Here is a 64,442-nt window from a genome sequence, read left to right on the forward strand (position 1 = left end):
AGTGCAGGGATTACAGGCATGAGCCACCGCGCCCGGCCCGTATCTTAAATTTTCACCACCCTGGGTGAGGAGGGGAGTGTTACTTCCTTTTACAGGACAGGAAATCAAGCCTCAGAAAGAGATAATCATCTGCCTAAGGTCTCTCAGCCAAGAGGTGGCAGACGTGGGACTCGGGAATGCAGGCCTCCCTCTTTCTCTTTCCTCCATCCCCCCAGGTTGGAACCAGAGAGGGGTGTACTAATAAAGAAGAGGAAGGGCTTCTTGGGTTGGGGGAGTGTTCCAGCCTGAAGGCTTGGGCTCCTGCCACGTGTACCCTGGATCTTCCCTGCTGCTGGGCCTGAGGCCCAGTGGTGCTCATCCTCACTAAGCATCAGGAGACCTAGCTTCTGGGCCCAGCCTGGCCTCAGCTGACCCTGTGAGGTCACAGCCAAGTCATGCAACTCCAATTCCTAATGGCATTCTGCCCCGCCCTCAGGCAGCAAACTCCACAGCTCTGGCTTGATCAGGGGAGTCTCATTTGAGGGCATAGCTGCCCTAGAGGTGATGGGGCCTCTCCTGAGGTCATCAATGCCTTGAGTTGCTGGTCTTCACCCAGCTTAAATCTCCCGGTGCCCTAAGCTAGTGGTTTTCAAAGCATGTCTCTGGACCAGCAGCAGCAGCACCTGGAGGTATGTTAGGTAGGCACCTTCTCCAGCACCACCTCAGACCTGCAGAACCAGAAACTCTGGGAGTGAGCTGAGGGACACTCAAGTCTGAGGACCCTTACCCTAGGCCAGCGCTCCCACCAGCCCTCAGGTGGAGCTTGGGTTGAGCAAGGGCTTCTGGGAGATAGGAGTTTCTCTGAGGTTCCTTTGGTGCAGGAAGGCATCATCCTGGGAGAAGCACAAGAAGAGGTGGCCTGATTGGAGGGTAGGGCCCTATCCCCACCGCCTGCCCAAGCCCAGCAGTCACAGCAGCACTTCACGATCATGTGCACTTTTGCAGGGGGCCACAGAGGGAGATTCTCAGCTTTCCAGGGACTAGCGCCCAAGACTCCTCATCTGTAAACACAGGAGATAATGATCTCATGGGTGGAGGTGAGCACTCGAAAGTATGGTGCATCATAGGTGCTCAGAGATGGGAGATGGTGTCATTTTCTTCCCCAGTGCTTCTCAGAGCCCTTTTGCTGCCCTTCTCACTGTTATTCATGAAGCTCTCATAAGGTTGGCTGGGATTGTCATGCTCACTTGGTGGTCTGGGATTGTCATACCCACTTGGCAGTGAATGAAGTTGAGGTCCAGAGAGGTTCTGTGACCTGCCCAAAGACACACAGAACAATGTCAAAGCTAAGTCTGGAATCCAGATGTCCAGATTCCTCCAGCTCTTCTGGAGGCCTCATCCCACTCCTGTCCTGGGCAATGGTTGAGGGGGCCATCCCAAGGCATCAGCACTCAAGCAACTTCTCAGAGTCATTCCTATAAACAGAGTCCTAGAATCTCAGATGTGGAAGGAACCTTGGAAGTAAACTAGTTCACCCACCCTCTCTGCATACAGACTGAGCAACTGAGACCTAGAGAGGGAAAATGGTTGACCAGGTCTCCTTCATCCAGCCCCTGACTCCCGACCAAGTAGTCTTCCCACTGGCCCAAACCACTCTGGCCATCACTTTTGTCCTTGCTTTCCTCTCACTTTGGGGCACTCACTACCCCAACGCCTTGCCAAATACCTAGCACATCCCTGGACAGCGTCAGTCCTCAGCAAATGTTTATTGAATTAAGGACTTACTGAGTTAATTAATTAATTGCCTGCTCTGACCCCAGGTGAAGGGCACTGGAGAGGCGCTGTGGGCTGGACTCTGATCTGGATAACTCACTGTGGATCTCTTGGTCTCCGTCACTCTGACTCTTGGCATCTCTGCTTTGTTTTCATTGTTTTTCTGTTTTGTTTTTGGTTGGAATCTTCTCTCTCCCTTCTCTTGCTCTGTCCCATCCCTGTGTCTCTGACTGAATCTCCCTCTTTCTCCCACTGTCTTCCTCCCTGATTTATGTGCTGACAGTGGCCACCCAGGCAAGGGAGTATCCCAAGACAGAGCCGCCTATATAGAAGCTGAGGGCTTCACTTTATGCGAGGCAGGCCGGGGTGGAGTGATCTCCACAGCTGAGCTGCCCCCTGAGTGCATTGAACAAGCAACTCTGGGCCCAGAATAGATAGCTTCTTTATTGCTTATCAAATAATGCTTGCTTTATTCCTTCTCTCAACAAGCCAGGATTGATCTCCACTTGTCAGTGGGCAGGGAAGGGGAAGGAATGAGGAGGCTCTCGGAGACGGAGATGGGGGTGGGGTGACCCCACCGGTGCTGTACACCCGGTGTTCTTGCCCTGATGGATGGTGGAGACCCAGGGGCGACAGTCACCGGCCAGCTGCAAGGACTGGTCCAGGATGCTTTAGAAAGCCCACACAGGGTCTTCCTTGTGATCACCCACATCATTTCCTCTCTGAGGGTGTGTGGGCTGCTCAGCTCTTTGTGGAATGCGCTTGCTGGAGGCCCTCAGCCCCTCTGAAATGGCCCCCTCTCAAACTAAGGAAGATTCATCCCTGATCACCAGGGCTGCCCCCAGAGCAGCTGCTGTGTTTGGGAGACAGGGGTGAGTGAATGGATGGTGTGCAGGGCTGGAAAGCAGTTCCCTCTCCCCCAGGACACTGAAAAAGCTCTGTCCAGCCTGATCTGATTTGGGCCCTCCACAGGGCAAACCAGCCTGTGACCTCCAGGCCGGTCACCGTCCTGCAGGCTCTCCCCTGTCCGGTATGCTCACCAGCCAGGGGTTCTACAGGGACGGGACAGAGACACACACACCTGGCTGACGCAGGGACCCACCTGGCCCCTCTCATCTCCTCTCCCCTTTCCTGGTCAGGTGGTGAGCCAGATCGATAAGCTAACTTCGGACTTCGACTTTGAACTGGAGCCGGACGACTGGACCACAGCCACTGTGAGCAGCACCTCTAGCAGTGACAAGGCGGGCGTGGGCGGCCCCTTTGACCTGGGCCACCTGGACTTCATGACAGCCGATATCCTCTCAGACAGCTGGGAGTTCTGCTCCTTCCTGGACGTCTCTACCCCCTCGGACTCCGTGGACGGTCCTGAGTCGACTCGGCCAGGGGCTGGCCCTGACTACCGCCTCATGAATGGTGGCACGCCCATCCCCAATGGGCCACGAGTGGAGACCCCAGACTCCTCCAGCGAGGAGGCCTTCGGTGCTGGCCCCGCAGTGAAGAGCCAGCTGCCCCAGCGGACCCCAGGGACGCGGGAGAGGGTGCGGTTCAGTGACAAAGTGCTCTACCACGCTCTGTGCTGTGACGATGAGGAGGGGGATGGCGAGCAGGAGGCGGAGGAGGAGGAGGTGGGCTTGCCCCCAGAGCCTGCCCATACAGAGGCCCACGCAGGCCTCCACAAGCCCTCCCCAGCCCCCTACAAGTCACGGCGCTCTCCACTGACCAGCCGCCGCTCAGGCTCTACCTTGGCCCCTGAACAGACTCGAAGGGTCACGAGGAACAGCAGCACCCAGACAGTGTCAGACAAGAGCACACAGACGGTGCTGCCTTACACAGCCACTAGACAGAAAGCCAGGGGGAAAAACTAGGGGCTGGGGAGGGGGCCAGGGCGGTGGGCACATAGAGCTATAAATATATATATATATATATATTTAAACAAATGAAGTCATAATAAAATTTAAAAATGCTAAGGATCCGGCCCCACAGGCCCCAAAGCTTTCACAGAGCTCCTCTTAGACATGAAGATGCCCACTGGCCTCCTAGGTCCCAGGAGGTGTGGGCAGGACTGCCCTTCCTCCCTTCTCATTGTGGGGCTCCTGAAGGGGGTGTCTGAAAGTATGTAAATCTTATGGGAGGTCTGATCCTCCTCTTGCTAGCCCCTGAACTCTGTGGTGAAGTCTGGCTGCTGGCCAGGGCCATGTCCTAGAGAGGACTCCCCTGCAGGAGGCGGGCTCTAAAGGGAGTGGTGTCCCTTTAGGCCAGGGTTCACAGTCAGGGTGGTTTGAAGACTGCAGGACTCAGGGCCTGGGGGTGGCATCACTCTGGCCAGGCCCTGCATCACTTGCACCCGCCATCTTTCTACTCCAAGGCAGACTTACTCTGCGATACATATCTCTGCCTCACCCTCTTCTATCTTAGGGTTGCCTGGGATATAGGGGCATGGCAAGCTGCTCCCATGGCACAGTCCTCCGTGCTGGGATGCTGGGCATCCACAGAGCCTGGAGGATCGCCTGGGCTGGGCAGGGGTTTGATTGGAGGGTCTGGACCATCCTCAATCCTTTCAGCTTTGATTTTCAGCCTGGTCCTGAGACCAAGAGCAAAACCTCAGGGCAAAGCCTCAGCCAGCCCTGGCGTGGCCCTAAGCAGACCTGAGATCTGTGCGAGGAAGTAGGCAGCCACTTCCGTGGGGCTACAAATTAGAGCCATAGACAGGCTCCTGGCCACCTTCACCAGGTGGGCAGCCTCGGAAAGGAGCCCAGTGGCCCCCACTCTGTCCCCACATCTCCACACACAGCCCCTGAGCCCACCTCAGCAGGTCCTGAACAAAGACGAGGTGACAGCCTAGAGGCACCAGGGCTTCATCTGAAGCATGGTCCGCACAGGGACAGCAGCTGAATATCCTTGGGATAATAATCACAATTATATTGCTCACATTTATTGAGCAGGTCTCTATGCTACTTCTATGCCCAATACTTTTTATAGCATCATCTCATTTAATCACCACAATAACCTGACAAGACAGGAACTATTATTAACCCCATTTTTCTTTTTCTTTCTTTTTTTTTTTTCCTTTTTTTATTTGAGATGGAGTCTCGCTCTGTCACCCAGGCTGGAATACAGTGGGGCGATCTTGGCTCACTGCAACCTCCACCTCCCAGGTTCAAGCAATTCTATCACTTCAGCCTCCAGAGTAACTGGGACCACAGGCGTGTGTCACCACGCCTGTCTAATTTTTGTATTTTTAGTAGAGATGGGTTTCACCATGTTGGCCAGGCTGGTCTCGAACTCCTGACCTCAAGTGATCCATCAGCCTCAGCCTCCCGAAGTCCTGGGATTACAGGCGTGAGCCACCATGCCCCTGCCTGTCCCCGTTTTACAAATGAGATGACAGATTCAAAGTAGTTCGGTACCTGCCCCAAAGCCACAAAGCCTGTGCTACTCTGCCCCCAAGACTTAGTGGTTTCCAGGCTGTTCCTGGCTCAGCTAGCTAGCTGTGTGACCTTGGGCAAGTCCATTTGCCTCTCTGAGCCTATCTACCTCCCCTATATAATGGGTCTGGTAGTCTTCACCTACCTCACCAGCTGCTGTGGGGCTCCAACAAGATGGTGACTGTGAAAGCACTTGACAAACTGAAGGCACTGGACATGCCTTGTGGTCAGTGTGGCCTCAACCCAGATGTCCAGTGATTTCCAGGGCACAGGGGCTTTGAGTGGGGCCAAAGAAAACACCCTCATCCAACTGGGAGCCACCCCTGGGTCACAAACACTCCATTGCTTGGTCCCTCGCAGTAGCTCAAGGTCAGAAGATGACTGCCCCTTGCTCGGCGTGGGGAGGTGGGGCTGGCAGCACAGCAAGGACATCATTGTCCTCCCTGTTGCACATTTCAATTGAGGCAGGTTTACAGCCCCTCAGCGTCTATCCGGAGGGGGCCTGAGCAGCAGGCCTGGCAGCGTCCACTGCTCCTGCCTGAGGAGGTGCTATCCAGCCCTGGCCGTGGACATACAGTGAGATTGTACAGGCAAGTCTGGAGCAGTTGCAGGGGATATGATCTGGACAAGACTGAGCAGACCTAGGGAGCTCTACAGTGTAGGGCTTGTTCCTCAAGCTCATGGTGAGATCAGAGCCCTAAAGAGTTAGCCAGGGTGCAGCCACCAGTGTGGAAATCCAGGGATGGCGCAGGCCATGGCCAGCTCTTCCCAACTCAGGTCTGAGAACCAGGGGTCTGAGCCCCTCTATCAGCCCCAGGAAACCCTCAGGCATTTGATGCTGATCAGCGATAGGGCTCTGGTTCAGAGGATGAAGGCCAGGGGCTCCTCTGGGGAGAGGGGCCAACTGCATTCTGCCCCACCCTGAGAGTGAGGAGGGGGCAGTCTCCAGGAACGGGCCCACCTGGTGCTGAGGATGGACATAACAGTTCTCCCTCTGAGGCTTGCATTTCATCTCTCATGGCAAGATCACTTTCAGGCTTACAGTTTCTCATCTTTGCAACAGTCAGGGAAAAGAAACCTACAAAATAGCTCCCATTTCACAGAGGAAGAAAATGAGAGCCAGAGCTAGGGATCTCTGATATAGCCATGGGATCCCCCACCCCACGCTGGCTCTATATGACTCTGTGGTCGTGGCTAATGTCCATCAGTTGCCCACTGCTCCCCTCCCTGGCTGTTTGCCCCAAAATGGGGCAGTGGTGGGAGTATGTCCTGGAGGAGGGGGAAGTGGGATACAGGTAGTACTTGGCTGACTTCACAATTTTGCCACACTCAGTCTGGGCCTCCTGACAGTGGCGTGGGATCCCTATGGCTTCCCTGTTTTTTTTTTTTTTTTAGATGGAGTCTCGCTCTATTACCCAGGCTGGAGTGCAGTGGTGCAATTTCCGCTTACTGCAACTTCTGCCTCCCGAGTGAGTCTCCTGTCTCAGCCTCCTGAGTAGCTTGGACTACAGGCATGCACCACCACTCCCAGCTATTAATTTTTGTATTTTTAGTAGAGATGGGGTTTCACCATGTTGGTTAGGATGGTCTTGATCTCTTGACCTCATGATCTGCCCACCTCAGCCTCCCAAAGTGCTGGGATTACAGGTATGAGCCACCACACCCGGCCAAATTTTTTTTTTTTTTTTTTTTTTTTTTTTTTTTTTTTTTTTTTTTTTTTTGAGATGGAGTCTTGCTCCGTCTCCCAGGCTGGAGTGCAATGGTGCGATCTCACCTCACCGCAACCTCCGCCTCCTGGGTTCAAGTGATTCTCCTACCTCAGCCTCCTGAGTAGCTGGGATTACAGGCACCCGCCATTATCCCCAGGTAATTTTTGTATTTTCGTAGAGATGGGGTTTCACCATGTTGGCCAGCCTCGTCTTGAACTCCTTACCTCAGGTCATCCACCTGCCTTGGCCTACCAAATTGCTGGGATTACAGGCATGAGCCACTGTGCCTGGCCTTGTATTTTTTTAGTAGAGACATAGTTTCATCATGTTTGCCAGGCTGGTCTCAAGCTCCCATCCTCAGGTGATCCTCCCGACTCAGCCTCCTAAAGTGCTGGGATTACAGGCGTGAGCCACTGCACCCGGCCCCGGTGGCTTCTTCCGACTTGAAACACAAAATGTGGCCAGCTAGGGATAGAGAGAATTCTGACTTTCAACATTGCTGAGCCTGGCATGGGCTGCTTCTGGGTAGTGAGCTCCCTATCCTTAGGGTAGACACAGCCATCCCTTGGGTCCTTCCTCCAGACCTTCCAAGTACAGCCCTTTGCTGCTCTTCCCTGCCTCCAAACCTTTGCCAGTTTCTGGGTTTCTTTATCCAGGATGTTCCATCAGATCTCTCTGCTTCCGGAAAGTCCTGTTCCACTGACCATCTACTGTGTGCACAGGCTGTGCTGAGTGGTGCTTTGGAGGGGTGTGAGGGAGCTGGAACCTGGTGATGGAGAGGAGTCATAGCATGATGAATAACTCAAGTCCACTGGGCACGTGCTAGGCACTGGGCATTGTTTTAAGTGTATGTCTTATCTCATTTATTCCTCACAGCACGTATGAGATAAGCAATGTTACTTATGTCTAAGTAGCTTCCAGATGACGAAATCGAGGCTCTGGGAAGTGAAGCAACTTGCCTAAGGAAACACACAGGATGGGCTATGGAACCAGGATTCGACCCCAAACGCAGTGACTTAGCACTCAAACATCTACTGCAGTTAAAATGCCTGGAGTGGGTGGCCTGGTCACTGGAGGTGAGGGTGGGGGCTGGGTAGTCTGAGAGCCAGGCAGGCCTTCGGGGTGAGGGGAGTGTTGGGGTGAGGAAACATGTGAACATGCCTCAGTCTTTGGAGAACTTGGTTACTGTTAACCTGAATGTCACCACCCCTGACTCAAAGACTGGCACCAAATGGATTATGGGTTCAATAAATGTTTGTTGAATGAATAAATGAGCCCCATTTGTAGAGGGGTATCCACTGTGCATTCATTCAATCAGCTTTTATTGCAGACCTCCTGTGTGCCAGGTCTCATGGTGCTTGCACACACAGATACACACAACTCCCCTGTGAGGGTCTGGTCTGGTGTGTCTTGGGGCTGGGGAAAGTCAAAACTGAAAGGTGTGGCGTTTCGGCACTAAGGGAGCCATAGCTCTGCTGGGTCTAGCCTGGGATGCCAGAGAAAGGAACCAGAAGTGGGAGACATGTCAGCTTGGTGAGGCGACCACTCTGGGAGATGTCCTGGGAAGGGTGGGGGTCCCCAAGCTGACACTCCATTAACAGGGTGGGCACATTGCCATGTCCTTGGTGTCTAAGAATGAGGAGGCATCACTGTCTGTATTTTATAGATGAGGGACAGATGATGTCGTCCCCAGAAATGGTCTAATGGGATCAAGGGACAGAAAGGAGGGCAAACTATTCAGAGACCCCAGCACTATCCCCTGTCCTTAATGAGGCCTTGTCAACAAGAAGGGAAAGTAGGGTGTAGCGGGGCTGGGAATTCCAGAGGCAACAGGACCAGCCCTCCACCCACCCTGTCCACTGCTGAATTCCCTTTCTCTGTTCCAGCCCCTCCCACACCCACCCATCTCCCATTCCACAACTGAGACTTGTATAAGAAAACTGATGTTTATTGACAACCTAGTATATGTCAGGTACCATGCTACATCTTTTAACAAACACTGAATGACAGATTTAGTTGTACCTAGAACAGAATATGTTGCTCAATAATTATTTATTGAGTAAATGAAATAACCACAATCTTTATTTTGCAGGTCAGGGGAGGAAACTGATGAACAAATAAGGAATTCGTTCTAAGTTACACAGTCAGAAATTGGCTGATCTGGGGACTGACATTGCCATCATTATTTACACTATATATAAGTGCTACAATTTATAGAATACATACTATGTGATTGTTAGGCACTTTACATAGTGCTCACCAGGGTTTGGGCCCTGACTTCAACTCCGCTTTAGGCCAGACTTTCAGAACCACCCCCTAGTTTCTGGCAGGTCTGGGGCACTGACTGGGTGACTAGCAGAAAAACAGCTCCAAGCCCAAAGCATCCTTCCCCCTTTCCATTTCTCTGACAGAGCCAAGACTAGCCCTAAGCCCAGTGAATGTCCCGGCCCTTTCTGGTCTAGGCTGACCTGACAATGGGTGGGGCTGGAGTATCTAGAAAAGGCTTCTGGGGGCCCAGCGCGGTGGCTCACGCCTGTAATCCCAGCACTTTGGGAGGCTGAGGCAGGTGGATCACGAGGTTAAGAGATGGAGACCATCCTGGCCAATATGGTGAAACCCTGTCTCTACTAAAAATACAAAAAATTAGCCGGGTGTTGTGGTGGGAGCCTGTAATCCCAGCTACTCGGGAGGCTGAAGCAAGAGAATCACCTGAACTCAGGAGGCGGAGGTTGCAGTGAGCCGAGATTGTGCCACTGCACTCCAGCCTGGCAACAGAGCAAGACTCCGTCTTTAAAAAAAAAAAAAGGAAAAGGCTTCTGGAAGGAGGGTGAATTTTGCATGGAACTTCACTTGGAATGGAATAGAGCTGGGTCACCTCGATGTGGGAATGAAGGACACGAGGAGCTGGGGGAACCATATAGGAGACGGTGGAGAGAGCCCTCATTGAAGTAGAGGTGCACGTTGGTGCAAAATGGAAAAGATAAGAGCACCTTCTGCAAGGGAGTTTTGAGTCCCCAGAGCCCCACTCAGAGCCACTCTGTCCTCTTAACTGTGGGGGAGGAAGCCAGGGTATCCTGATACTGGGAGAAAAGCCTTATGATAGCTCAGCAACAGTTATTCAGTAGACCATCACGATGGGGACCCACTCTCACGAATAGATAAGAAGAGCACACAATTAGCACATTGGTAAGTATCACAGATATGCTAAGTCCTTGAAGGTAATTGGATCTTGCAAGTGGGTTAAACGTCCCTCCTGCAATGCGTTTGCAGTACCCTTTTCTTTCTCCCACAGGGCAGAGGGGTGGGATGCTGGAGCTGCCTCTTCCTGTAACATGTTAAACGGGAGCTAGCTGAAATTCTGATGCAACCTGACTCTTCCATTGGCCTGCCCTGAACCCCTACTACAGGGGCAAGCACAGCTGCCATCACCACCTGCCCACCCCCACCTTACCTGTACCAGTCATGCCAGCCTAGGGGACCAAAGGGTCTTGGCGGGTGACCTCAGGCTGATGCTATCCAGGACCCAGGCGCTGTGCTGATCAGACCTGACTCCCTGCCAGGAACACTGAAGCTCACACACCTGCCTGAGGCTCTTGGCTCTCAGTTCCTGCTCAGGCTGCTCTCTTCCTATTATGCTGGGACGTGTAAAGTCAGGCGCTTCCCACTGTGGACAACAAATCTGATGGTGCAGACCCACCCTGGTGTCCTCTCCTCCCCCACCGTCTTAGAAGAGCCACAGAAACCCAGTCTCCAGGCACCACCCGACCTGTCCTCCACCCCCAAAGAAAGCAGGATGGGGTGGGGGTTGCAGGTGTCACCGCAAGGCACAACCTGTGGAGCAGCGGTGGAAAGAGCCCAAGGGGCCCTGATCTTTGTGGGGTTCCTGGATGCACCATGGCCAGTGGTGGGGCCTTCCCAGGAGACCCCAGTAAGATGGACAATTTTTCCTTAAATGGCTGAGTGTGAGCAGCTTCCCAAAGGAGGTAGCGATGGCTGAGCCCACCTGGTGAGGTGGGGAAGGAGAAGGAGGTTCACTAAGAGGTAGTGACCCGGGAGTGTGGGGAGGGGACAGAACCCTGATGCCTACCCATAGGCAACAATCTCGGCACCATCTCTCCCTTTTGCCCTCCAGACACGACCATTCCCTTAGGGACAGTACTGGGAGGAGGCTTATTTGCCCCTGAGACCCAGCGGGAGGGTGGAGGGTTAAATACAGAAAACCACCCAGTGAGAGCAGATGAGGCCCAGGCGTGATGAGCTCTTCCTCCGGCCTGCATGGGGTGAGGATGGTTAGGGTAAACCTGTGATCCCAAAGGCACCAAGGGGAGCACCAGCAGGTCCCTGGGATATGGGCTGGGAGCAGGAGGCAGGAGCCCCACTTGGCAAGGAGATAGCTCTAGGACATGTTCCCAGGGATGCTCAGTCTGACACCACTTTAATGAGTGGCACATGCTACCATGTCCTGGGACCTGAGAAAGAGCTGCCAGCCCCTCTCAAGACAGACTTCACTCCAATGCCTAGTGTAGACAAGAAGAGAAACTTTTTCAGGGTGGTGCCCCAGACATGGAGTTCAGTCTTGCCAGTCACATATGGGCCTCCCAAAGGGTTCCAGTCTTTCTTAAGGAAAACCATTTCCTCTGGCTTCCTAAAAAAAATATGGTTCCTTGTGCTTGGGCTGCAGGCTGGGAGAGGTGTCAGGGAAGCTGCAGATGGTCCTCCTGCCCTGGGTGGGTGGGGACGTCCTGAGAACTTCTATAGCCCAGAGAACACCTTTTTTCAGGTTAAGCTAACCCTGCTCACCCTTCAATTCCCTGAGTATTTCTCCTTCTCTCATCCACAGGTTGCAGACTGGTGGCCTGCACACCTGTTTTGCTTCCTACATTTTTTTAAAAAAAGAATTTTACGTAAAATTCCAGATTTCAGATTTCTTGGAAAAAAATCAGTAGCTGTGACAACACTGGGATGGCATTTCCACACAGAACCAGTCAGCAGGAACTGAGCATCAGGGCCCTTCTGGGGTGGAACAGGCACTCACCAGTGTCCCCACACTGGCCCAGGGACTCTCATTTATTCACACTGGCACCTGCGGGCGTATGAGGCTGACTCCTGCCAATTCAGCCTACCCCAAACTCATCTTTCACCATGGCATCTCTTCCTTTCTGCCCTGCCGTGTCTTAAGTGTACCTCTGACCCACCCTCATCACTGCACTAAGGTTTATTTTCCTCCATACAGCTGTCTCCTCCAGTTGATTGCAAGCCCCTTGAGGGCAGGAACAATGCTTCCATAAGATTCTCAGTGAATGTACATTGAATAAACACACCTCTTGCCTTTGCTTAGCCCATCCTTGTTCAGGGGGCTTAACTCCCTCTCCAGATTCAGAGTTGGGGGGTCAAGACTCCCAAAGGCTTCCTGAAAGGGAGGAAGTTTCATTCTGGGTCATGGGGCAGTGAAGGTAGGCGCAGGCCACTTTGCCTGACCCTCTGGTTCTGCTGGACTTTCCAAAGCACCCACCCAGTTTTGTTTGGTGTTTTTGTTTGTTTGTTTGCTTGTTTTGGGTTTTTGTTTTGTTTTGTTGCTTTGTTTGCTTTTTAATTCAGAGCATCATTGCAGGGCTGAGGGATGATTTCATGCTTTTTAATAAGGGAATCTTCAAATCAAATAGCCCTTGTTGCCATTCCATCAATCCACGGTAGTGCCAGTCACAGGGATAACTCTTTCACCAAACAATTGCCATCGTTCAAGTACTGGATGGGACATAGCAAGATGTCAGTAAGTGAATTTTTCTTAATTAAGTGTCTTTGTCCCATAGGCTTTTGTATTCTGAAGGCCCGGTGGCGTTCCCGACAAGCAAGGTCTAGCTAAACGCATCAGCATCAGATTCCCCGGTTCCCCTACTACTGCTGGCCTTGGGAGGCTGTCCCAGAAGCCCTCCAATGTACCCCTCAGACAAGCTCTCTTCCCTTTGCCCCTCTGCCCCTGCCCCATCCCTATCAGAACGTCCTTCCCTAGGGAGTATTGAGGGCACCTGCCAGGGCCACTGCACAACTCTAGGGACACCACTCACATTGTCACCTATGTAAATGGCCCCCTCAGTACAACTATCCTGGAGACACCACAGCAGTGTGCCCTGGAGGTGGGCAGCATGGTGCTTATCACACCTGCACAGGGCCACAAGGACCCATGGCCCTGACACCAAGCTGAGACTGCCGGGACTTCTGGACCATGTTCAGAGCCTCAGACCTCATGCTTCTGAGCTCCAGCTGCCCAGGATACCCTCACCACACACACTGCGGCCCAGCGGGATTCCTACATGGAATAGAGCAGGGAACAGAGTGTGGCTGGTGAAAGGGTCCCTTCCTGGCCTCAGGCTTGTCCCAAGAGGATCCATAATCCCCACCTCACCACCCTCTGCCCCTGGCGGAGACCTCATCCCAAAACTTCAGATGCAGAGGACAGGATCCATGGCAGGCCAGCCTGGCAGCCACCATCCTAGAGTGTTGAGGCTCAAGATGGCTGACCAACCCTTGCCCTAACCGTGGCCAGATTCAGAAGCTGCTTTGTACCCTGGACCAAATGGTGGGCAAGTGATGGAATGTGAGGTCCCAAACCCTAACCCTAAACCCTAACCCTAACCCTAACCCTGGCTTTAGAGCCAGAAAGCCCTGGTTCCAGACTGGGGCTCCATCTCCTCCTACCTTTGTGACCCCGCACCAGCTATTTCACCTCTTGGAGCTTCATTTTCTTAAGGATGTAAAACCCACCAATGGCTCTGCTGTGAAGGCTCAATGACAAAATATGTGTGAAGCCCCTTCTCCAGGGACTGCCAGAATATGCACCACCACTGTCTGTTTCCTTCCCTCTCAAGGGCGCTCTGCCTCCCTGTCATATTGGGCCTAGGAAATGTCCCGAGCTCAGGAACAAGGGCCCAGGGCGGCATTCCTGTGGCTGCTCCCAGGGTCAGTTTGCCAGGTCCAGAGAGAGATAGTACCTGCCCCATATGTCATCATAGAGGCAGGACAGGACGGTGGGGCTGGAGCAGAGCCTCACAGGCAGCTGCACTTTGCTGAAAGTAGGCCCACCAGAACCAGTCATGTCCTGGGGATTTTAACAAGCTGCCCATTGAGAATGGTTTCTCTCCTCCACCCTGGAGACCACCACACCTGGTAGTGGGTAGAACCCATTCTTGAGCCCTGGAGACTTTAGGGACAGGACAGAAGGCTACTAGAGTGGTTTAATTCCAGTTTTAATTGGTGGAAATTTGTTTGGCGGTGTAGAGAGGAATAGCCCAAGTGACTTCTAGAGCTGGAAGGGGAAAGTAGGAGGGGTGGGGTGTGGAGGGCAATGCAAGGGGCTCCAGCACAAGGAAGAGATTTACCCCATCGGCAACCACCTTGGGGTGACTCAAGTATACTGTGAATACCTTGTCTGCCAGCAGACAAATGGGTTGTTATCTCAGGGCCGAGCCCCAAGGCCACTCTGCCTGCTGTCTCCTGTGACATGCAGGATCTCACTAAGTAAGATCCTGCTGGCCTGTGGCCGTGGGAGAGGCTGAGGTCTGATCTCTCTCCCGGAAGCCCAGCAGGCCCCAGGCCAGAACACAGCTAGTCCCAGGTTGTTGCTACGCCCTCTGCATTCCTATCTGGTTGGCAGGGAGCTCTAGATTTGTAGTGAGAGCCCCCTTCATTACAGAAAGGGAGCTTAATATTCTAAGAACTCGCTTCCCTCTCCTCTTCCACCTTCTCCTACTCCTTGACTCATCAAGCACTAAGTAAGCATGTCCAGTCATCTTGCACGTCACAGAAGCAGATTTCTCTGCTTTTTAAAGATGTGAGTCCTGGGCTATGGACACAGCAATAGCGAAGGGCTGTAGCGAATGAATCACACTTGCGCCTGACTGCTCCGGTGATCAGTGGCCTCCCTAGTGTGGTTGGATGGGATAAGAGCTCAACTGCAAGACAGGCTAGTCTACAACCAGAGGTAGGGCCCAGGGAGACACCAAAAATAGGACTCAGTCCAGAGCAAGGATGGGGCTTAGCCTATAACTAGGATCAGGGTTTATCTGTGACCAGGATCAGGACTCAGTGTATGACCAGGACTAGGGTTCAGTGTGTGACCAGGATCAGGGCTCAGTCTATGACTAGAGATGGAGCTCACTGTGTGACCACAGTCAGAGCTCAGTGTGTTCCCGTGGTTGGGGCTCAGTCTGTGACCTTGAGGCTCAGTGCGTGACTGGGGTAAGGGTTCAGTGTATGATTACAATCAGGGTTCAGTGTGTGACCAGATCAGGGCCCAGTGTATGACCAGAATTAGAGCTCAATCTATGACCAGGGTTGGAGCTAAGTGTGTGACCACAGTCAGGGCTCAGTGTGTCTCCAGGGTTGGGGCTCAGTCTATGACCCCGAGCCCATCACAGAGTCAGGGTTTAGTGTGTGACCAGGGTCTGGGCTTTGTCTTTTCTATGTGACTCAGTTCTCTGATCTAGTGTAAACCTCTCTTCACATACAAAATGCAAAACAACTTGTTGCTCTCCTGTCTTAAGACCTTTTATGGAGAAAAGTAAAAAAAGCTATTTCCACGGTGCCTGGTGGTCTTTAGGAGTGAAGTGCAGCCATTTGGCAGAGCACTAGAGACCCTTGTGGCCTGGCCCCCGCTGCTCTCTACTCTCCCTGCTGCTCCTGCCCATGCAGCTTTTGTTCAAGGCATAGGAGCTGCCTGCAGTTCCCTGAAGTGCCTGGTTACTTCATGCCTCTGTGTTCTTCAAGGCCATTTCCCCTCGTGGCGCTGACCCTACCCCTCCTCAGTACTGTGTAGTGGTTAGAAGCTCAAGCGCTAAAGTAGACCAAAGCTGGATTCAAACCTGCCTCCGTCACTTCCTTACTGTGGGATTTTTGGGCAAATAGCTTAGCTTCATCTTTACACAGAGTCCAGGTATAATACTCATGCATGGGCTGGTGGGAAGTTTTCCTGATGAGCCCGTGGTCAGGTGTTAATGCATATTACTCATTTTCATCATTAATTACTCCCCATTGTGTCTGAGATGTTTGGTGAACACTCAGCATCCCTTTCCTGCCATCTCCTCATGGCCTTGCTAGACTGCTGTGGCTGTGAAGCTAAACATGCAGGACTCCTTTGCAGCTGAGGTTGTGTGTGAATTAAGTTCCAGCAATTAGAGGCCCTTTGGCAAGACCTGGAAGGCAGATTTGGAGGCTATCTATGGCTGCTTTCAGCCAGCAAAACTGCCTGTGGAAATGCAGCAGCATTTCAGTGCTGAGGCCTCGGATTCAGGGGTGTGGAAGGTAGCAGCGATGGGTTTCTTTCTACTCCCTGGATCAGGCTGTTGACACATGTTCTTGAACCCAGTGGTCCCAACGATTCTTCCCCCATTCCACATATTCTTTTTGCTGTTGTAACTAAATACCACAAACTCAGAGGCTTGTAACCACACACATTTATTCTCTTACAGCTGTGGAGGTCAGAAGTCCAAAATGGGTTTCACAAGTCAAGGTGTCAGCAGCTCTGTGTTCCTTCTGGAGGCTCCAGAGGAGAATCCATTTCCTCGCCCTGTCCAGTTTCTAGAGGCTGCCTGCCTTCCTTGGCTCACGGCCCCTTCTTCCGTCTTCAAGCGAGCTCCTGGTCTGTCATCCGTCTCCTTTATTTTCTCCTGATTCTGCTTTCTTGCCTCCTTCTTATAAGGACCCTTATTATTACATTGGACCCACCTAGATAATCCAGGATCATCTTCCCATCTCAAGATTCTTAACCTAATTACATCTGCGAAGTCCTTTTTGCCAGGTAAGGTAATATTCACAGGCTCCAGGAATTAGGACATGAACATCTTTGGGGACCATTATTCAACCTACTGCATGACAAAGTAGCAGCCCCCTGGTTGGTCAGTTCTGTGATATTCTGTATTCTGGAAGTCATTTCCTGGCCAGGCGTGGTGGCTCACGCCTGTAATCCCAACACTTTGGGAGGCTGAGGCAGGTGGATCACTTGAGGTCAGGAGTTCAAGACCAGCCTGGCCCCATCTCTACTAAAAATACAAAAATTAGCAGGGCGTGGTGGCATGTGCCAGTAGTCCCAGCTACATGGGAGACTCAGGCATGAGAGTCGCTTGAACTGGGTGACAGAGGCTGCAGTGAGCCAAGATCACGCCACTGCACTCCAGCCTGGGCAACAGAGTGAGATTCTGTCTCAAAAAAAAAAAAAAAAGAAAAGAAAAGAAAAGAAAAAAAAAATTAGCCGGGCATGGTGGCATGCACCTGTAATCCCAGCTACTCGGGAGGCTGAGGCAGGAGAATAGCTTGAACCTGGGAGGTGCAGGTTGCAGTGAGCTGAGATCACACCACTGCACTCCAGCCTGGACCACAGAGCAAGACTTTGTCTCAAAAAAGAAAAGAAATCATTTCCTGAGACCCAGCCCCAAGCTGGCGTAAGCACCCAATACCCTGTACTAAATTCCTTTCTGCTTAAAATACAGTTGCTTCTGTTCAATGCACCCAACTATGAATAACATACCAAATGTCCTTCAAGACTCAGCTCTCACATCACTGTGTCTGGGAAATCTGCCCCAATTCCTCCAGGGTTCCTTGATCCCTCCTCTGGACCCCACAGTTCTGCCTAGATCAAATTCACATAAATGCTTATCTCCCCTAGTGGATCATGACTTTCCCATCCAAATACAGCACCAAATCTAACACAAAGGAAAGTTGCATCAAGAAATGAAGTAGGGGCCATTGGCTGAGCACAGGCTCCTGAGCACCGAGCCTGGGATGCAGGTAGAAGCAGGAATGCCCTGGAGAGGAAGGGGACTGGCCAGCAACCCAAGGAAGGAAGCCTGGGACAGAAATGCAATCTCAGCCTCACACACCACAGCAGCAGCTGGACCCACGTGACACAGCACAATCTTCAGCTCCAGGGCTGCATCCTAGCCTGCAGCTTTGTGGCCCTGAATCCAGAATGCGGAAACAATGATGCGTGACAGAAGAGACAGGCCCCAACACACAGGACAGTGCCAGGGGTTAAACCCAGAAAACAACTAATGAGCAGGGGATGAATCTTTCTTAATTGAGGGCAGGAGAGGAAATGGGCAAAATGATGTCCTTAGCCCATGACAGGCTCTAACTCTACTTCACCTGGGAGTGGACAAGTGGTCCATCCCAGAGGGCACATGCATGCCTGGGTGTAAATGAAGCAAAGAATCTACTCCTCAAAAGGATCAGATGCAGGCCGGGTGCAGTGGCTCACACCATTAATCCCAGAACTTTGGGAGGCCGATGAGGGCAGATCACTGGAGGCCAGGAGTTCTAGACCAGCCTGGCCAAGATGGTGAAACTCCATCTCTACTAAAAATACCAAATTAGCCAAGCATGGTGGTGGGCGCCTGGAATCCCAGCTACTCAGGAGACTGAGGCAGGAGAATCACTTGAACCCAGGAGGTGGAGGTTGCAGTGAGCCGAGATCGCACCACTGTACTCCAGCCTGGCAACACTGGGCAACAGAGCAAGACTCTGACAAAAAAAAAAAAGGATCAGATGGGATCAGATGCAGGCAACAAATTGACAAAACTTTGCATGCCACCTTAGATGATATGGATATAAAGATGGCACACCACAGGTGAGAGAGCCCTGCAGAAGGCCACCTCCGCTGGCAAGCAAGAACTAAAGAACCCCAAAAGGCTCTGCCCTGGCTGTGGCTAATGCATACTTGTGACATCCCCTGGACTTCCTGCCCTCCATGCGCCTTAGTCTCCTCCATCCCATGTAATAGAAACAGTAGACTCTGTGCCAAACGGCTTAGAAAAATAAGAAAGCATGGTGCAAAGTGAGAGGTTAGAAGGTCAGAAGAGTGGGAGGTGCAGACCCTGGGCCATGGCAGGGAAGAGGCTCCATCTGGAGAAGAAAGTCTGGGAGGCCTGAGGTGTCATTAATGAGGTCCCAACAGACAGGGTTGGGCGTGAGCTTGCAGAGCCGGCCCTCCTCCCCCTCATGCTCAGCACACTTCAAATTAATAATTAAAATGCTTCCTGTCAAATTCCAGCCTGACACGTAATTAGAGCAGCGCCAGGCTTTAGGCAATGGTGATGAAAACAGCTCTTGTTAGAAAGAGACTTTTCTGGAGATAAGTGGGGTGAGAATCAAGAATAGAACCTTCCTCCCAAAATTTCTCCATCAGGGCCTCCTCTCTGTCTGCATACGAGATAGATATGGATGGGGTTTTCCTTCTAGCCTAGGGAGAGGCTGAGAGATGGGGAGGAACCTCAGTTTCCCCCTCTGCACCGGGAAGAGATTAGACAAGGTATGATCCTACCTGTCCATGAGAGGGCAGCTCAGGGATTTGTGTAAGAAGGAGGGTAGGCGGTGGCTTCTTGGAGTTTCAAAGGCCAGACAGACAAATCTGGCGGCCAACTGCAGATCCTAACTTACTCCCAACCCACCCCACAACATGTGCACACAAGGCATTGCCATCATGTCCTTTCCATCCAGGGCCGCTGGGGAGCAGCTGAGCTCAGCTACCAACTGTTCAGTGGCCACGGCATCCCAGTCCAGGTTCCTCCCTAGAAACCCATGGCACTCATCACTTCCTTCTGGAGTACAGCCTTTCCCCATTCTTATCAATAAAGTGGGACAGAGACCGAGAAGTCCTAGCTCCCAGCTTCTGGGCTTCTCAGTGCCCCAGGGGCATAGGTTGGAGGTGCCATCCATGGTTCTAGAGAAACTTCCAGTTTTCAGCTTCTTCCCATGTCAGGAGTTCTTCCAGAGCCCTAACTGGCTTGCCTGATCCCCGAGACCCCTCTGCCAGAGTCCAGTCCCTGAGCCCTATGACACTGTCACACCACACTTGCCGCCAGGCCTGGCCCGCCCTTGGAGGTCCTGAGAGAGGGAAGGGATCCCCACTGCTCAGCTCATTCATGGAGAGCCTTGAATGCCCACCCTGGGGTGTCACCCTGATGGGCCTGCCCTTAGGAGTTTGGGAAATGGAGCCCGTGCTCAAGTTACCTATTAGAAGAAAATCATTTTAAAGCAATGGTGTGTTACTTCATTGAAGCTGCCTTCATAAATATTTTAAAGATGTTTATCAGGAAAACCACAAGAGGAGACAGGAGGTTGCTGAGGTTGGGAGGAGTGGTGCCCCACAAGGGCTCAGTTGCCACTGCCACCACTGCTGCCAATGAAACATGTGCTTCCTTGGAGGGGCTGGTTCTGTGGGGGCTGCAAAATGGAAAAGCCCACTGTGTTGGGTTGCCTCACCACATGCAGGAAGTGGCTGCTCAGATACCCACGCTCTTGTCCTCAGATTGAACCCCACAGAGGTGTATCACAGAGTCCTGTGGACACAGAACTGAGCTGGGGGCAGAGCCTCCTGGGTCCTAGTCTGAGCTTTGCTCCCACCTGCTCCCAATTCCTCCCCTTCTAGAGCTCAGCAATATTGTGGAAAAGGGGCTTTAGGGTCCCTTCCTCAGCAGGCTGATGTTTCCAAGTTTGTGGATACTGACCTTTGCTTTCCTGTCTTCACTCTTATCTACCCTCTCACCCCGCCAAAGGCACACATCCATCCAGGGCCACACACATGGGACCAGGAGCAGCCTCAGCGGCAGGTGCACAGGGCCTGACAACTGCCCACAGGAGCCCCTCAGCCCAGGCATGTTGGCCTGCCTCGCCCCACACCACCAGGCAGGCAGATGCCGGGCTAGGGCCAAGGGAGAGGCTAAGAATGGTGTCCTGACTGCTGACCCAGCATCTCTCACAGGGCTGGGCAAGGGTGGGCTGTGCGGCAGGGATGGAGGCACCACAGCCACCTCTGACACGGCTCCTCTCCTTGAGAAAGAGCTTGTTTTTCCTCCCCAAGCCGAAGCCAACAAGCCCATCAAACTGAGAAAGCAGAATCGATCTACAGGCCAGGGATCTGCAGTGCTGGTGCTCAGGGGGCCATGGCTGCTTCTCTTTTTGCCTGGGGCTACTTCAGCTACCATCTTGGGCTGAGCAATGAGAGATTGCCTCTGCTTCCACCCCCATCCTCCCCACACACATCCTGTCTGACCATCCAACCCCTTCCTATTGGTCTCAGGTCAAAGCTCTCTTTTGTCCTGGCTGAGTCCAGGGCCATCTGCCCGGATCTGTCCATTCATACTGTGTAAGTGCAGGTGAGGTGGCCCCGTGAAGGCTCTGTCCTTTGGGCAATCTCTGTCCATTTTGGTCAACGAGGGAGGGGAAGGTACTACTCCTGACCCTATTTTACAGATGAGGTCTACAAGGACACCGAGCATTTAGCACCCAGCTCCCCTAACGGTTAGCAGAGCATGGGAGTGGGTGAACAGAGGTTGGGGAGTCCTCTCTAGTAAACAAATTTTAAAAATGGCTTGCAATTACCGTATCAATTGTTTCTGGGTAACTAAGAGCTTCTAAAAGATTTTTAAAATACATTATTCCTTTAAATAGGTGAAGCACCCTTCGGCAGCCTCATTTACATTGTTCATTTGCTGGGAAATCCTTTATTCATGGATAGTGTAGAAGTAAACTTCAGCCTTAGTTACTTCCATTCAGAGACCTGAATTAATGTGGTTTGGGTACCTCCTGCTTGCAGCAGACCAGAGGATAGGAGCTGCTCTGTGCCCGGCTCTGGGTGTGGGGGCAAGCCAGAACTGCTCTGGGGAGATGAGTTCCCAGAAAGCAATGAGTGAGCAAGTGCTTCATCGTAGCTATGAAACATGGAGTTGCAGAGATCTGGGGGGATACATAGGAGGGAGTGTGTAGGATCTGCATAGGCAGAGGAGAGAGAGGGCATATCCAGGGATGGGGGGAGCTGGAGCAAATGCTTATAAACACGATTGAATATGAAACATGCAACTTCTGTCACTCGCCAGTCATCTTTGTCCCCTTCTCCTTTATACTTCCCCCTGACTCCCTCATCACCCATCCTGCAGACAGAACAGAATGCACTCTCTTCTCTTAGCACTGCAGAGCCCATTCCAAAAATGTCCTAGGTCCAGAACCCCTGGCTGCCAGCACATTCTCCTGTTGGGCTGACCCAGATCCTCCTGGCTGCAGTGGACAGGAGGACAGTGAGAAAAGCAGCACAGATAGAGACACCAAGAAAATCAGCACCTTGGCCATGCCTCACAGGTCACCAAGGCCCTCAGCATGGTCACCCAAGGAGGCTGAGCCCTCTACAACCTGGCCAGCTTCAGTTCCCGGAACGTTTGCTGAAACTGCTGTCAGCGAGCACATGGACTTCAAAGCAATTACAAAAGCTCTAAGAACAAGAAGTGCATTCATTCATTAGTAGCAAATTACACTAAATTATCTTAGCAAATAAGGCAAAATGTCAGTTCAGCGGCTGCCAGGCTCTGCAGATACATCAGTCCCTCTTCCCCACCTCCAACAATGGGGCCACACTCCACAGGGACTTTTTAGGAGAGGATATTGAAATATGAGGAGCAGGAATGAAACAGAATAGGGTATAGACCAGCACCCAGGGAGCATTCTGGCCTGTAAATTATGGTAGATAGGTAGGCAGGTGGACTTCAGATGGGTGAGTTTTGAGACTGAGGAAGAACTAGAGGCCAGAGAGCTTCAAGAAGGAGGGTGGGGGTGGTAGAGGAGAGCTGCTGTGCTTCAGTCATTCTGGATACTGCAGGGCTGCAATGTGGTAGAGACCCCAGGATGCCCTGATTCTGAAGCACGTGTGAGATGGGAGGTGGGGGAGAGCAGGAAAAACATGAAGGCTATTATTTCCCTGAGCCTGGCACACAAATGTAGACTGACGGCTACAGGGAGCAGGACAGATGGTCCTTCCCTCCGCGGAGGACATGGTGCTGGAGGGCAGAGGGAGTCCAAAGCAGCCATGTGGCTATCCACATCTGGAGGCCTGGGGGCGACAGGTGAGAGACACAGAGGCAAAAGGGAGGCTGTGAGAGGAGGAGGGGGAGGGGACGCTCAGGAGTAGGCAGGGCTCCCCATTTCCTAGAGCTAAAAAGGACTGAACCATCACCAGTGGCACCGCATCCTTCATCATCATTCTCCCAGAGCCTACGTGTCTGGTCTGAGTGAGTGCAGGAACTCAGGATGCCTGTTCTCCCCCGCCCCACAACACAGGGAACAGGGCCCCCTTCTTTCTGAATTAAACATTATCACTTCCCTCAACCTTCCTTGCTCCTGTATTTTCTGTGCTTCCCTTAGTTAAAAAAAAAAAACGCACGGAGTCCAATATGGTGATCACTGAGAATAGCTAGCTTACCTAAGAGGTGGCGTCTCAAAGGTCTCTGCTCAGGGCTGTCTTCCGAATCCTGTTTCACATCAATTTATAAGCCAGACTAGGGCCAGTGGCATATGCACATCAAATATTTAGCAATAAACTCAATCAATTCCATCAGAACTTCTGGGGATGGAGCCCAGGCACCATTTACAACTCCCAAAGTGATTCTAATGGACACTCCGGGTTGAGAACCACTGGACTAATGGGATCAGGAGCTGTACCACTAGGAACATAGTGCCCAGGACGCGGGAGGTGAGAGCTGATCTATTATGAGCTGAAGCATCGTGATCCATGCCAGAGCCTCAATCTGCAAGGGACGCTGATGAAACACATCCAGAGGAGGGCGTTTGGGTGCAGAAATCATATTAGCTAAGGAAGGCTGAGGGGCAGGGGATATTTTGCTGCTCAAATGCTGGAGAAAGGCTGAGGGCAAAGGTCACAGACCCTCTGTCTGAGGGCCGGGTTATGGCTCCTCTATGAGACTCAGGTGTTTCTCTGTTCTAACAAAGCTCTGCCTCATTAGTAATGAAGTAGTGTCACCATAATTACCTGGAGCTGGCAGTGCCAAAGGTTATGAATACTCTCTGACACAAGTGCAAGAGATTTAACCTAACCTGAGCCACCTGCATCCAACAGGATGCTGGCCAGGCACAGTGGCTCTCGCCTGTAATCCCAGCACTTTGGAAGGCTGAGGCAGGAGGATTGATTGAACCCAGGAGTTTGAGACCAGCCCAGGCAACATAGCAAGACCCTGTCTCTGAAAAAAAAAAAAAAAAAAAAAAAAAATTTAAGTTAGTCAGGTGTAGTGGCAGGCACCTGCAGTCCCAGCTACTCAGGAGACTGAGGCAGGAAGATCACGAGCTCGGGAGGTTGAGGGTGCAGTGGGCTATGACCGTACCACAGAACTCCAGACTGGGCAACAGAGTGAGACCTTCTTTAAAAGAAATAAGAAAGAAAGAAAAAAAAAAAAACCCAAAGATGCTGAGAACCTTCCCCCATCAATTACGGTGCTCCGGGTGCAGGGCTCGACCCTGGCACACACTCACTCAGACCACAGTGCTGGGCCCACATAACCCACCAGGAGGCAGACACACTCACCCAGGACTGGGGTCCCGGGATCCCAGACAGCTCCTGGGAACGGAGGCAGCGGCAGTGACAGACAGATGCTGAAGGGCAAGGTGGTCCAGAGCAGATGGAAGGGATAACTGCAGGCCCTGTACGCTACTGAATCAGGCTCCACTCTGAAGTCTCCGAGAGCCCAACTGGATGTGAATTCCAAGTACCATCTCTACCCTGTCTAGAATCAGTTTTTCCAGCCACCCTAAGTTTTCTTCACTTGCACATTCTTACTGCCACAGGGACTGGCTAAAAAGGCAGCTGAAACAATTGGCAACTCTCCCAACACTTAAAATGTATCCAGAGATCCCACTTCTAGGGCTCCATACTGTAGAAACTCGAGCACAAGCCTGCATTATTTGTGTCTAAACTGTAGGAACTAGCAAAATATAGGCTAGAACAGCAGTACTATGAGATACTATGTAGCCATTTAAAAAGAACGAGGGAGTTCTTTGCAAGAAGCTAGATACAAAATAGCATGTACTGCACGATTCCATTTATATGAAGTTCAAGAATAAGTAAAACTAATTGGTGAAAGCAGCCAAGTGGGCAGGGCTGTTGCTTGGGTAGGGACACTAGGGAACTTTCTGGAATCCAGGAACCATTCTATATCTTGATCTGGGTAGTGGTTATATGGGTAGAGATTTGTGTAAAAATTCATGGAGTCATACACTGAGGATTAGCATCTTATAAATACTAGAGGTATGTTACACATCAATATAGAAAGCAAAGAGGATGAGGACACTCTAGAAGAATTGACTTGGGAAAAGAGTAAAAACAGAAAAAAGCATTGCATAATGTTTGATTACCAAAAAATATATATATATTTTTTGTAAATGTGTAAGACTGGATACAACAGTCTAGAAGGAGGCCAGTCTAGTAGCAGAGCCAGGATTGAAAGTCAAGTGTCCTGACCCCCAGCCCAGGCTTCTCCTGCTGCCCAGGGTCTGCGAGTTAAGCAGAATGCTCCAAGCACACAAGTAGAAGAGGCAGGATGATCCAGATGCCCTGGCCATACCATTTTCACCCCTCCTCCCAGTCTCCTTCCTCTGGGTGGTGAGTGGTCAGATCCACTAATTGGTCTTCAAGCCCTGGTTACAAATGGTCCTAGAGGCGAATTCTGGTCACACCTTGAGCCAGGCAAATGAACCTTGCTCTGTCCTCTTTTAATATGGATGTGACACCTGCAGGCTACAGCTTGTCGCACTGTGAGAATTATTTCTCCATTAAAATGCAGGAGTTGGAGCTTTGCTCAGGAAGGGCAGCTAAAAATACTGCTGCCCAGGGCACTTGTCACCAGAGGACTTAGTTGCCACTCTCTTTACCCCTAAGCCTCCAGGCAAGTCCCACACCTGCTGGGTCCGTGCCCAGAACACTCGATGCAGTCACATGTCTGAGCCTTATCCAGCCCTGTCACAAAGAAAAAGCATGGGTTCCTGTGCCTGTTTTACAGATGAACAAACTGGGCTTCAGACAGCTTGTTCCAAGTCACTGTGCTCAATCTACAAAATCACCTAAGGAGCAACAGTGCGTGGGCCCGACTGCAGGGAGGGAAAGAATAGCCCCTCACGTGTGCCCAGCACCTAATGGTTTGCAGTGTCTTTTTATGTTTATTTATTTTTGAGATGGACTCTCACTCTGTCACCCAAGCTGGAATGCAGTGGCGCGATCTCAGCTCGCTGCAACTTAGCCTCCTGGGCTCAAATGATTCTCCTGTCTCAGTCCCGAGTAGCTGGGATGACAGGCACGTGCCACTACACCCGGCTTTTTTGTATTCTTAGTGGAGACGGGGTTTCACCATGTTGGCCAGGCTGGTCTTGAACTCCTGACCTCGGGTGATCTGCCTGCCTCAGCCTCCCAAAATGTTAGGCTTACAGGCGTGAGCCACAGCACCCGGCCTGATTGCAGTGTCTTCTGACCCACTTTGTCCAACCCTCTCAACAGTGTTTTGAAACAGGAACTATTACTGTCTCTACCTTACTGGTAGGGACTGAAGCCCAGTGCGGTGAAGCAGCAAGCTCAAGGGCACACAGTGGGTTGGAGGGGCAAAGGCGTAAGTCTTTCAATCCTAATACCCACCCAGAGCACCAATGACAGGACCTCAAGCAACATGACTGATCTCACCCCTAGGGCCATCAACTTTGTAACAAACCCTGCAGTTTGTAAAGGGTGCCACATACTTTTTGGGAGATGACCTGTCACCCCTATTTAATAGATAAGGAAAGTAAGGCTCAGAGGTATGAAGGACATGGACACAGGTTACTAGCAGAGGCAGGACTGAAAGTCAAGTGTCCTGACCTCCAGCACAGGCTCCTCCTGCTGCCCAGGGTCTGCAAAGCTCCAGGCTGTCCCAGTGCCAGGACACTGTCATCCAGGGGCAAACAAATGCAGTACCCTAGGCAGGCTCCCAGAGCCCTGAATCTGGCTCTCTGGAAGCCTGCATGCCTCCTCTCAGTCTTTCAAAGTGGAAGGTGGTTAAAACCTCAGTTCTGTTCTTCCTTTTTTCTTTAGAGACAGAGTCTTGCTGTGTTGCCCAGGCTGGAGTGCAGTGGTACAATTACAGCGGATTGCAACTTCGACCTCCTGAGCTGAGGATCAAGTGATTCTCCCACCTCAGCCTCCTGAGTAACTAGGATTACAGGTGTGTGCCACCACACCTGGCTGATTTTTTATTTCTGTGCAGAGACAGGGTCTTGTTATATTGCCTGGGCTAGTCTTGAAATCCTGGCCTTAAGCGATCCTCCCACCTCAGCTTCCTAAAGTGTTGGGATTACAGGCATGAGCCACTGTGCACAGGTGGCTATTTTTCTTTTTTTTTTTTTTTTTGAGACGGAGTCTCGCTCTGTCGCCCAGGCTGGAGTGCAGTGGCCGCATCTCAGCTCACTGCAAGCTCCGCCTCCCGGGTCTACGCCATTCTCCTGCCTCAGCCTCCCGAGTAGCTGGGACTACAGGCGCCCGCCACCTCACCCGGCTAGTGTTTTTTTTGTATTTTTTAGTAGAGACGGGGTTTCACCGTATTAGCCAGGCTGGTCTCGATCTCCTGACCTTGTGATCCGCCCGTCTCGGCCTCCCAAAGTGCTGGGATTACAGGCTTGAGCCACCGCGCCCGGCCACAGGTGGCTATTTTTCATACAAGAAAGCCAAGGCTCAGAGAAGGGAAATGTCCTGCTCAGGGTCATAGGGCAGAACTCTGTCCTGGGAATGGACCTCTGATCCCTGGCCCGGTGCCCATCCAATTGAGTCAGCCAGAAACAGCATTCAGAATTCTTCCTGGTGCCAGCTTCTTACTGAGTCTCAGCTTCCCAGTCTCTAAAATGGGTACATCAGCAGAGGTCCTAAACAAGCCTAGGTTTGAGTTTTCTGAGGGAAAGAAATTGGGTGATGCTTCCACTGGGAGGAGCCCCATAGAGTGACCAAAGGGCCTGGCTTTCTGGACAACCAACTTCACTTTATCCAGGGGGAACCTGAAGGCAAGGAGGGAGCCAAATGGCCTTGGAGATCCAGTGATTTCAGGACGGTGAGATAAGGAGGGCCAGGCTTCAACATCCAGGAGAGAATCCTGCCGGTTGAGGCCTGGGGCCCATCCTGCTTTCAAACACTTCACAGAGAAAACGTTTCTTACAAAGACATTTATTTTCCCCAAAACATACCTCCAGTTTACAAAATCCCTCCGAGTTCCACATTTAAATTAGAAGTCCTCACATCTTCCATTCCTGGGGCAGGCAGAGATGACATCCAGAAGGCATCAGAACATCTGAAGTCTCACTCTACTGGGAGCTGGCCAGAGGCAAGCCAGGAAAAGACTGCCCCGGCCCCAGAATAGCACCATGGGGGGGGGGCGGGGGGCAGTCCCCTCTATGTCCCCAAAGTACTCCTGGCCCTGCCCTGCCCCGGGCTCTGCCTCTTCTGCTGCTATGAAAGGTCCAGAGGGCCTTGGTGCCTGCCCACCTGCCCACGCCTGCACAGACACTTTGGATACCACCAGATTCTCTAGCTGTGGTGAGGGGCTATGTCCCTCTCTCCAGGTTTCTGCCCCAACCCCATGCTCTGGGTAAGAATTAGGGGTGGGGTGGGGGTGAGGTATCCAGGAAGCCTTGAGTACAGAGGAGGTGTGGAGCAGGGAGCAAGGCAGGGGCCCCCTGCAAACCGCAGCGTGCAGTGTAGTTAGTTGTCTGTCTCCCAGTTGGATGGGGAGTCCTTGAGGGAGGAACTTGATCTTCCCAAGCAGGGCCCCCAGCACCTAACGCAGTGCTGACATCTGTAGTTGCTCAATAAACATTAACTGAATGGATACATGAAAGGAAAGGAACAAAGAGGTGGGAAGGCAGAAGGACAGAAGCTGACCCCCAGGGGCCCCATCACAGATCCCCGGAGAACCAGTGTGACCAGCACATGCTTCCGTGGGGAGGATGGGCAGGGGAGAGGGGCACTGCAGAGGAGGCTGGGCCGGGGGGAACCACACGTGTTCCAGCACGTGCATCTGCAGGTCTCTGCACAGCTGTGCAAGTGGTGGGCGCAGAGTGCCCACTGTCTTCACTTGGGGCAGAGAGGGAAAAGGCCAGTATTGGAGGAAGGAGGGGAGAGGAAACAGCTTCTAGACTCCAGGAGATGCTGAGGCCGCATTGTCCCTGTCTGAGAAGACAAGATTCTATGCAGGTGGAAGCCGGGCTGAACATGATCACTAGTGTATCAGGGCCATTGGCCATTGGAGAAACAAGGCCAGGGGTGACTATGCATCATGTCTTTGGTGAAATAAGGCAGGGGGTCAGTCAGTCTGAATATTGCATCTTTTGGAGAAAAAAGGCAGCCAGATGGTCCACGCAGCACTGGAAGAAGAGGGTGGCGATGTGGTCAGTGTGCTGTGTCGCTAGGAAATGTATGTACGGTGAAACAAGGCAGCAGGCAGGATGACTTAGAGAGATAAGGCTGTGGGTGGTCTGTGTACTGTGTCTGTAAGAAATAAGGCAGCAGGATGACTTGGGAATCATGTCCATTGGAGAAATAAGGCTGCACAGTGGTCTGTGTATCACATCCTTTGCAGAAGGAGCCCACCTGTCAGAGCAGGATGCATCTGTTGGGGGCAGGGGTCACAGTGCAGCTCCATTGCAGCCAGAGGGTAGGAGCTGTAGGGAAGGGCAGCAGCTCCCTGGTCCTCATGGTCAGGCTAATTCTTGTCCATCATCTTCATTTCATGAGGGGAAGAAAAGAAAAGGGATGGGAAAAGCATTAGATGCCAGAAGCATCTATTTTGGGGATCGTGCCAGAAGCCTAGGCACCTGGTCACACTTCAGGTGGGGAGTGTGTGTGAGACAGCAGCCCAACGGAGAGCCCCCATGCTGACCACTGCCCTGGAGGCCCAGACACAGATGCAGGTGCCAGGCATGCCGGGGCACCTGAGGGGGACCACCTCACGCAGCCCCCTCTCAGTCCCCACAGGTCCACAGCCCTACACACTTCCCTTCACTCCCCTCTAAGTGCAACACTTTTCCCTTCTCATCTCCAGATCCCATTCACCCTCCAAGGCCAGGCCCAATTCCCTCGTCCAGCAGGCAGCATACCCAGTGTCCCCTCCACACTGGTTTCCCTGAGAGTGACACGGCAGGGGCCCTCCTCCTTCCCCCGAGCTTCCTGTCTCCATGTGGAGGGCCATCCCAAAGACTCATATTTCAGACCCCACTCTGCATCTGGAGCTGAATGGAGACTTGGGAAGAAGGGCTTGGGCCCTGCCCCTGCCCTCACCTTCACCCATTCTTGCAGCTCTGTGTGTCCCTGGGAAGAGGAGCTCTCCCATCTGGGCACTGCCTCTGTGGTTGTCCAGCATGGCCAAAGACTGAAGGGGCAGGCTGCCTCACCAAGGAGCAGGATTAGGAAGCAAACTGGTTTGTCCAACCAGGCCAGAAACTCTTCAAAACCAAGCTGACTTTTTTTTTTTTTTTTGAGATGGAATCTCGCTCTGTCACCCAGGCTGGAGTGCACAGGTGTGATCTCAGCTCACTGCAACCTCCGCCTCCTGGGTTCAAGTGATTCTCCCGCCTCAGCCTCCCAACTAGCTGGGATTACAGGCATGCACCACCACACCCAGCTAATTTTTGTATTTTTAGTAGAGACGGGGTTTCACCATGTTCGCCAGGCTGGTCTTGAACTCCTGACCTCAAATGATCCACCCACCTCGGCCTCGCAAAGTGCTGAGATTACGGGCGTGATGCACCACACCTGGCCTAAGCTGACACTTTTTATCTCCATCTGCCCAAATCTTCTATGGTTATTTGATTCTGACAAACAGGAAAGAAATGACTTATCTCCTACATTTCCAAATGTCATCACTGACATTATAACAATAGGCCATAATGACTATGGACATTTACTAACCACCTACTGTGTACTGGGGACATGGCTACCCAGCTGAACATTTCTCTAGCCTCCCCTGAGTTAGGGCTCATATGCCTGGGTTCTGACCAATGGGATGTGACGCAGGCTACTTCCAGTCAAGTTCTAGAAGGAAACATATCCTTCCTTTTTCTCCCTTTGGCTCTGGAGGGGGTGTGTGAGCTCGAACAGCTTCTTAGACCTAGGAATGAAAGCTTGAAGTTGAAGAGGGCAGAATCCAGGTAAGCAGAACCTGGCTTCAGGTCATCAGTGGTTTTATGATTACCTATGCTGACATTATCACAGGAAGGAGGAATAAACTGTCCTGGTTAAGCCTCTGTCATATTTGGGTCCCATTAGAGCAGATGGGACCTTGGTTACTCAGCCCTCTGCCATCTCACCACGGGGAAGTTGAGGCTGTTCTCCTGCAGAGGGGGCCTCAGGTCACCAGTGAAAGGATGATGCCTACCCACCCTCTCAGTCTCTCACACACAGATGTGTGCATACACAGACACAATCTCAAGCCCAGGTGTCTTTACCTTCTTTGCTGTCAGAGTGTTTCAGAGGCTGCAGGGCTGTAAAAAAAAAAAGGAGGCATACATGGTGAGGAACTGTGGCAGGTGGTGGGGTAGAGAGTCAGGCAGAGGAAGGAGTGAGGGCTGGAAAGGGCAGGAGAAGTTAGCAGAGTGGGACCACTTCACAGCACAGGGGAAGGGGCCCTAGGCTGCTGCCCGAAGCCCCAGCCCCAGGTCCCAGTTCCACTCTGTAGCTTGTCATTCTCTCTGGGCCTTAGTTTTCTGCATCTGTAGAATGGGACAACCCTTGAGCCCTCCACCTCCAGCTGGAGTTGCGGAACTGCCCTGAGCCCACTCTACACACAGGGTGATGTGAGAAGCTAAAGGAGGCTGGCAGATTTGCAGGTGGGCCTGGGACCATGTGGAATGAGACTAACCAACTCCCTCACCCACACTCTTCTCCCCACTCCCTCCCTTCTGCCAACTACATCTGCCTCTGAGCATGAAAAATGAGGTCTGATCCCAGAGCTGTCTCTATGCCTGCCACACTGGGCACCAACAGGCAAAGAATTAATTGGCATAATTTATAGCAGTCCCCAAGTGTCAATCTCCTGCCCTTCCTTCTGCGGGGGTGGGGAGGAAACCGGCATTAACTGGAACCATCCCAAATGGCTCAGCGGAAACCTGCCTCTCCCAGCCTAGGATCCCCTGGAAGTCGGCCTCCAGCAGCCATGGGCACCAGTGCCTGGGCACCACCCAAGCTGGGCCCCCAGCTTACTGTGCCATGCTCCTATGTCCTTTGCAAGTACCTCCCTCTCCAGTCACCTGAGAGAGCTTCAAAACAGCCAGGGCAGGGTCAGGATGACATTTTACAGATGGGAAACTGACACCCAGAGGAGCAAGGCACCTTGCCCAAAGCTACAGAGCCTGTAACTAGAACAGGATTGTCTTAAGCTGTTTGCCTAATAGTAATAGGACTCCAGCGTATTAAGCACTTGGCACTAGGTATGGTACTAGGTCCTTTATGTATGTTATCTCAATTAATTAAATTAATAATTCAAACAACCTGTGAATCTGTGATTATCCCCATTTTACATAAGAAGAAACTGAAGTCAGAGAGGCAAACCATCTTGCTCAAGGCCACTCTGTTTACCTGAGATGGAGCTGGAACTTAAACCCAGACTGCCCTGTCTCTGGAGTCCCTGCTCCCACCCCTAGGAAGCTACCAGACGCCACACTGTGGGGCCAATCAGGTGGAATCAGCCCTGGCAGATGGGTAAAGGTTGGCAGGAGAAATGAAGACACACCTGGGAGGGAACCGGGTGATCCACCTCCTGCCTAACTCTGGGCAAAGAGCAGACTCACCAGGGTGGCAAGGCCTCAGTCCAGAGAACATATTTCATTCAAACCTTACAGCAAATCTGTCCCCTCCAGATCCTAGAGTCCTCTCTCCTTTCCCATATGTCCCTCTCCCAGCCAAGAGTGCCAGCTCCAAGTTCAGACTCACCTGTCTTGGATCCTTCTCCCTCCCCATCCTGGTCCTCAGCTCCTGCAAACACAAGAACTCAGAATAAACAAAACTCTTTCACAAGCCCATTTTCATGCCAGCACTTTCCCACCCAAGAGTGCAGGAAGCTAGTGAACAGGGCCTGAGTGGGCCTGACCTGTGGTCCGAATGCTAGACACGGGTTGGAGCCCGAGAGCAGAGCACAGCAGAGCTCAGCCTGTGACAACATGAAGGGGCTCCCGGCCTGGAGCCCACCACTCACCCAGCCAAAGACCACCCACCCAGCCTGGAGCCCACCACTCACCCAGTCAAAGGCCACCCACCCAGCCTGGAGCCCACCACTCACCCAGCCAAAGGCCACCCACCCAGCCTGGAGCCCACCACTCACCCAGCCAAAGACCATCCACCCAGCCTGGAGCCCACCACTCACCCAGCCAAAGGCCATCCACCCAGCCTGGAGCCCACCACTCACCCAGCCAAAGACCATCCACCCAGCCTGGAGCCCACCACTCACCCAGCCAAAGGCCATCCACCCAGCCCGGAGCCCACCACTCACCTAGTCAAGGACCATCCACCCAGACTGTAGCCCACCACTCACCCAGTCAATGACCACCCACCCAGCCCGGAGCCCACCACTCACCCAGCCAAAGGCCACCCACCCAGCCTGGAGCCCACCACTCACCCAGTCAAGGACCATCCACCCAGACTGCAGCCCACCACTCACCCAGCCAAAGACCATCCACCCAGCCTGGAGCCCACCATTCACCCAGCCAAAGACCATCCACTAAGCCTAGAGCCCTTACCACATACCCAGTCAAGGACCACCCACCTACCCTCCACCAGCCCACCCACGCATCACCTCACCCATCCGCTCGCTCAGTAGCCCTGCCAACCATCAACCTCCAACAGATGCAACCAACCAGCCGTCTACCCGCTCATCCTTCCACCTGTCCACCTCACAAGTACTCACCTATCTGCCACCTGACCACTCTCTTCTTCCCTCTCCTTCCTGACCTCCAGCCATCCCCAGCCTCTGACTACCCATCTACTCTCATGCATCTGTTTACCCACCAGGGTCAACTCACCACCCACTAATGTCCTCTCACCCACTTGCCAGTCACCAATGCCAGCTCAGGCTGACCCTCAGCCCCACAAATGGCAGCTGCTTCAGACCCTCTCACTCTGAGGCAGGCATGTTCCTCCCCAGTGCCATGCCTGCCCCTGGCGTGCCGACATTTGTGCCGCACAGCTTCCATGCTCTGGTCTGCTCTCTCACACTTACACTTTCACAGGCACACTTGTTTACACAGACACACTCATCCCCTTGTAGCACTTGGCCTTACACTCCCACCACCTTCCAGTCACACTCATCCACACTCATCCTGTGGTATCTACACATGGACAGACAGGCTCATGCTTGTTCACACACACACGACATAGACTCAAGGTCACACACAGACAAATCCAGCCCCCTTTGCACACTCACATTCATTCTGTCTCTAGAAAGTGACACTCTATTGACACCAAAGACACAGCAACATACCCCAAGACACGTAAGTGCACACACACACACCCTCACCTGCATTCTCCTCCTCACAGCTCTGTTTGATCTTTCTCCAGCACACGAAAGCCAGGGCCACCAGCAGTGCAACGAGACAGACAGAGAGCCCCACGGTCACCCACAGGGCCTCCGGGGGGAATGTCATGGGCTGCCCTGAGAGAAAAAGTAGGAACGGTGAGACCGTCAAGCTTGGCCCCATGTCCCGGAGGACAGCACCATTGGCTCCAAGTGTGAACAGGGGCTCCCACCCTCACTGGGCCCTAACACTATGAATAAAGCTCACTGAAGTTCCCATAGTCCCTTCGCCATACACTCCCCAAACCCTGATACAACCCTGGCTGATGGGGACACGCCTCAACCAGGAAGGATTGAAGAGTCTGTGGTTGAATGATGCTCAAGAACCTTCTATGGCTCCCTAGTGACTTTAGAATAATGCTTCAAGCTTCAAGGGTGATTCAAGGACCTCTATAAGCTGGCTGCTGCTTACCCTCCCCTAACCTTTCTTTCTAATTCTACTATAGGAGCCTCAGCTCCAGCCAAACTGGTGTCCTAACCATTCTCCCCAGAAGCAACTGGCTCCTTCCAACCTCTGCACTATTGCTATCAGTTTCCCAAACTCTCTACCTAGCTCACTATTCACCTCCTCCAGAGGCCCTCTTTTGACTGCTCCATTCCCACCTGGTGACGTTTTCCATTCTACGGATCAGGAGGCAGCAAGCGACGGCCCATGGGCCGAAGCTGGCTTGTGGCCTGTTTTTGTACAGTCCACAAACTAGTGATGGTTTTTACATTTGTAAAGGAATACCAAAAAAAGATGGGGGAAGGCGGAGGAGGAACAGAAGGAGAAGCAGCAGCAACAGAGATGGTGTGTGGCCCACGATGCCTAAAAACATTTACTCCCTGGCCATTTACAGAAAACATGTGCTGAGCCCTACATACAGATGAGGTCACTGAGGGGGCTGGAGCGAGGGCTGGGAGTTTCCCCAAGGAGTCAGGTAGGTCTGCAGGGGCCTTGCCAGGGGGATATTTACGTGAAACACTGAGGCCCCTCCTCTTAGAGCTCACATCAAGAGGGATGAAGTTGAGAACCCAAAGCTGGGCAGGGCCAGGAGCTGTTCTGAGCACAGCCTGTGTGGCTCCATCTTACACACCATCCTCCAGGCTGGCCCCTGCACCCAGCTGGGTCCTGGGCAGAGGTCTTGAGAGGAAAAGTCTGAAAAAGACAGTGCTGCTTTCCTTTGCTCTCTGGAGACGATGCGTGCCCAGGGCCTCAGCACCTTCTGCAGGAGGCCCTGTCAGTGCAGTGCGCAGTGCCATGGACCCTTTGGCAGCAGAGACCCCAGCATAGGTGCACCTCATGCAGGGATCTGTAGATGTCACCTTCAATAGGCACCGCTGGTAAAACTGCTGCGCTGGCCATTGGAAGCAGAGGGATCCATCGCCCCAGTGATGAAGAGAGGTATGCAGAAAAGGAGGGCAGCAGCTAATGTGGTGGCCAAGAGGGCCCGTCCACAGAGCACACAGTAAAAAAAACAACCACCGCCACCCGGGAAATCCCATCATGGGGCTCTGACGGCAGAGGAGGGGGCAGAGCCACAGAAATGCTCAAGCAGGCCGGGCGCGGTGGCTCAAGCCTGTAATCCCAGCACTTTGGGAGGCCGAGACGGGTGGATCACGAGGTCAGGAGATCGAGACCATCCTGGCTAACACGGTGAAACCCCATCTCTACTAAAAAATACAAAAAACTAGCCGGGCGAGGTGGCGGGCGCCTGTAGTCCCAGCTACTCAGGAGGCTGAGGCAGGAGAATGGCGTAAACCCGGGAGGTGGAGCTTGCAGTGAGCTGAGATCCGGCCACTGCACCCCAGCCTGGGCGACAAAGCAAGACTCCGTCTCAAAAAAAAAAAAAAAAAAGAAATGCTCAAGCAGAGGGTCTCTTTCCATGTTCCCCCTTAGCTAGTGTTGTCCCTGGAACACAAATTAGATTTGCCCTGTTCACCCAAGAAAGGACAGAGCTAGGGTTCAGGCCACATCTCCAGGGCTTGCTCTATAAATCCCCCTCTGAGAGGCCCTGCACAGCACACTCAACTTCACTAACTTCGTCAGGTATGGGACAGACCAGCTGGAGGACTGAAAGCCTGATCCCAGAATGTTTTACATGACACAAAGCTGCCTGAAGCAAAATACAGGCCAAGGGCTCCAAAGTAGGCCAGAACTACTCTAAGAAAAACAGGAGGCTGGCTGGTGGGGAGGAGAGGAAATTAGGCTGAGAGGCCAAAGTTGGATTCTGATCGTGGCTCATCTCCTCGCTGCAGGGTGCTGGAGCCTAGGCCTGCGGATCCACGGAGGAGTTTAGAGAGGCAGCGAACCCTCCAGAGTTACATGCAAACTGCTGCATTGATCATTTATCCAATTTTCAAAGAGGGGTCTGACCCCAAAGACTCAGAACCATTGTGCCAGTCTGTGACCTTGGGAAAGCTCCCCCTTCTCTGTGGACCTCAGTTTCTTCATCTGTAAAATGTGCTTGGCAACAACGGTCACAATGAAATCACTCTTTTATTTTTATTTATTTTTTAAGACAGTGTCTTGCTCTGTCACCCAGGTTGGAGTGCAGTGACACTATCTCAGCTCACTGCAACCTCCGCCTCCCAGGTTTAAGCAATTCTCTTGCTCCAGCCTCCCAAGTAGCTGGGACTACAGGTGCGTGCCACCACACCCAGCTAATTTTTGTGTTTTTAGTAGAAACGGGGTTTTACCATGCTGACCAGGCTGGTCTCAAACTCCTGACCTCAAGTGATCCACCTGCCTTGGCCTCCGAAAGTGCTGGGATTACAGGTGTGAGCCACCACACTCGGCCCTAAATTCTTTTGAAATCACTTTACATGTTAGCTACTCAAGTTTAAAATAGAGAATTTTCTCTTAGGTGAGAAACATTCTCTTTGCAATCACATTTATACTCACAAGTCCTTTCTGCACAGCATCGCAAATATCCAGCTCAGCCCAGGGTGCAAATGACCACAAAGACCCCTTATGCTTCAAGGCCTTCTCAGCTCCCACTTGCCCCTGGAGGTGTCCTCACGACCACCCTCCCTCCTCTGAAAGCTTCATATCCTCTGCCAAGATCACTCTATCTTGTATTTCTTCTTTTCTCCTGTGAACAGCATTTTCACCACTAGACCATATGCTATTCTCTAAAAGGTCAAGGACATGTCTCAGAACATTAGAGAGCTCAGGGCAGCCACTCTCTCCTGGATAGCACAGGCCCATGGGGTCTCCAGGAGGGGAGTGGTTTCCATCTTGGGGAAGGGGTGGGCAGAGGGAGCACATCCTTGCTGGAAGGAAACACCTAAGAGAGAAGGAGGAGTGAGCCTGAACTCCAAGCAGACGATGTGATGGGCCGTGGCTCCGAGCTTGTCAGAAGTGGGGACCACATAGGGCTCAAGGGGAAAAGGACAGGAATAAGTCAGTGAGTCCTGAGGTGTGTGCAGACCTGGAAACTGGGGGCGAGATCAGAACTTGGATGGGCTGGGGGTCAGGTGGAAGTCGTCAGAAGACAAGAGGAGAACCAGACAGACAAAACCTGCTGTCCTGACCTCACTGTGTACCAGGAGGAGGTCCCTGGGAAAGCTCAGAGACAGATACTGAAGAGCCAGACTGAGCACATCGTCCCAGGAAGTGACTAACTAGAGGCCTCTCAGGGCCAAACACAGATGGAGACTGTGGCTCTTGACCTCAACACCCTTCACACCCTCAGGCACAAGAGGTGCCCACCAGGCTAGGACCTGGAAACCAGAGACTAAGACTCACTAAAGGGGCAGCCTCTATCTGGTGTTTGACCACATGGGGGCAGCAGAGACAGCCCCTGCCCATCCAACTGCTGCCTGGGTGGAGCTCAAGTCTGCAGGAAGAAGAGCTGACGTTGACTCAGGTGTTGAGGACTAACTGGGGAGGTCCAGCTGTCACTCAGGGCTTCAGAATCAGATGGCATCCACGGACCCAGAATACCTTCCTACCACTCAGAGGAGTTGCTGTTGGAAAGCACACTCACACAAGTCCCCTGGGCCATGCCTTGTGGCTGCCCCAGCATTCCTGCCCATGCCTCCAAATTCCGGGCAGGTACTTTGTCCTCTGCATAAGAAGCATAGGTGCCACGAAAAGCACTCTTAGGAAGGCAAACATTATAAATGGTTCTTATCAGCTCGAGTCCCTTAAGGACTTGTGGGGAAGAGTGTGAGCACCTGACGTCTATGAAAGGGATTTTGAAAAAGTCTTCTGGCCACCCAAACCTACGGAAATTCCACCTTAGGGTCCGGTAAAGAGGCAGTTACTCGCGCTGTCCTTCCCCAGCTGTTCATCTGCCCGTACCTGTGATGGTGACAGAACCATGCGCATCCTGCTGCAGCACGGGGTTGCGCACCAGGCAGCTATAGGTGCCGTTCGCACCCAGCACCACCCGCAGGACGCTGTGCACATCGAACAAGCCCTGCTCATTGGCCATCTGCGACGTGGTCACGTTGCCAGTCAGGGGCGCACCCTGCCCATCCTGCCAGAACACCTCGGCCTCAGGGTAGCCCCGGTAGCTGGAGCACGTGATGGTCACCGTGTCCCCGGGCCGCAGGTCCTTGTTAGGCTCCAAGGTCATGCTGGGCTTCGAGTAGGGAGCTGGAGGTGGCAGAGGACAGGGGTCAAGGGCAGGGCAATGGCAGATGACGAAAAGGATGCATGGGGCTGAGTACAGGAATCAGCACTGGGGCTGGGGTTCTGGGAGCAGTGGTGTAGCAGGGAGTGAGCTGCAGGGGGAATGGAGGATGAACCAAGGGGAAGGCGTCCCCCTCCCGGTGCTCACCGGCCACCTGCAGGCTGACAGCAGCGCTGCCAAAATCCCGGATGCTCACGAAGCAGGTGAAGCTGCCCTCGTCCGCCACACGCACGCGCTGCAGCCTCAGGGATGCGTTGCCCTGTGCCAGCAGGTCCAGGAAGAGCGCCGTGCGGTTGGCATAGGCGCTGCCCTGGTCCCGGCCCTCGGTGAAACTGTGCACCAGCTGTTTGGTGTCTGTCAGCTGCCAGATGAGGTTGAGCTGTGCCAGGCTAAAGCCAGGCTCGGGGGAGAAGGAGCAGCGCAGGGTGGCATCGGTGCCCACCAGGGCTACCACCGGGTCCTCAGGGACCTGGACCTCCACGGCTCCTGGGGGCGGGATCAGAGGGGCAGGGTGGTGAGGAGAAGCAGGACTCTCCAGGCTACCATCCAAGTCTCCCAACCTCTTCCCCCATCAACTCCCAGACCCTGTTCCGTCTTCCTATTTTCTTCTTAGATGCAAAAGTAAATTAAGCCTGAGGACTCTCAGATATGGAGTCTTCTCAGTCCTCTGAGAACAATCACAGCAGGTGGGTCCTGGCCTGACCAGATCAATCCCAGGGCCAGGCCTGGGGTAGATGACCCTCACCGACTCCAGCCCTGGTGAATCCTGCCATCAGGACTCCTTTCTTTCTCCCACCCATCTGCTAACCCAGATGTGGCTCCAGTCTTCCCAGAGGCTTCCAGAGCCTTGAAGTCAGGAAAGCCAAGAAGGCCTGTGATTGCTCCGCCCCCAACCCCATCCAATGAACACCCCCACCTCCCCGTTATCTTTCTCCCTATCATTAGGAGGCAACTCGCTGTTCCGGGAGACTGAAGGTGGGGCCAGATTCGGAGCTCCCAACCCCTGCTGATAGAAGCAGAACCCCCCTCCCCCAGGGGGACATTGAAGCAAAGAAACCTGTGGGGCTTCTCTGGGGTGTGATGGTGACGGAGCCGTGTGCATCCTGCTGCAGCACAGGGTTGCGCACCAGGCAGCTGTAGGTGCCGTTCGCACCCAGCACCACCCGCAGGACGCTGTGCACATCGAACAAGCCCTGCTCATTGGCCATCTGCGACGTGGTCACGTTGCCAGTCAGGGGCGCACCCTGCCCATCCTGCCAGAACACCTCGGCCTCAGGGTAGCCCCGGTAGCTGGAGCACGTGATGGTCACCGTGTCCCCGGGCCGCAGGTCCTTGTTAGGCTCCAGGGTCATGCTGGGCTTCGAGTAGGGAGCTGGAGGTGGCAGAGGACAGGGATCAAGGGCAGGGCAATGGCAGACAACGAAAAGGATGCATGGGGCTGAGTACAGGAATCAGCACTGGGGCTGGGGTTCTGGGAGCAGTGGTGTAGCAGGGAGTGGGCTGCAGGGGGAATGGAGGATGAACCAAGGGGAAGGCGTCCCCCTCCCGGTGCTCACCGGCCACCTGCAGGCTGACAGCAGCGCTGCCAAAATCCCGAATGCTCACAAAGCAGGTGAAGCTGCCCTCGTCCGCCACACGCACGCGCTGCAGCCTCAGGGATGCGTTGCCCTGTGCCAGCAGGTCCAGGAAGAGCGCTGTGCGGTTGGCATAAGCGCTGCCCTGGTCCCGGCCCTCGGTGAAACTGTGCACCAGCTGTTTGGTGTCTGTCAGCTGCCAGATGAGGTTGAGCTGTGCCAGGCTAAAGCCAGGCTCGGGGGAGAAGGAGCAGCGCAGAGTGGCATCGGTGCCCACCAGTGCCACCACTGGGTCCTCAGGGACCTGGACCTCCAGGGCTCCTGGGGGCAGGGGAAGTGGGGGACATAAAATGGGGACTGAGGACAGGTGGGAACTCTCTGGGCCTCCCTAGTCCCCCTCCCTGCCCCGCTAAACCCAGGCTCTATCCACCCCTCCTTTTAAGCCTGAGACCCAAAGTAATTTATTGTCTCAGGGCCTCATTCAGTTGAGAATATAGTGAGCACCTGCAGGTGTCGAGCATAAGAGTCAGAAATGCAACAGAGAGCAACACTAAGGTCACACACCCACAGAAGTTACATTTTAATGGGAGAGAGGGACAAACGGGCACACAGATTCTCATCAGCATGTGACTAAGGTATGTGAAGAAAAGAAGCCAGCAGGTTAGCAAGTGAAGCAACAGCTTTTCAAAAATCTGGCAGGTACTTTACACCTGCCTGCGCCATGTGCATTTCCCCATGAGCGTAAGTAATTTTATAAACTGGGGAGTCCAAAACAGTATCCACCAAAAATGTCAATAGTGGTTTTCTCTGGAGGAGAGAGAATCACAAGTGCCTTTTTTTTCCTTTTCCTAAAGAAACACGATTTGTTTGTATACAAGAGAGAACACCCGTACCTTTAAATACGGTGGTGAGGCATGTGATCTCTAAAGCGATTAAGCTGAAATGTACAAGGAATGAAAAAGAGCTGACATACAGAGAACCCCGTAGAGGAAACAGCAGGTGGAAGGCCCTAAGGCAAGACTGGCCTTGCTGTGTGGAAATATCAGGGAGTGTTCCATGTGGCAGATGCATCTGATGGGAGGGCATGTCCCACCCAGACCAAAGATGACTTGGAGAAACCAGTGAGGAATCTAAGTTTTTCTATGAGTAATGGGAATCACTGGGGAGTATTTTAATCATGCATAATCTGAGTAGCAATGCTTAAAACTCACTCTAGCTCCTCTGTGAAGACTGGACTGTGGCAGGGCAAGGGGGAGGCCAGTTAGGGGCTATTTCAGCCATCCCTGTAAGAGGTGAGGGTGGTGTGGCTTCAAAGGGTGGCAGTAGAGAGGAAGAGAGGGGGGCAGATTCAAAGTTAATTTAGGAGGGAGAATCAACAGGACTTGCTGACGAGTTAGAAGGGGAAAAGGCCTGGCGCGGGAGGCCGAGACAGGTGGATCACCTGAGGTCAGGAGTTCGCAACCAGCCTGGCAGATATGGTGAAATCCCGTCTCTACTAAAAAATACAAAAAATTAGCCAAGTGTGGCAGTGCGCACCTGTAATCCCAGCTACTCGGGAGGCTGAGGCAGGAGAATTGCTTGAACCTGGGAGATGGAGGTTGCAGTGAGCTGAGATCACGCCACTATTGCACTCCATCCTCCGCAACAGAGCAAGACCCCATCTCAAAAAAAAAAAAAAAAAAAAAAGGACGAAGGAGGAGGGGGAGGCAGAAGGAGAGGAAGAGGGGGAGGATGGGGAGGAGGAGGAAAGCTGGAACAGGCATCCCAGCTGTCCAGAGTCAACTCCACTCCCAGAGACAGGGCCAGGTCATGTCCAGAGCCAGAGCCTCCAGCAAAAAGCCCCTGGGCAGGGTCCCTGATCCCATCCCTGCCCTCTATCCTGTGGAGTTACCCCGCAGCCTCCCCACCCGGTCACCTCTGTCTTCATACTAGCTCTTCTTCTAGAGCCCTGGATAGTTAGGCAGGGGTCCTGATAGCCTTTCTTTTGGGGAAGCGAGCCCCCCACCCTGGCACTACCATTCTTGGGTAATGGTTAGATTGTGTGCTTCGAGCACTAGCAAAACAGGCACACTCAAAATGTGTGAAGATCAGCCTTGAAACAACGCCAACTGAATACAGCACTCGTTAAAGGTTTCCTGCATTTAGAAAAAGAACATTGACTTTATGGTTATTATTTTTATTGTGGATCATACTCAGTATCATAATCTTCGCAGTACCTAGAGATCTCTAAAGTTTTTTTTTTTTTTGAGACAGAGTCTCGCTCTGTCGCCCAGGCTGGAGTGCAGTGGCGCCATCTCGGCTCACTGCAAGCTCCGCCTCCCGGGTTCACGCCATTCTCCTGCCTCAGCCTCCTGAGTAGCTGGGACTACAGGCACCCGCCACCACGCCAGGGGTTTCACCGTGGTCTCGAGCTCCTGACTTCGTGATCCGCCCGCCTCCGCCTCCCAAAGTGCTGGGATTACAGGCGTGACCGCGCCCGGCTGAGATCTCTAAAGTTCTTAAGCTAGCCTTGGATCTCTTGCTGAAACCCCTGGTGCCCCAGGCCAGTTCTCATGCCCTGTCAGTCGGACCAGAGTGTCCCTTGGAGGGGGCATTTGGGGGAATGAAACCTGGTAAGTCACCCAGACAAAACCCTTTCTTGCTCTAGAGAAATCAGAGCAGCCATGGGTAGAGACAGGCACCACTTCTTTACGGCCACAAGATGGCGCCAGACACTCAACTTCGTCTTCCCCACAGAGGAAGCTGTCTCAGAGCAGAGATGCTGATGAGAATTTGAAATGCGGTGAGGGTATTATTAAAATAGCTATTATTATTGAGTGCACTGTGTGGGGAGAGTCACATCGTTTATTCTGCACAGTTATTGGGCACCTACTATGCAGCAGCCGCCCTGGCCCTGGGATGGACCCTGCTCTTTGAACAGGGAGGAAGCAAGAAAATACCAGGTGGGGGCAAATCTAGGCAGAATAATGCAGGGAGGCCAGGGATAGGGAGGGAGGAGCGGCAGTGTGCAATTTTATACAAGGGAGCCAGGAGAGCCTTGAGAGGAGGTGAGACTGAGCAAAGACCTCAACAAAATATGGGATCTAGTCATGCAGACATTTAGGGGCAGAAAGTTCCAGGCAGAGGAAAAAGCGAGTGGAAAGGTCCTGGGAGGGGGCACACACAGTGTATTCAAGAAACAACACGATCACATTTAGCACTCATGTTCCCATTTTACAGACAAGGAAATGGAGTCTAAGAACAGTAAAGTGAGTTGCCTACTGGATCCCACAGGTGGAAGTAAGGTATGGCCCTGCTAGCCAGAGCTGGCTTGGCAGGACCCCTGACAGGCGTGGGCACCCCCTCCCCAACTGCCACAATCACTGTCCCTCCCCTCCATCCCCATGCTGCTACCCTCACCTGTGAGGCAGAACCACAGTGCTCCCAGGGCTGCACCCACGTGCACACCCATGCCAGGGCTGCCCCGCCGATGCAGCATCTTGCTGTGAGGCAGCTGACAGCTGGGCTCCCCGTGGTGGAAGGCTGCCCCTGCCTGGGAGGAAGAGGATGCAAAGCCTTTGTCTCCAAAGGTTCTCCCCAGACCGTCTCTCGCCTCATCTCTCCTGGACCAGAGTGGGGAAGGCTGCAACTGCCCACTGGGAGGTCTTCGTTCCCATACCCCACAGGGCCCCCTGCTGAGATGCTTGGCAGGGAGTCCCTGGGGAGGCCTGACAGGGAAGATGGGGCAGGGGGCAGCTGCGATCCACCCTTTCAGGTAAGATGTATCCAAATATAAGGAAGAGGAGGCAAAGCAGCAGGTGAAGGCAAGGTTGGCTTGCTCTGGGGCTAGGATGTGTGCAGATTAATTTGGCAGTAGCTGGTAGGGCAGAGCAGGAGCTCCTGTCGGGGCCAGACTTAGAGATGGGCTGACAGGTGTGAACTGTATCCTAAAGGCAGCTGGGAGCCACTGAAGCTTCCTGAATAAGGGAAATACATGGTCAGAGCTGAGCTTCATGAAAATTAATCTGATAGCACCTCCACCCCCATCTGATGGGAGGGTGTGTTTCAGCCAGATCAAGCAGGGCTTTGAGAGACTAGTGAGGAATTTAGTTTTTTCTATGAGTAATGGGAATCACTGGGGAACGTTTTAATCACACATAATCTAGGCAACAATGCTTAAAACTCACTCTAGCTCCTGGGCACAGACTGGATTGTATCAGGGCCAAGGGAGAGGCCAGCTAAGAGGCTCTTTCAGGCTGAGTGTGTTGGCTAATGCCTATAATCCCAGCACTTTGGGAGGCTGAGGCAGGCGGATCACTTGAAGTCAGGAGTTTGTGACCAGTCTGAACAACATGGTGAAACCCCATCTCTACTAAAAATACAAATAATTAGCTGGGTATGGTGGTGGGCACCTGTAATCCCAGCTGCTTGGGAGGGTGAGGCAGGAGAATCGCTTGAACCCAGGAGGCAGAGGTTGCAGTGAGCCAAGATTGCGCCACTGCACTCCAGACTGGGTGACAGAGCGAGAGTCGATCTCAAAAAATAAAAATTAAAATTAAAAAAAGAGGCTATTATAGCCATTCCTGTAGGAAGGGATAGTGGTGGAATAAATGAGGGGGCAGACAATAGAGAGAAAGCATGTCTGGGTAAAAGTGACAGCATTTGAGGACTTGGGTAGAGAGAAAGAGCAGTCAGGTTGGCTGTGGTTTCAAGTCTCAGTGACAGGGTGGAGCATTCACTGAGGCAGAGAAAATGGAAGGGTTCAGTACAGCTTGTGTGAAGTCAGCAGTATTTGCAAAGAAGCTTCTAGGACAGAGTTTTAGGAGGCGACTAGGTGTTTGAGTGTGGGAATGCAGAGAGAGAACATTTGGTAGCTTAATATATCTGTATTGAGTGACCAAGACAGATCAGAAGTAGAAGAGGCAAGGACTGGGGATGACCCCAAGGCTGGAGTCAGGACTGAGTAAGAGGCAGGTCTGTGGCTGCAGGTCAGGCCTGAGCTGGGGATGGGAAGAGCGGACATCCCTAAGTCCAGCCGTGCTCCCAATCCCAGCCACCCTCCAGGCTGCACACACCTCTTCCCTGAGTCTGACAGCTGCTGCCTAAACATTCGCACCATGTCCTGATCAAGCCACATCTATGCCAACCAACATTGAGCAACCAGAATAGAAATGATTTCATGTCCTCCTAACACCCTGGGAGATAGGCTGTACCACTTGGTCCTATTTTTGCAGGACTTTAAAAAATCAAAGCCCATGGCCGGGTGCGGTGGCTCACGCCTGTAATCCCAGCACTTTGGGAGGCTGAGGTGGGCGGATCATGAGGTCAGGAGTTTGAGACCAGCCTGACCAACATGGTGAAACCTCATGTCTACTAAAAATACAAAAATTAGCTGGGCGTGGTGGTGCAAGCCTATAATCCCAGCTACTCAGGAGGCTGAGGCAGGAGAATTTCTTGAACCCAGGAGGCAGAGGTTGTACTGAGCGGAGATCGCGCCACTGCACTCTAGCCTAGGCAATAGAGCAAGACTCCATCTCAAAAAAAAAAAAAAAAAAAAAAAAAAAAATTAAAGCCCAGATAAGTGACTTTGTTAATGTCAAATAATTTGCCAGTCAGCACAGCTGAAAAGAGTCCAATTCTGCTACACCTTTCCACCCTTCCGCAGAGCAAACCTCATTAACAGCTGCTAGCCTCAATTCCATCCCAGGCGCCCAGCCTCAATCCTTCCAGTCCCAGCCAGGCACACCCGCCCCCCACCACCCTCTACTCCTACACACACACACACCCCCAGCAGCTGGGCTGAGGGAGTCCCTCAGCCAAACCATGTGCATCCTGGCCAGCCCCCCTTCTCTCCCAGCTGTCTACAGTGGGGAAGCCCTGAGCAGCCACTTCCTTTCCAGACGCTTCCGGCCTTAAAGCCTTGCCGCCTGCTGAGTCAGCAGTCTTCCCGGGCTCCATTCATAAAGCACCTTTGGCAGGCACCACATCCTGCCTGCCCTACAAGGGCCACCCTGAGGCCCACAGGAAGATCCAGCAGGCAGCTGCCTGCACAACCTGCCCACCCCCTGCGGGAAGCACCAGGGCTAAGGATGAACGGACGCCCAGATTCCACGTCTCCCTTCCTCTCTTTACCCCCAGACAGAACCAAGGCCTGTGGGTTCTTCCTGGGCCACCTCCCTCACTCTCCACACTGCTTCTCAAGCTTCCATCTTTGCTCACTGGCCCTGCTTGCTCCTCTCTTTCCCTGCCAGCCCCATTCTCTAAGGTACCTTCTCTTAGGACCTAAGACAGGAATCTGCCCATGTCCCTCCCCTCTCAAGAACTTCCCATGGCTCCCCATTCACTGTAGAAGTCAGACCCCATTCCTCTGCCTGGCACTCAAGACCCTTCATATAACTGTCTCCTTCATATATCAAGCTAATTCCTGCCACTCTGGGCAGGTGCAGGGAGCAGAGGGCACCTCCCCTGATCAGACCTACCCAGGCTCTCCCAGGGCCGAGCTGCCCTTCCCTCCAGAGGGAAGATGAGGAACTTCCAGGGCTGGGCCCGGGACTTGCTCCCTTTCATTCCTTTCCTAGACTCTGGATCCTGGAAACCTGCCCTGGAGAGAAGGAGTTTGACAGTCCAGAAGCAAAGAGACCAGAGGAGTCCACGGCACCCAGAGACCCCTACCCTGACAGCTGGGCCTGAAGGAGCTGAAGACAGGAGACAAAGACAGAGCTCAGAAAGGAAGTGCTCCTGGATAATGGGAGAGTGGCCTGGGAACACAGAGCTGGGCATCCCAGAACCCAGAGCCACGTGCAGCCACGCAGGCCTCATGTTGCCTGTGTACCCCACCCCCACAACAATGTTTTCCACAAAGGGGAATCTCATCCCCAGCCAGGACCTGCCCTGGAGTCAGCATGTGCCACCCCTCCACGTGAGTCACCCGCCAGCACCCACTCCTGCTTCTCCTCCTTCCTGCTCTATACCAAAACCACAGAGCACCTTGGGCTTTCACAGAGCAGCAGGAGTGAGCGCTCAGGCTGTCCTCAGCCTAAGGTACAGCAAGGGCATCCAACCCTGCAGAAGCAGGGCCATAGGGAGGCTCCCAAGAGGTGACCCAAGATGTGCCCTCAGAAAGCTACAACAAATCCAGACTGCACCTGGGCTGGGGGCCAAAATGCCCTGGGCCTGGGGATGCCCAAGAGGGTCTCCTTGCCCCCACCATAATCACCCACATCATTCTACTTCCTCCTAACCCCCGACTTCCTCCCAGTCCCCGCAGGTGCTCCTTGGGCAACACTTCCCACAAAAAGGGTCAGAGAGACACAGAGTTCTGAAAATGTCAGACAAGTCCCTGGATCCAGCTATGCCTGAAGCAAGCTACAGACCTAGACTGCCCAGATATTTGAGCCTACCATTTTTTTCCTTAAACCAGTTTGAGCTAAGTTTCTATTGTCTGCAACTGAAGGAGTCCTTGAATCTACATGCATTCTTATCTTTAGTAATTCATTTCTCTACTTACGGAGCTCCTGGTAGGGAAGTACTAGGGGCAGAGATGACTAAGATACGCTTCTGTCCTCAAGGAGCAGATTCTAATAGGGAAGAGGGACGCGTGGGTAGATCACTGCAGTTCGGTATAGTATACTATTTATGATATAGTCAGGGTGACTTGGAGGCACCTCAAAGGCATAACCCAAAAGGTGATCCCTGAAAAGTCATGAGCAGTTCCCCAGGTAGCCACACTGGGAAAGGTAGCCCTTTCCTGAACTCCAAAGACCCATCCTCCTGACACTGCCTGTCTGCCTCTCAGCCAGATCTCCTTGGAATTCTAGAAAATGAGCCCAAAGTTTGGGGTTCTGGTCCCAGCTCTGACACTTTGTTATGCAATCTTAACTAGGCGACTTCTCTTCTCTGAGCTCAGTGTTCCCACCTATAAAAGAAAAGCTTTGTGGATTCTGGTGGAACTTTATCAGTATTTGATGCTTTCAGGGACTATATCCTTAAGGTTTAGCCAATTCACAGCCACGCAGTTCACACTTAAAATGCACAAAGTGACTGTGGCAGAAATTGCTAGTTGTTGTCCACTTGCACCCATTTTCTCCCTTTTATTTTTAAGAGACAGGGTCCCGCTCTGTCACCCAGGCTAGAGTGGTACCATCATAGTTCAGTGGTGCAATCAGAACCCACTGCACCCTTGAACTCCCGGGCTCAAGTGATCCTCCTGCCTCAGCCTCCCAAGCAGCAGGGACTACAGGTGCTGCCACCACACCCAGCTCTCCCCGTCTTCCATAGCATTTTTAGTTAGGCACAGGGCCACTCAGCTAACGACTGCAGATCCCAGCCTTACTTGCAGCTGAGTGTGGCCATGTAATGTGTACACTGGTGTGTACAACTTCTGGATCATGCCCTTAAAGAGAGAAGCACGCCCTCCCCTCCCTTTCCCCTCCCCCTTCCCACTGGCTGGAACACAGATGTGGTGTGTGTGGATCGTACTGCCAAAGGCAACACCCTGAGGACAGCAGAGCAGCAGGCAGAAGAACCCTGAGGGACTGTAGTATCAGCCCTGGATATACCCATATGGTCACATGGGTGAGAAATAAACATCTCTTCTAGCATAAGTCACTGCTATTTTGAGTCTTTCTTATAGCATCTGAACTAACTAAGGAGCCATCCCACCCTTACTTTCTCCTTCTCTTCCCCCTCTCCCTACCCCATGAGCACTGCCACTGCTCAGAGCCACAAAAGGAAACCACATCTAAAATAGGTATCTCAAAACACAAACAGGAGACTATCTCATCAGAGTCACTGAGTGATGCATGAGCCCAGCTTTGGACAAATGTCAAGGGTAGAAGTGACCAGGCTTGGGGACTATTTGTATTGAGGGAGGGGCTGGAGGTGTGAAGGGGGCACTGAAGGCTTAAGCAATGGGCAAACATGGACACCCATAACAAGATGGGGAGACGTGGAAATGAAGCATGTGGAGGGGGAAGATCAGCTCCTACTGAGCTCGAGCTATGGATCATCCACACCAAAATGTCCTACGGACTCCCAGACACACCCAGCTGCAGCTCAGAACAGAGGGACAGGGCAGTCATTCATGCAATGGTGGTGACAGAGCCAAAGGTGGGGTCACTGAGGAGATGATGCCATGAGAACAAATTCTGGGGAAACTGCAGAAATTAATGGTCAAGTATCAGAACAGGGCATCTTTCTCTGCCCCCCCGCCTCCCCGCATACACACAATCTGTTTGCCCTCCCCTGTGATGGGTACCCATGGCCTCCATGGGCTATCCACTTGCTTTTGGACAGAGTTCATCGATGAGAAGCTCTACCTTACACTGAGCCCAAATTTATCTGCCAATACAGCCCACAACAGTCCTCATCTGACCCCTTGGACCACACAGAACAAGTCTGCCCCCTTCCTTATCACAGCCCTGCATGTATTTGATCTTCCTCGACGAAGTCACCATTGAGCAGCCATGTCACACTATTCACCAAAACAACCCAAAATAACAGACTATCAAATCTGCAGCCAACCATGAGAAGTCACTCACACTCACTGCTGCTAATCCACACCTCTGCCAACCTCTTCTGATGGAGTTGAGAATGGGGTGGAGCTTTATATGATATTTCATTTGTTACTATTCCATTTCACCCAGTTAAACTGAGTCCATTCCTCCAACTGCCACAACATCTTTTTCACTGTCGTAAAATATGTGTAACATGAAGTTGGCCATTTTATCCAGGTTTAAGTGTGTAAGTCGGCAGCATTAACTATATTTACAATGCTGTGTAGCCCTGTCGTGATCTTTTGAAGTACTCTTTTGACCATTCCTGGTGCATAGACAATGCTCGATAATTTGTTGGTGGATTAAAAAAAGAATGAATGAATATCATCTGAAAAGGTTACTCTCCTCTCTCTGTTTGTGTTTGGGTGTCATCAAGGTCCTCAGAGAGAGGACAGGAATAGGAAACCCCACAGCATCATCTGTCCCTGGATCAATGTCCACCCACCATTCAGTACACTGGGGTGAGGAGTGTGCCTACCTGTGCTGCTACCCAGCTCCCATCTACCCATCTCATCCCCAGGGCTGTCATGAGAAGCTTCACTGCGGCCAGGTGCGGTGGCTCACGCCTGTAATCCCAGCACTTTGGGAGGCCGAGACAGGCGGATAACGAGGTCAACAGATCGAGACCACCCTGGCTAACACGGTGAAACCTCGTCTCTACTAAAAATACAAAAAAATTAGCCAGGTGTGGTGGCAGGCACCTGTAGTTCCAGCTATTCGGGAGGCGGAGGCAGGAGAATGGCGTGAACCCGGGAGGCGGAGGTTGCAGTGAGCCGAGATCGCGCCACTGCACTCCAGCCTGGACGACAGAGCGAGACTCCGTCTCAAAAAAAAAATAAAATGAAATAAAAGAGAGAAGCTTTACTGCTTCTGGCTGGGGACCAATAAAATGGAGAAGAAAAAGAAAAGAAGTGCATTTGCAAAACCCCAGTGAAGCCATGCAAGTGCCTACTAGTGGGCTCTTCTTCAAGTGCTTACTTGCTCATTGGTTCCAGAAGAGGAGATGCCCACAGCATATTCTGGGAAGATGGGACTCCAGGAGAGGCTAAGACTCAGGAGAGAAAGCAAGGGAGGTAGTGAGGGAGGTAGATGAGGACTCTGGATTGAATCTGTGTACAGCAGGAAACTGTGGAATACTGCGACCCACATCTCCAACCCTCTTCTACCCTAGACTGGCCTGAAATATCCCTGACAGCTTCTCAAAGATACTATCTCCAAGTTCACCCTATACCAGGACAAGCAATCCCAGGGGCAAGACAAATCCAATTAAAACAGATGAGCACCTCCCCACTTGGCCTAAACCTCAATTCCTTCTTAGCATCTTCTGCTCCTTGTTTCCTTGACAAAGAGGCAAATTCAAGGCTGAACAGATTATCTCTGTCTCTGGTAGCTAGTCTTAACAGTTATTTTGCTCCATGTCCTTTATTCTACAGTGCCCTTCTCTTGGTCTATGCTGGCCCCTTCTGGTAGGAAGGCTCCACACTCCTGCAGGGAGCCCAGTCCATGCTGTACTAGTGAAGCTGTCCTCCCAGCTAAGGGCCTGGGCATGTTACAAGACCTGGCTCATTGGAGAAACCCTGCTCTGCCCCTACTCAGTGATTAGTTCGAGAATGAGCTGTAAGCCAAGCCACACCCAGTCAGAGACTTCCCCAGAGCCTTGCTGCAGCAGCCATCAAAAAAGTCTCTTTCTTGCTGAGATTGCTAAGAAGGATATGGTCTGGGACTGTTAGCAATAAATCTATCTGCTACCAACAATCTAAAGAATTGATCCAAACAAATGAACAGAGGCAGAGATGGAAGCTAGAAGGATACAGAGCCCTAAAACCATCATTTAAGCCCTGAAGCAAGCTGCACACATAGACTGCCTAGGTACCTGAACCAGTCTTTTTTTTTTTTTTTCTTAAATGTGCTTGAGCTAGTTTTCTATTATCTGTAACTGAAGGACTCCTCAAATATGTCTGATATATCTTCGCTATCTCCATTTCTCTCCACCCTTGCTTCTCTTCCTGGTCTTCTAAGTCACCATCATCTCTTGCCTGGATAACTATAAAAGCCTCTTCACCAGTCTGTTTACCTTTTCTAGTTCCCCCACCCAATTCTGTTCTCCAATCTATACTCTATACAACAGCCAGAATAATTGCTATTAATATAAAAACATAAGTCATATTATGTCAGTGCCTTCAATAGTTAATCCTAGGGCTGTTCACTTTCCTTGTGATAAGATCTCAGCTCCTCCATAGCCTACAGAGCCCCATCTGCCCTGGCCCTGCCCACCTACCCAGCCTCATCTCTTCCTACTTGCTCCTCGGCACAGTGGGCTGCTTCCAGTTTCTACAACATAGGACTCCCTTTCCTACCTCACAGAGTTGCTGCAAACACAGTTCCTTCTTCCTAGATGACGTGGGTGCTATGATTTGAATGTCTCCTTTAAAACTCATGTTGAAATTTAATTGCCACTGTAACAGTATTAAGAGGTGGGGCCTGTAAGAAGTGAAGAGATTAATGCTGTTATCACAGGAAAAGTGGATTCCTGATAAAAGAATAAGTGCTGCCCCCATACTGTCCTGCACGCTCACATACCCTTCCACAATAGGATAAGGCAGCAAGAAGGCCCTCACCAGATGCTAGCACCATGCCCTTGGACTTCCCAGTCTCCAGAACTACAGGTCAAATAAACTTTTTTTCTTTATGTGTTACTCAGGCTGTGGTATTCTGTTATAGCAGTAAAACATGGACTAAGATAAAAGGTAACACCTCCATATTCTAAGGGTCACCTTGACAGAAAAGCCAGGTAAGAGATCTGCCACTCTAAGGAGGCTGTTACTCATTGCACCCAGTCTGTTTTCTTCATGATATACGGGAACCTCCTTAAGAAGGAACCACATCTGCTTTATTTAACTATTGCATCCTTAATTCTAGCAACGGCTTGGCATATAATGGGTTCTCAATGCACTATTCAATGAGTGAATGAATGAATGCATGTGTGTTTAGACAGAGAGATGGATGGATATATGGATGGATGGACGTTTGTATATGGGGAAAGGATTTGGATGCCTGAGAGCGAATGCAACTCTGACATGTGGAATAAGGGTGAGAGTTTGCTACTGTTTTCTACTTGATACACTTCTCTGTTCTTAACTATGGACATGTAAATTCTTGTGGAAATTAACAAAAGAAAAAAGGAAAACAGCAACAAGAGAGATATACTGGACTTTAGACCAGGCTCTATCACTCACTTGCCAGGCTCCCTAGGGCAAACTCTCTTGCCTTTCTGGGTCTTCATCTCATCAACCATCAAAGGGCCCTGACCACCATCCCATGCTGTGACCATATCACATGTTGGGCTGGTGTGATTGCAAGAAGCTTCATGGAAGAAGTTAGCACTAGTGTTTAAGAAGATGACTTTAGAGTTGGAGAGACAGGTTCAAATCCAGACTCTGTCACTTCCTAGTAATGAAACTTTATGAAAATATCCTCTCTGAGCCTCATTTTGCTCATCTGTAAAATGCAGATTATAAACCTTACCCTCATAGGATGATTATAGGACTCAATGAGTAAAATTATCAAAACTGACTTAGTTAATACTAGGTGCTCTATAAATGGGCAGCAGCCTCAGAAAAGAGATGGGAGGGTCCCTAGAGTTCCCTGGCAACAGCCTCCCTGTTTGCCTTCCTTTTTCCTGATAATCTGAGTCAGTTTGGGCTTTTTGTGTTCAAGGATGTCCACTGGGCACCACTCCCCAGTCAAGTGATCCCATCCAAGAGCAGGAATCAGTTCTTCCTCTCCAAGTGATTTCTGTGTGAGTCAGGACAGTAGTATGTCATCAGGGCTGGCAAGCAAAGCAGGGCTACGGTCTCCCTGGAACCAGAAGCATGTGCAGGGGCTGCAAAACTGACCTATACATGCATGTGGAAACATGTACACACACACACACACACACACACACACACTGTAGGCACAGAGCCCTGAAAAAAGTGATAGCTACATTGCGCCCAGAGGAGGTCCAGTCAAAAGAAGGGATGGCAACAAGGGGAATAGGGAGAGGAAGGAAAGGGATGAGCGCACACGAGACCACATCAGAGGACAGATCTTGGGTCAGACACTAGCAGGCCCAGAGCACATACATCTGTATTCACTCAATATCTGCTGAGTCCTGCTAGGTGCCCACCTAAACATATCCAGAAATCCTGTCCTTTCCCGAAATCTTTCCAGACTGCACTCACGGAAGGGAGCATTTTCTCCAGATGTGATCTGCCTAAATGCCTCCTTGCCTCCAAATTCCTTTGGTTTCTACCCTGAAAGAGGCTCAGTCAAGCAGAACAACTCTGCCAGCCCCTCTCCATCTAAGCGCCAGACCCCTCTGGGAGTGTAGCAGTCTCCACCAGTCCTCAGAACTAGAAGGCCTCTTATGGTACACCTGGTCCAGTGCCTAGCTCCAGGCCCATTGTACAGATGGAAATCTGAACCCAGAGAGTGGTGGCTGGCTGCCCAAGGACCCACACTCAATCATCAGCCACCAGCAGAGGTGACTAAGAGCCAGCTGACCCTCCTCTCTTCCTCACTTGTTGAATGGAATCATCAGGCTGCCTTGCCTGCCCAGGGAACAGCATGAGCTCAGAAGCAGGCAGCCTTGGGTTTAAATCCTGACACTGATGCCTTGCTGAATACATGACCAAGTTTAAATGACTTAACCTATTTGAGACCCAATTCCAAATCTCTAAAATGGGGGTAACAATCCCTACCCCACAGGGTTGCTGTGAGAATAAAATAAGACAATAGAGAGAGAGAACTTAGGAAAGTGCCCAGTAACAAAACTGCAGTAATAGTTATTATTATTGCTCTTATTATTGCCGCAAGCATGGAGACAAGGTCTCCTAGATGAGGCCTCTGCACTGAGCGAACACTTTGCCCCTACCCCACTCTCCCTGGCCAAGACCTCCTCTGTCAGGCCACACATCTGGGTCTCTGGGACCTTACTCCTTCTGTGTCCCCACTTTTCACCTACAGCCCCACCACTGCCCCAGCTCCAAAGTAGCAAATGCACAACTTGACTCCATCTCTGGCTCTGACTCATTCTAGTAGTTCTCGGCCCCTTCCTCTTCGCAGATGCCTAGTCACAGCTCCAAGTACCATGGGCTCCTACCCTTCTGCTGCCATATCCCCTAGCACAGAGCATTCTCACAAGGACACATTCCAATGTCTCCCACAAGGGAGCCCCAGTTCCTAGGAGCCTGTATTGCCTCTAGGGTAACCTGGGACCCCTGCCTCCCAGAGACAGTATCTCTCCCTGCTCCAAGGCTCCCAGCAAGAAATGCTTCTCACTCCACTTCCTGCAGATTATGCTCCCTATGCCTAGCGAAGGTCAAATTTCCAATGGCATAAGGTATGTGGAGCAGGCATTCATTCTCTGGACCACAAAGAGAAAGAAAGGAAGAAAGGATACAGCTGGCTGGGAGCACTGGTCAGAACTGGAGGGTGGAGGAGGGACTCCTGGAAGCCCTGGTCAGAACTGGAGGGTGGAGGAGGGACTCCTGGAAGCCCCAGCATGATGAAGGCCAGGGCTCTGGAAGAGAAGAACTCTCAGCAAAAGCCCTGACTATGCTGTGAAGGCCACTAGTCGCTGGGTCGCCCAGGTCAGGCATGCCTTTTCTCTGGCTCCCCAGATGAGTCTTCCCTGGCTTACTACGGAGACCCTTGGCACATCTTGCCAGGCTCCAGAAAGAGAGGTAAAACCTGTGCCTACCTCCAGAGCAGCAGAAAAAGCTAGTTCTAGAAGGAGACAACAGCCCAGCTCCACCATTTGCCAGCTGTGTGTCTTTGGGCATGTGACTTGCCCTTTCTGGGCCTCAGTTTCCCCAACTGTACAACGGTGTTAATGATACCCTACCTCATAGGATTACTATAAGGATTACATGAGATAATATCTATTTAGCTTCCAGCACAACCCTACCCACTCCCAAACCTGAAAACCCAATGCTCCTATCTGGCACACTGCAGGGGCGGCAAAACTGGGGGTGGCAGGCAAGGGTTGCATAACTGTACATGTGGCCCCCTTCCAGGTGTGGGGTCCATTCTGAGCCAACAAGATCAAAGGCAATTTCTCAAAAATCACGTGGACCTCACCCTTCTCCCCATCCCCCAGTCCCTGGGTGTGCCCTCCCTCTTTTGCTGGTGGACTTCCCTACTACTCCTGCCCTGGGGATGTGGGAAAAGGACAATGAGAAGTCGACACCCACTCAGAGGATAAGCTTACATCATCCTCCTTGCCATTTTTCCTCTTTCCCTGACCCTATGACTCAGATCCACAGCTTAACAACCCCCATGTGGTCATAATATCAGAGGCTGGTTGGATTTGGTCATTTTTCTGCACAGACCCCCAAACCCCATATGTGCAGCCACGTACCACCCAGCCACTTGTTCTACAACACTTTCTAGGAGTCTCTTTAGGTGCTGTGGAATTCCAACTCGTGGCTCTCTCATCACACTGCATCTCTGACTCCAAACAGCATTGTCAGGCTCCGTGTCAAACTCAAATCCTACTCCAAGGAATGAAGATGTACTCCCTCAGGGAAGGCCAAAGTTTAAGGATGGAGGAATTCCCACAGGAAGGTTCAGAAGTCAACCTAATAAGGACACAGACACCCCAGAGGACTACTTTGAAAGGACCACACTTCTATAACTGTCCTTTGCATAAATATTAAAGCACCCAACCCAGCCGTCAGGTATGTGAACATGAGACATTCAGCCAGCCTACCATCGGGTAGGAAAATGTACTCACCCAAAATACTCCCATGAAATGAGCCACTTCATACCCTACAGCCCCATAGCCCTCCACCCCGCCCTGCACTCAGATCAGCCCAACCCATCGGACAAGTTTAGACTTTCAGTTCAAGTTTAAACTTCAATTCCCCTCAGCCTCAAGCTGTCCCACCTATTTGCAGGCCCCCACACTACAAGGAAGGCAGCACAGCATCAGATTTCCTAGGGACTTCTGGGAGGCCAGAGGGAACTAGAGGAGGCCACACTAAATAAAGAACTCCCTTAAAGACAAAGCAACTTCATTACTTTCTAATATAGAAACTAACTGCTAAAGACATGCTTATAAGACAAGGACCCGGGGCTTTAATGAAGAGATGAGACTCATTTACAATTATCCACATCCAATTTGAAGGTAAATCGTTTTTCTAAATTAAGACAAATAACAGCCCCCCCACCCCGCCACACACATACACATACACACACACACACACACACAATCCTTTTTGCTTTACTATTTGCTTAATGTTTTCCCTCAGTGATAGATCCCATATCTGAGTCATTCATCACGCTTTTCTCATTAGGGCAGGTTTGGCTTAGAAATAAATCCCCTGCCTTAGGCTGCCAAACCTGCCAATTCGCTAGCTAAACGGTCGCAGGGAGGGCCCTGGGCGCTGGGATTCAATCCCCTCCCTTCTAGTGTGCCCCCACTCGGGGTCCCCACCTCCCTCCACAGTCGCCCGCATCTCCTCTCCATCCCACCTCACCCCCCACCTCCCTGAGGCTTCCCAAGCCCAAACTGCCCATCCCAGTTGCCTCCCCACCCCCAACACCTACTCACCCCGTGGCCCCTGCCAGCCATCTCTACCTGTCCTTCCCGGAATCTAACCCCTCATGCTGCCCACGGCTGCCTGTAGACGTGCACCAGTCGCCCACACCTTCGCCCTGCTGGGCCCCGCAGAGTGGACCCGCCTAACCACTCGCCCTCCCTCCCCGCCGCTCCCCTCCCGGAGCTGGGCGTTTTCCTCCGCAGGACCCGAGAGACCCCGCTAACCTCCGAGCCGCGGCCGGCGGCTTCGTTAAGCTTCAACACGGGACAGATCTGCCCCAATGCCCGCTCCAGACCCGGGGCCTCCAAAAGCGCGTTCACCCACCCGGCCCGGTCCGCAGCTTCCGGGGTCGGCAGGTCCGACGGCGCCCGGGCCCCTCTCTGGCCGAGGGAAGTGGGGCGGGATAGGATCCGGGCGCCCCCAGCTCTCCGCGGGCCCCACAGCCCAGGGCAGGAGCGGCGCCCGCGGTTCCCGGGGCTCCTGTGCGCGGGGGACCGCCCGGACCCGGGGGAGGGCAGGTGAGCGGGAGCCCGGAGGGAAGGCACCCCCGCTCAGCTTCTGCAGCCCGGCGCGGGAACTTGCGGACCTCCGCAGGCTCTGGGCCCGGCCCGCAGCAGACAAAGGCCGCCCCACCCCACGCCGCCCGCGCCACGCCAGCACTCACCGCGCCGCGCCGACTCTGGGACTTGGGGACGCGGCCCAGCCTAGCTCAGTCGCCGCCGCAGCAGCGAGGCCCGGCCCGAATAGGGGCCGGGGGCGGCCCGGGGAGTCCGAGGGGCGGGGCGGGCCGGGCGGGAGAATCCGCCTGGGGCCCGGAAAGGCGGCTCCGGTGCGTCCCTGAGGCCGGATTGGCCCCGCGGCGGCTGCTGCGGACCGAGGCCTGAGCCAGCCCGCTGGGCAGAGCACACTGCCTGGCCCCCGCCCCCGCCCCCGCCCCGCCCCGCCCCGCCCCGCCCCCAGTCCTGACCCTGGCGGGGAAAACCCTCGGCTCCGGGAGCAGAGCGCTGCCCATCCCCCACCCCGTTCCCACACTTCCAAGAGCTGAATCTTCCTTTCTGCGAGAGGGGACAGGTGACTGACTGGTCATCGACTGGCGGCGGAACAGCGCTGGAATCCTGCTGTCCGACCCCAGTCCTGGGTTCTTCCTCCACACCATGCTGGCACCACAGCCCAGAAAGGGTTAACTCGACTGCGAGGAATTAAGAGCTGCAGGGAGCTCTCTATAAATACAGTGTCGTGGGCGCCTGAGCCAACCGCAGGACAATTTCCACTGAGCTGGTTTTCCTCTTTTCCTTCCACCCACGGCCATCCGACGAGCCCTGCCCCCAGCCCCACCCCAGACTGCTGGCCGGACTTGGCTCCAACAGGCCTGACACCTAGTGGCCTTGGGCTCTGTCCTTACAGGGCCCCGCTCCAGCTTAGGAGGAGATGGGGGTCGGGCCTGTCTAGATTTTGCCGTGGTGCAGCCGATCCCTGCACCTGTTCTTGGATCTGTTCTTCCTCACAGGGACAGTGACAGCTAAAACGTAGGGAGGCTTTTGTGGGCCAGAGTTAGGTTAGGAGCTTTCCATGCTGGGCCTCTTTAATTTTCCGGACAGCCCCACCGGGTAGATAGTATTCCCATTTCACAGATGAGAAAACCAAGGCTCAGAGGGATGAAGGGACTCCAACCTTGTACTGCTGCCAGACTCACCACCAGTGCCAGTGGCAGTACTGGGCAGGGCTTGAGAAATGAGTATGAAAACATGTGTGTCTCTCTGCATGTGTTGCCACTGTTGTAAGCTCTTTACCATTTTATCTCATTTAATCTTCACAACAACTCATTGAGGTGAATACCATTATTATCCTCTTTTTTGCAGATCAGAAATAGGGAAATTAAGATACAAAGAGATTAAGTAATTTGGGGACACATAGCTATGAAGGAAGAAACCAGGATTTGCCCTCTGAATTTAAGTGTGCATATGGTATATGGGTAGGGGTGGTGGTGCATGGGTGTGTGTATTTGTGGGGGTTTTTTGTCTTTTTTTTTTTTTTTTTTTGAGACAGAGTCTGACTCTGGAGTGCAGTGGCGCCATCTCGGCTCACTGTAACCTCCGCCTCCCGAGTTCAAGCGATTCCCCTGCCTCAGCCTCCTGAGTAGCTAGGATTACAGGTGCGCACCACCACATCCAGCTAATTTTTGTATTTTTAGCAGAGACAGGGTTTCACCATTTTGGCCAGGATGGTCTCGATCTTCTGACCTCGTGATCCGCCCACCTTGGCCTCCCAAAGTGTCAGGATTACAGGCATGAGCCACCACGCCCAGCCAGGTGTGTATATTTGTGAACACATTCAAGCAACTCTGTATTTGAGTCTTCGTGCGTATGTGTTTTTGAATCACACAGCAGCTGTGTCTGTGTAACTGCCGACTGCTCCTAGGGATGGCAGCAGAGAGGCCCAGCTGTCTTGTCCCTGACGACCTCCAGGAACTCTGGAGAAATCCACGCTGCTCCCCGCTGCCCTGCCAGGTCCTATCCAGCCTCGTCCAGCCTGGGTCTGGCCTTACAGGTCTCAGGATGAGTAGCCTCCACTTGACCCAGCAACCTAGGAAAGAAGCATCACATGGAGAGGTGTGCCCGGGCTGAGGGAGCCAGGAGCCCTGCTGGAGGACCCCGGAGGTGGCGTTGAACAGATCTAGAGAAACTTACTTTCCTTCCCTTCACAAAGAGTCAGTCCTGTGCCTTGTGCCCTGCAGTGGTGACACTGGACCTGTCCTAGGGGATTTATAATCTGGCATGACTCAGCCATGGTGAACAGTGAAAGAACATCACAGAGCAGTTTATAGTGTGTCTATGGGGGGAGATTTTAAAATAATCATTCAAGGGCAGAGGTCAGGAGGGAAGGAAAGGTGTATTGGCTCTCATCCCTGGAAGCAGCAGATTGAGAGGGCTCTGATCCCCTAGGAAGGGGAAACAGCTTGGGCAGGGCACAGATAGCATGTGTGTAGGACCAGCTCATCTGAGACTCAGACACTTGGATCTGGACACAGATAGCTAGAATGACCATCCCATCATGCAGGGGCCTCCTTGGTTCAGAGAATGTTTGTCTGATTGTCCCTGGGAACTCAGGAATGGGGCAGCTACACAGAGATTCCCATCAGAACCAGAAAAACTCAAGATGGAAGGTTGTCTTCATGCATTCTTTCTGGACAACAGCCTTACCCCTCTCACCTCTATCCATCCCACCCCCCACCTCCCCACAACCTGCTTCCTGGGCCAGCACAGGAGTAGATGACTCAGAATGTACTATCTTCAGTTTTGCTTCAAGTTCCCCAAGGAGGTCACAAACCAATCCCAAAAGACCCAGATTGGGACAAGTCTTATCCTACTTTTTATCTACCTACCATCCTGCAGGTTCCTCAAATTGAACATGGGCAAAATTGAACTATCACCTGTCCCCCAAACCGGTTTCCCCTTCTAGATATACAGGAAGGACTATGCTCAAAACCTGGACTCATCCCTCCCTCCCTCCCACTTCTTCCCCCTTCCCACTGCCAATATCAGAATATCTTAGGAATCCATCCCTTTTCTGAATACCCTACTGCCACCCCATCTTCATCTGAGCCCCCATCACTCCTCACTGGATTGCCTCTTAACGGATTCTGTTGACTATGACTCCTCAGTCTATAGCTGCCAGAGAGAGCCTTCTAAAGCGCAAATCCTCCCACAATGCCACAATGTATCTTGCCTACGTGAAGCCCTCCAGTGTTCTCATTTGCCCTTAGGCTGCTAGTTGTCCACTAAAATTCATTCTCTTCTTCTTCCTTACCAACAGAGTGTAGCATTTGTTCTAAGAAGTTCTATGCCTGGTTGAAAATACATGGGTTCTCCGATCCACTTGCAGCTAGAGGCAGTCACGTGACCCAGTGTGGCAAATGAGATGGAAATGAAACAGATGGAGGCTTTGGGGAAAGCGTGTTATAGGAGCAGCCCTGAGCTATGGAAACCAGTCTGGTAGTTCCTCAAAAACATTAAAAATAGGCCAGGCATGGTGGCTCACACCTGTAATCCTAACACTCTGGGAGGCCAAGGCGGGCAGATCACCTGAGGTCGGGAGTTCAAGACCAGCCTGGCCAGCATGGTGAAACCCCATCTCTACTAAAAAAAAAAAAAATAATATAAAATTATCCAGGCATGGTGGCGCTCGCCTATAGTCCCAGCTACTCGGGAGGCTGAGGTAGGAGAATCACTTGAACCCAGGAGGCAGAGGTTGCAGTGGACTGAGATTATGCCACTGCACTCCAGCATGGGTGACAGAGTGAGACTCTGTCTCAAAAAAAAAAAAAATTAAAAATAGAACTACTATATGATTCAGCAATTCCACTTATGGGCATACCCACAAAGAATTGAAAGCAGGGTCTCAAAGAGATATTCGTACACTCATATTCATAGTGGCATTACAATAGGCAAAATGTAGAAGCAACCAAGTGTCTACATCTCCAGATGAATGGATAGGCAAATGTGGTGTATCCATACAATAGAATATTATAACTTTCCTCAGGGCACAAATTGTGACTGAAATTAGGAGACAACTTCCTTTTGCCTCCTTTGACATACAAAAGGAAAAGTGTCTCGCTCATCTATTTAAATACACTTAAATAAAGCAAACTGTACAGTGTAAGCTATGGAGACATTTCGGTCTTTTTAGAGCAGCTAAGCAGTCCATCTCATAGAAAGCAGCTCAGAAACATTGCGATGCCTCTCCTAAGAATGATACTGAAAATGTATTCATTTTGACTGCTTCCTTAAGAAACAAAAATCAATTCTTGGCAGTGTCAGGGATTTAAGGCCCAAGTGGGGATTGGGGATTTTATCGAGGATCACTGTGATGCTGAGCCAACATCTTGGCACTGGCCTCCCTTCCCTCAGGCTGGGTGGTGCATATTACTTCCCAAGTTGTTTGCATTTTTAGGCCTCAAATCCTTGATGTCTTGGCAAAGGCCACCCACCCACACTCCACTCTGCCCACTCACTTAGGACTCATAGGGTGCCATCAGGAGCTGTTCCATCCAGCCTAAACTGAAGGCAACCACATTTCTCTCAAATGACTGAATCCGGTGCAAAATTGAATACGGTGCATAGCAACCACTGCAGGTTCTGGCTTCCTAGTTTCTTAGTCCTGGGAATTGAGTCTTGGAATAGGCTTCAAATGTCTAGAACCAACTAATTCCAGCTGGAAGCGTCTGGCAAGCAAAATAACAGGAGCAGCCTAATAAAAGAGGAACGGGTCCTCCAAGGAGGATCACCGGGGAACACTTCACAACCCTAAGGCCCTAATACATACACAACAACATAACGAAAGAGCTTCTACGCAGTCTTTTCTAACTATCTGCTTCTCTCTGACTCACCAGCCTCTGTTCTTTTTCCCTGTTCACCCTTTCCATTATCTGTCTTCCTCCTCGTCCCCAGTGAAACTGAACCATTCAATCCCCTTTCTCTTTCCAATTTCTTTACTATAACCTGGGCTGACAACACTCCCAATACCAGGAAGCCATTTCAGCGTTTGTGTCCTGCGGCTGGTGAGTTGGAAGGAAGGTGGGAGATCCTCCACATAGGAGGGTTGGACAGAGTTTAAAAAACAAAACAACAGAACAAACTAAAAACAGCACCATGCTACCAGGGGAACTCTTCTATCTCATTGGGAGTTGTTATTTATAATAGCTCTCACATGCAAATAACTGAACAGGCTCTGCCCTCACACTGACCTGAAAGTGAGCACCCTCCTTCAGTTTTGCATCATAGGTGCAGGCACCTCATGCTAGTCCTGGCCCTGCTCTTAGGCTTGCCCCAAGACAGGCTCAGAGAAGCAGGCACTGACCAGAACAACTAAAGGTTCCTGCTAGATGAATAAGATCAAGTGCCCCTCCTCACAAGTGCCCAGCCTCACAAGCCAGTGGTGATGGCCCTCTTAAGGAAGACAGTGGATAAACCACATGGAATCCAGAAATCTGAATTTCAATCCAGGTGCTTAATCCTTTTTTTTTTTTTTTTTTTTTTTAAGAGATGGGGTCTTGTTCTGTCACTCAGGCTAGAGTACAGTAGTACAATCGTAGCTCACTGCAGCCTTGTATTCACCCCTGGGCACAAGAAATCCTCCTTCCTCAGCCTCCCTAGTAGCTAGGACTACAGGAGTAAGCCAGGTGCTGAATCTTAAGTGCTAATATTGCTGTTTTCAGAATTACAGGGTCTCTTTGTGGTATTTGTTTTCAGCTGGGCTTGCGACATTATGCCTAGACATCTTCAGGGCACCTTACCAAATGGACTCAAGGGAAGGTTTAACTGCCCCAATGGTGAGAACAGTGTATCCAATCTTCCTTAATGGAGCACTCTTCACCTGCAGTTCTTCATGTAAACCCTAATCCCTGAGGCAGGACAACCGACTGCAAATCCCCGCCCTTTTTCTCTCCCTGGCTTCTCTCAGTCCACTCTCCCTCTGTCCTGGAGATAGGCATTTTGCAGTGAAAGTGACCCTACTTGGCACCATGTCTTGGCTGCTGCTAGGTCTCCACTTGGGTTACTGGTGCTAGGGAAGAACCCAGTTCGAGACAAGCCAGGCCACGAAGCAGGATGTGTGAGTTGCAGCATCCTCAGTCAGTGACCAAGGCTCAGTTCTCTTTCAGTTTCCTTCCCACCCTGCTTCTGCCACCAGACATAGGGCTTCCTGCCCACTGGCCTACCTCACCCAAAGTTACTACCTGAGGTATGGGGTATTATATCTTATTAGCTTACCTGCTTCTTCCATTATTGTGGTTAGCAGTTATTCATGAATACAACCTTGCATTTGTTTTCTTAAAACAGGACTTTCAGC

The 64,442-nt window shown here is 52.1% G+C and overlaps 2 protein-coding genes across 11 annotated transcripts in view; one reads left to right on the forward strand and one right to left on the reverse strand.

The window, feature by feature from the left end:
• The window catches only part of INSYN1 (inhibitory synaptic factor 1), a 17,434-nt gene extending 9,277 nt beyond the window's left edge, over positions 1 to 8,157 (forward strand). For 2 of the 3 annotated variants that reach the window (XM_011711063.3, XM_071101059.1), the window contains one exon: positions 2,892 to 8,157. In XM_011711063.3, the coding sequence (XP_011709365.1) occupies positions 2,892 to 3,617 (726 nt within the window). In that variant the 3' untranslated portion in view covers positions 3,618 to 8,157. The remainder of the gene's footprint in view (positions 1 to 2,891) is intronic. The other variant, XM_071101060.1, reaches the window with a different exon arrangement.
• A 19,714-nt stretch (positions 8,158 to 27,871) lies between these two features.
• LOC105463777 (CD276 molecule) lies at positions 27,872 to 58,858 on the reverse strand. 8 transcript variants are annotated; one of them, XM_071101062.1, is made up of 11 exons: positions 57,821 to 58,220; positions 50,989 to 52,491; positions 43,877 to 44,009; positions 40,460 to 40,798; positions 39,961 to 40,275; positions 39,051 to 39,389; positions 38,570 to 38,866; positions 34,225 to 34,359; positions 32,646 to 32,687; positions 31,163 to 31,198; positions 28,959 to 29,439 (listed from the first exon to the last, which is right to left on the reverse strand). In XM_071101062.1, exons 2-11 carry the CDS (start codon positions 51,157 to 51,159, stop codon positions 29,417 to 29,419), a joined length of 1,830 nt encoding a protein of 609 aa, XP_070957163.1. In that variant the 5' UTR covers positions 51,160 to 52,491; positions 57,821 to 58,220; the 3' UTR covers positions 28,959 to 29,416. The 8 variants fall into 8 exon arrangements, with proteins under 8 accessions (XP_070957165.1, XP_070957170.1, XP_070957163.1 ...); XM_071101066.1 differs by lacking the exon at positions 57,821 to 58,220 and having other exon boundaries at positions 46,936 to 51,055; positions 52,368 to 57,219; XM_071101064.1 differs by lacking the exons at positions 50,989 to 52,491; positions 57,821 to 58,220 and adding an exon at positions 58,261 to 58,485 and having other exon boundaries at positions 27,872 to 29,439.
• Positions 58,859 to 64,442: the final 5,584 nt, after the last annotated feature.

This window comes from Macaca nemestrina, chromosome 7 (assembly GCF_043159975.1).
Source record: "Macaca nemestrina isolate mMacNem1 chromosome 7, mMacNem.hap1, whole genome shotgun sequence".
Lineage (NCBI taxonomy): Eukaryota > Metazoa > Chordata > Mammalia > Primates > Cercopithecidae > Macaca > Macaca nemestrina.

Excerpts from the sequence above, each read along its gene's own strand:
- LOC105463777 (XM_071101062.1), bottom strand. The coding sequence starts at position 51,159 with ATGTGGGTCGCAGTATTCCACAGTTTCCTGCTGTACACAGATTCAATC. Across the intron at positions 39,390-39,960 it reads ACCCCAGAGAAGCCCCACAG|GAGCCGTGGAGGTCCAGGTC; the intron begins GTTTCTTTGCTT and ends TCCCGCCCCCAG. Across the intron at positions 32,688-34,224 it reads CTGTGAGGAGGAGAATGCAG|GAGCTGAGGACCAGGATGGG; the intron begins GTGAGGGTGTGT and ends TTGTGTTTGCAG.